The sequence below is a fragment of the Nicotiana sylvestris genome, chromosome 11, assembly GCF_000393655.2.
Source record: "Nicotiana sylvestris chromosome 11, ASM39365v2, whole genome shotgun sequence".
NCBI lineage: Eukaryota > Viridiplantae > Streptophyta > Magnoliopsida > Solanales > Solanaceae > Nicotiana > Nicotiana sylvestris.
The window spans coordinates 20,687,991-20,760,079 of NC_091067.1; the positions used below are offsets into that span (position 1 = coordinate 20,687,991).

Here is a 72,089-nt window from a genome sequence, read left to right on the forward strand (position 1 = left end):
TCCAATCTGGACCCAATTTTCTTTCAGCTTTTCCAAATCTTTGTCTTGCTTCCTTAATCTATTCTTCATTGCGACCCAATTCTTGATTCATTATTTCGAGGTCTGACAGAGTTTTAAGATCCGGGCATGAAGTCCGCAAGAATGTCATATTATTGAAATCTGCATTTAACATAACTAAAAGAGAATAAGAAAATTGACAAGATTTAAGAAAAGAGACATTCCGGGAAAATGAAATATCAATTTCATTTGATTTTTTTTTTTTTTTTTTTTTAAATTTTTTGAAGATAGAAGGGTTTACATCGGAAAGTAAGACAATAAAGTAAAACATCTGGATCACACCCTGAGATAATCCAGATGCAGAAAGGATAGCAAGACTGGCTACCGAGACTCCCGTCTGATGGGGAACTTTCAGGCTTGGCAATCGTTTTTTTTTTTCTGTCTCGGCAATGGCTGCAATAGCCTTCAGTGCCGGATCAAATTCCTCAGCTTCACAGATCATTCCATCTATTGGCCCGTTTGTGAGAGTAGACAGGGGAATGTTCATCATATTAGGAACCTTTTCGTCCCGGAGAACGATTCTTTCAACTTCAATCAAGCCTTCACTGCCATTTTGAGGGTCCAATGATCAACAGTCCTTTATACCGTGCCCCACTGCTCTAGAGTGGTATTCACATCTAGTATCAGCTCGATGCGGGGAGGGACTCGGTGTTTGGCCGATTTGGGGCCACTGGCTGCAGCAGACTTCGCCTGACTAGCTTATGGAACAAGCTTTAGTATGATTCACCAATAGAGGTGAACTGATTCCTTTTGAAAGACTCTCTTGGGTGAGGATTGTATTGAGGAACATTTGATTGGGGACTATATGGAGCTTGGTAAGGATGGTCATTTCTGGGAGGTGGAGCTCAGTTTCGTGTATAATGTTGTGGCCGCGTGCAGGGTTGCATGTTCATCACCGCATACCAACAAAACCAATCACCTGAACAGAACCTGGCTAATTTACTCACACACACAATTTTGTTAGTTTTGAGGCATTTAACATATAGGAAATCTCACGATGGGATGCAATGCACCTAAACAGTTAAACGCTTTTACCATGTGTTTGAACGGGTTGCATGTTTCATCTCGGCCTTAAACTAGCCCTCTTCACTATGTACCTCTTTTCTTTTATTCCTACCTATCTTTAACCACTCTTGATCTTGTTTTTTCCGCTCTTTTATTTTTTGCACCCTCTTTTTTTTGTTTTTTTTATTATTATTTTGTCACTCTTTTTCCTTTCCTTTTCACTATTTTTTCTTTTCTCTTTTTCACTCAATTTTCTTTCTTCTCTTTTTTTCAGTTTATTTTTTTCACTCAATTTATTTTATAGCTATGATCGAATCCGATAGAGATTGCCTACGTATCATGATCCCGCATGAATCAGATCTTGCGTAGTTCGGGACTAACAAGTGCAAAAATAAAGAAACAAGTATTTATTTTGCATTGTGCTCATCCTGCACATTTATTAAGGTGATTTAAGCAAAAATGATTTGACTATATTTTAGAAAGAAAGATCCGATTTTCGAACACGGCCTTTCAGCATTTCGGGGATGAAGATTTTAAGGCTGTGAGGGTCAACCGAAAAACTCTAGAAGATGATCGAAAGTGGCCGTTTATGCAAAGTCAGCCTTCCGTCGTCCCTTTCGGGAACATTTAGCTGTTTATGACAAAAACAACATCACTTGATTTATTTATGACTCTTTTTTAGAATGGTGACCCGACATTGGGAATATGGCCTCGAAGATCCTCGGGGACGAGGATCCTAAGGCCATTATGCAATTTGGTCAAAATTTTAAAAAATGACCAAAGATAGCTGTTTATGCAAAGTCAGCCTTCCGGCGTCCCTTTCGGGAACATTCGGCTATTCTTGACAAAACGGCATCACCTGACTCATAAATTAAAATTCTGACATTTGGCTATTTCTGAAAAAGGGGAGGTTGGACCCGATGAGGGTTGCCTACGTATCTCATACCCTGTGAGAATCAAACCGGCGTAGTTCGGTCGATCGTGAATAGAGTAAGTAAACTAACTTCTTCTTTTTTTGGAATAATTTTTTTTTTTTTTGAAAAATGCATTAAAAGAATAAAGGTTTTTTTTTTGATTTTTGTTTCTTTTGGATTTTACTAAAAACAATTGCTTTAAAAGAAGAAAAGGATATATTTTTTGGATTTTTGAACTTGACTCTATTTTTATTTGAAAGAAAGACTTCTAAAAAAATAATTCTTTTTCTTTTGATTGGAACTTTGAGAATTTTAAAAGTAAAAAAAAAGGAAAATATTTTTGTTTGAATTTTCATTTGTTCTCTCTTTTTCTAAATAAGAAAGAAAATATTTTCTTTGGATTTTGGCTGTCGTCTCTTAATTTTCGAAAGAGGCACTTTTAAGAAAATATTTTAGATTTTCGAGTTTTTTTTTTTTAAATTTACAAAAATACTTCTAAAGAAAAATGAAAATACTTTTTGACTTTAATTTTTTAATTCTATGACATTTACGAAAGAAAGACTTTTAAAAAAGGAAAGTCTTTAAAAGAACGAATATATATATATATATATATATATATATATATATATATATTGATTCTTTTTTCTTTTCTCATTTTTTTGATTTTTTTTTTGGAAAAATACTTCAAAATAAAGGAAACCCGTATTTGGATTTTGATTTTTTATTTCTTTTTATTATTATTTTTTTCTTTTATTTCTTTTTCCGTATGAAATACTTCAGAAAGAAGGAAACTACCCTTTTTTTTTTTTGAGTTTTAAAAACTTCTTCTCTTTTTTTTTTGAGTTTTCTAAGGAAAGATTTCTAAAGAAGGAACTAATGGAAAATATTTATTTTTTTGGATTTTTTTTAAAAAAATTGGGGTCGAAACCGATGAGGTTTGCCTACGTATCTCACATCCGGTGAGAATCAGACCCGCGTAGTTCGGTGCGATCAGGCGTAGAGTAAATAAACTAAACCCCTTCTGACTACAATATTTTAAAGAAAAGGAGAAAAATATTTTTCTGGATTTTTATATTTTTTTTGTATTTTTTGAAAAGAGACTAAGGAAATATTTATGAATTTTAAACTTCTTTTCACTTTTTTTTTTTTTGAAATTTCGAAAATCTTTTAAAGAGATACTACAAATGAAACAATATTTTTTGAATTTTGAATTTTCCCCTCTTTCTTAATCTTAAATAAATATATTTTTTTGGATTTTGAAAGTGATCAAAAGGAATTTTTTTTTTTATGTTTTTTTTTCTTTAATAGATCAAACTAAAGACAAATTTTTTTTCATTTTTTTTTTTTTAGAAAATTCCGGTGAGACTACTTGGACATTGGTTTTATTTTTTCCAAAAATAAGTAATTATCTCCCTACGCTGCTATTTTCTTCTTCTTTTTTAAGTTTTTTTTTTTTTAGGAATCGGTCAGCATGCAGATCTGAAGCAAATAAATGCGCAAAACAAACGGGATGCAGCAGGATGGTCTTTTCATTTCAGGTTGCCTGTCCTAGACGGACCCAACCCCTATGTTGAGTCCCCTATGTCAAGTGCAACATGATGCAAATAAGCGTTCCTACTAGGGATCCGGCATGAGGTTTCGTTATACTAGGGTTATAACCTGGGTATATGTTCTAGACTGTGTACCCGAGCGGACAACTCGAGTCGAGGAGGGGGCTACGTACCGGGGACCCGCGAGATCGTCCGACTTTGTAACTTGTCCGACCTCTTTCTTATTTCAGGTATTGGCACTAACAGAATAGGGAGTCTCGACCAGCGAGCTTCTCCCGGAGGTAAGAAGAGAAGGGTTTCGGCGTAGTTTATATACAGTTCAGATAATATCAAAGCGGTAAAAACAATATTTAGCACGTTATGCCAAAATATGTAATAAATATCAGATAATAAAGCCAAATATAACAATTATTCTAAGCTCGAATTCTTGAACCCTGAACCGGAGGTTCTGGGTTCTGTTTATCCCCAGCAGAGTCGCCATAGCTGTCACACCTCCTTTTTGCGCGCCTACCCCGAGGGATAAATGCGCGAGGGAGTTTTTTCAATTTAAGTGACAATATTCGAAATGGGATTATTTATTTAATTCAGAGTCGCCACTTGGGAAAGGTTTGGCTTTTGGTGTCCCAAGTCACCGGTTTATCTTGAATCCCAAATCGAGGAAATTTTTGACTTTTCCAAATGAAGTCTGCGAACCAGAAATTCTAAGTAAGGAATTCTGTTGACCCGAGGGAAGGTGTTAGGCACCCTCGAATCCCGTGGTTCTAGCACGGTCGCTTAAATTGTTATAATGGCTAAATATCTGATTTAAATACATGTTGTGACTTATGTGCTTTTATTAAGTTTTAACCGCTTTTATTATTATCATTTATTTTTATAGAATTGCAACGTCGTGAAAATGTATCTCGAACCACGTCACAATCAATGCACCCGTAGTTGTTAACACATTTCGACTCCGTTGAGATTTGAATTTGGGTCACATAAATGCGCACCCGAATTTAAGAATGTAATTTAATTAAGTCGCGCCTAAAGAGTCTAACGCGTTATTATCTTTGGGGAAGGCAGTGAAATTCACTAAACAGTCCATCCCAAATTCTAAGTATTTATTATGATCAATTATTGAGGGCCTCGCAATTTGCATTTTTATTTGGCGAGGCTCGTCTCATTATTTTTAAAAAGGATAATCTTAGCATGACTACATTTTCTATTTTTTTGTTTTCTAAAATAAATGAAGATAAGGTCCTACTTTATTTACATACTTTCGAGTTATTATGGTTAAGTTCCAAAAGTGAGTTGTTTAAGGAGTTTGCATGGCAACGCATAGAATATTCTACATACAGACAGAAAAGAAAGAAAAGGCTACATTAAATTACAACTTCAAATCTTTCCCATTTTTGCATTCATGCTTCGAGTGGCTTACAAGATGAACCAGTGTATCAGTTTGTGTACCTGGTATTTGGAAAGTAAGGAAAGAAGATGAAGATCAGTAGAAGCAGCAGTAGCGTAAATACACAGCAACAACAACAACCCAACAGCAGCAATTCGAATCAGATTCAAGGCCCAGAAAACTTTGAAGAAAAACCGAACAACTCAAATAGAACAAACCCAAAGTTTGTAAACCAACTAAACAGCAACAACCCACGCGTTTATTAAAACCCGAAACTAAACTCGTTTCTCACTTTGTTTTTGTTTTCTCTTTTTAAACTCTATCACACTCTCTTCAGATTTTCAGAATGTGTTCCTCTCTCAAAATAATCCTCAAAAATCTTTCAAGTTTTAGTCTAAGTTTTTTTCTCTCAAGTATTAGTTCTCTTTCATGTTCAAGTCCCTTTGAATGTCCAAGTGACTCTATTTATAACAAGACCCTAGTCTTGAATCCCCAACCCCAAATATTCCCTCAATTGCATGTTTTGTCCCCACTACTTAATGTTTTCTTTATTTTAAACTCTTGTCCCCCATGCTTAACATAAATAATCATATTATTCCCACCCCACTACATTAAATAAATACATCAACCCCAACCCATTACATCTTGTCCCCCATGCCTAACATAAACAATTACAATATTCCCCCACTATATTATGTTTTGTCCCCCATTTATATTAAACAAATATATCACTCACACCCCATTATATTTTGCCCCCCATGCCTAACATAAACAATTACAATATTCCCCCCCCCCCATTACATTTTGTCCCCCATGCTTAACATAAATAATTATTCAAAATGTTTAATTACCAAACTACCCCTCCGACCTTATTGCAATTACCATTTTACCCATGAATGTACTGCAATTTACCAAACTACCCGTCAGCTCTAAACAATCAATTAATCAAACTTAACCAAAATATAGCCAATATGACCAATTTCTCAACAATCTTCAACAAACAAATCATATGAACACAGATGAACAACAAATTCAAATTAATGGAAATAAATTAACCATATCGGGAACCAATCCTGGTTAACTTAGACCAAAAATGGATGAGCAATGAAACAACAATATTAACAACACAATACATGATTCATCAACGAATCAAAAACCAAAACATAAATTCACATTAAATCACTGGATTAAAATGAACTTCGAACCAAGATGAACATGAATTAAATCCATTTTAAACAACAAAATATGACGGATTCACATGATTAAACCAACATATTTCCCTATTACAACTAAATTCTTTTAGACAAAATAATAAAAACAAAACCGAAGAACAAACAATTATGAATTTAAACTTGAATCTAACAAACATTAACAATTTCTGAAAAAATACATAACACATGAAACAAACTGAAAATAATTAATTAAACTTCAATTTGAATCTAATGAACATTAAACTAACAATTTCACATGAACAAACTGAAAAATTAACAAAAGAATGAACACAAACAAAACAAAAATCAAATATTTACCGATTTTAGATTTGATAACATCAAAATAAAATACGGACAAAAGTGAAATTCAAAAACCACTAACCGGATCGAAACGACGAACAACGACTGACCAAGACGAACTCGGATGGACTGTTTTGACGACCCCAACCAAAACTCGAACAAACGACGACGAAGATGAACCTAAGAAGCAACTGAAGGAGGTGAAGCAGAAGAACACAGCCATGGGAGCGATGAAGCAGCTGCAGGCAGCATGTTGGTCGATGGGGTTTGGGTTTAGGTGTGAAATGGATGGTTGGCCATCGTGGAAGCAGCAGATGCAGCAACGTCGTGGTGGAAGGAGGAGACGCAACGGCGACGAGCCTCGATGAAGCTGGAAAATGCAGCAGCGACAGCAGTTGTCCATGGCTGGACGTAGCAAAGAAGAAATAGTAGCAGCTAGCCGTTTGGATGGAGAAGACGACGAAGCAGTGGCAGCGTCAAAAAATGGAGGAAAAGAAGCAAGCAACAGCGGCGAAGAGGAAGGTACGCAGCAGCAGCTAGCAGGTCGTTTGGTTGTTTAAATGGTGGACGCGGGCAGCAGCAGCGTCGAGGAAGGGGGGGCAGTCGTCGTTTGAAGCTAGAGCTTGAGGGGTCGTTCATGGCGAGGTGTCGCCTTCGACGAAGGAGATGAAGACATGGCGACCAACGACCATGCGAGCTCATGCTCGAGCTCGACGAGGCAGCGACGATGGTGTTGGAGCTTGTTCTGGGCGTGAGGAGGTGGAAAGGCTGCCATGGTTGTGTGTTTTTGAGTTTGGGGAAGAAGAAGATAAGGTGGGGGCGGATGGGTTTAGTTTAGGGTTTTTTGTTTTTGTTTTGTTTTTGTGTTTTGGAAAAAAAATAAAAAAATAAAAATGAAGATAGGGGTGTTGGGTAGTTGGGTTAATAGGGCATACCGGGTCGATCCGATTTGAAGTGGACCGGGTCGTGGGGAAGGTTGGACAATTGTTTGGGCCTGGGGTTGAAATTTGAAGAAGTTGGCCCAATCCGATTTTTCTTTGTATTTTTGTTCTCTTTTCTTCTTTTATTTTTCTAAAACTAAATTCTAAAAATCCTTAAATTATTATTAAGAACTAAATTAAGTTATAAAAGCGCAAATTAACTCCCAATAACAATTAACGCACAATTAAGTAATAATTAAGCATAAAATTGTACATTTGGACATTAAATGCTAAAAATGCAAAAGATGCCTATTTTTGTAATTTTTAATTTTTGTAAAACAAATTTAATTACTAACAATTGTAGAATTAAATCCTACATGCAAAATGCGACATATTTTTGTATTTTTTATTAATTTAACAAATAAACATGCACAGACAAATACAAATAATTATCCAAAAATATCACAAAATCTCACGAAATTGCACACCAAAGAAAATCATTTTTTTTTGAAATTTTTTGGGAGTAATTCTCATATAGGGCAAAAAACACGTGCTTACACACATACGCGTTGTTTGGTCGTCAGGACCGGGAGGCTTCACCAGATGTGGTTACAAGTATTTTATCGATGAAGTCTCATAATGTGTATATGTTGATAGATCCTGGTTCTACACTATCATATGTTACATACTTTGTGGCTACTAAGTTTGGGATAGAACTAGAAGCCATTAAACCTTTTGAGGTAGCCACTCCAGTGGTAATTTAGGAGTATCTAGGCAGGTTTTTAGAGGTTGTACTATTGTGATACCAAAATACTACTTGTGACTTGATTAAGTCAGGAATGGTTGACTTTGATGCTATATTTGGTATAGATTGGTTTTATTCTTGCTATGTTAATGTTGACTGTAGAGCGAAGATAGTGCAGTTCAATTTCCTAGAAAGGTTATCTATAGAATGGAAAGGTGTTTCTGCAGCCAAAAGGTAGATTTATTCATACCTTAAGGCTAGGAAGATGATTGTCAAGGGATGCTTATATTATATAGTTCATGTTCGAGATATAGAGAAGGGAACACCGATTCTTGAATTAGTTGCAGTAGTGAATGAGTTCCTTAACGTATTTCTGAATGAGCTTCCAAGTCTTCTTCCAAAGTGTGAAATTGACTTCTCATCGATATAGTGTTGGATACGCAACCAATATCTATTCCTCCTTACATAACCAGTAGAATTAAAGGAACATAAGGAGCAGTTGAAAGATTTGCTAATTAAGGGTTTCATTAGACCCGACACTTATCCTTAGGGAGCACCAGTCTTATTTATGAAGAAGAAAGATTCTCCTTATGTATGTGCATAGATTACAGACAGCTGAACAAGGTCATGATCAAGAACAAATATCCTTTCCTAGAATTGATGGATTGTTCGACCAGCTTCAAGGTGCCAAGTGCTTCTCGAAGATAGAGTTGAGATCAGGCTACCATCAGGTTAGAGTCAGAGAGTATGACATACCTGAGACAGCATTCAGAACTAGGTACAACTATTATGAGTTTTTAGTGATATCATTCGGGCTGACTAATGCCTAGTGATGTTTATGGATCTTATGAATAGCATGATTAGGCCTTATCTGGACCTATTTGTGAAAGTTTGTATTGATGATATTATGTTATATTCCAAGTCTAAATCAGAACATACAGAGCATCTATGCACAGTGTTGGGTATCCTTCGGGACCAGAAATTGTATGCCAACTTCTTGTAGTATGAATTCTAGTTGAGTTCGATAGCATTTCTTAGACATATAATATCATCAGAGGGCATCAAAGTAGATGGTTAAAAGATAAAGGCAATGAAGTATTGGCCCAGACCTATGACGCCAACTGAGGTACATAGTTTTCTAGGTTTGACAGGGTATTGCATGAGGTTCGTAAAAGGGTTTTCTTCCCTAGTAGTGCCATTGACTAGATTAACACAGAAAACAACCAAATTTCAGTGGTTAGATGAATATGAGCAGAGTTTCCAGGAGTTGAAGAACGGGTTGATTACAACTCTAGTTCTTACACTTCCAGAGGGATTCGAGGGCTATGTTATTTACTGTGACGCTTCTCGGATTGACCTAGGTTGTGTGTTGATGCAGTACGAAAAGGTAATTATTTATGCTTTCAAACAGTTGAAGAAGCACGAATAGAATTATCCTACATATAACTTGGAGCTAGCAGCGGTTATTCATGCACTAAATATTTGGAGTCACTATTTCTATGGCGTTCATATTGATATCTATGCAGATCATAAGAGCCTCCAGTATATATTTAAGTATAAGGAGTTGAACTTGCGGCAAAGATGGTGGTTAGAGTTTCTAAAGGACTACGACATTGGCATTCTTTATCATCTAGATAAAGCTAATAATGTTGTAGATGATGCTCTCAGTCATAAGTCCACAGAGAGTTTAGCTTACTTGCATCCACAAAAAAGTTAGCTTATGAACTCCATCAACTAGGCAGTTTGGGAGTTAGATTAATAGATTTAAAGGATGTATGAGTTGCATTTCAGAATATAGATACTGCTTCTTTAGTGACTGAAGTGAAACAGAGGCAATGTGAACATCTAGTTCTAATTGAGTATAGTTAGGTAGCCAGGAAAAAGAAAAAGTCACCTTATAAAGTTACTGGCGACGAAATCCTTAGATATAAAGATAGGCTTTGTATTTCAAACGTTGTAGGGTTACGCGTGCGAATTATGACAAAGGCACAACATTCCAGGTACACCATTCATCTAGGATCTACTAAGATGTACCATGATCTTAAACAGATTTACTGGTGGGATAGAATGAAGCATGACATAGCAGAGTTCGTGGCCTAGTGTCCTAACTGCCAGCAAGTAAAGTTTGAGCACCAGAAGCCTAGTAGTTTGTTACATGAGATAGATATCCCAACATGGAAATGGGAAGTAGTGAATATAGACTTTATCATAGGCGTGCCTCGTACGCAAAACATGTATGATTGTATTTGGGTTATAGTTGACACACTTACAAAATTAGCTTATTTCTTACCTATTAGAACTACCTATATAGTAGAAGATTACGCCAGATTGTATATCAGGGAGATTGTATGCCTCTGTGGTGTTCCAGTATCTATCATTTCAGATAGAGACACATAGTTTATAGCTAAGTTTTGGCAATTGTTCTAGAAAGGTTTGGGGATGTGGGTGAATTTGAGTACAACTTTTTATCCCCAGCTAGAAGGACAGGCTGAGCAAACCATATAGAAGCTCGAGGACATGTTAAGGGAGTGTGTGTTAGATTTCAAAGGCAGTTGGGATGAACACTTACCATTGATAGAGTTTGCACACAATAATAGTTATCATTCTAGCATACAGATGGCGACTTATAAAGCTTTGTACGAATGCAAGTATAGATCACCCATAGGATGGTTCAAAGATGGTGAATCTTAGTTGATAGGCTCATATTTGATCCAACTGGTAGTGGATAAGGTTAAGCTAATCAAAGAGAGATTTCTAGTAGCTCAGAGTCGACAGAAAACATATGTAGACAACCAACGCCAAGATCTAGAGTTCTATGTTGGCGATTCGGTGGTCTTAAAGGTGTCACCTATGAAAGACGTTATGATATTCATAAAGAAGGGCAAACTTAGCCTAGGTATATAGGTCCATAACAGATCATCAGACGAGTTGGTCGTGTATCATACGAGTTGGACCTTCCAGCAATCCTTCGGGAGGTACATCCAGTGTTTCATGTCTCCGTGCTTTGGAAGTATGTTAGATATCCTTCTACAGTTGTACCAGTTGATGATGTACAGATCACTGAGCATTTGACTTATGAGGAGGTACATGTTGTCATTTTAGATCGGTAGGTTCATTTGTTGAGGACGAAAGATATTCCTTCAGTGAAAGTGTTATGGTGGGAGCAATAATATGGAAGATGTGACTTGGGAAGATGCGAAGGATATGAGAGCCATATATCCAAATCTCTTCACTTACTCAGGCATGTAACAATTCTTTTCTTAATGCTTTTGTATACCTTAGTCAATATTCAAGGACGAATGTTCTTGGGGGGGGGAGATTTGTAATAACCCAAAATTATTTATATACTTATTAGTTATGGGATTGAAGAATTAATTTATTTATAATTATTTGTTCAAATATAAATCTAGTAAAAGAGAATTTATTATGATATTTGTGTACAAATAATTAGCCAATGGCTAAAAAAAATTATTTACTCTACTTATTTAGTGTACTTTGGTTAAGATTATAAATAAAAAGAGAAAAAAAAATAGATGGGCCAAGCCCATTCTTATATTCTTGGTGCTGCCTTATTTTAGAAGACCTAGGACAATAGAATATTGTTATTTTGTTTATTAAAGGAGAAGCAGCAAAAAGTATAAAGGGGCAGGGAAGTTGGCGGCAGTCGTAAGGAGTTTGCCTATCTCGTTGGTGGCTTGAAGTTAAGAAATAGGAAGAGTGAAATATTATTTGGCAAGTAATTTGTGACAAGATTGAGGCCGTTGAATGTCATTTGGTTGGTGTTTTAGACGTTGCAAGGTCCAGAAACTTCTTGTTAGTGAGGTAAGTAAGACTTTAAGCTTTGATGCTTGCTTTTCTAAAACCCGTTTTAAGAATATATTTTCTCTGCCCGGTCCATGTGTTGGGACAAGCGTGCACTTGGCAGAATCGGTGGTCTTAGAATGGCCACAAATATATTATTTTGTGAAAAAATAAATAAATATTATTTTATAAGTTGTTTGATAGTGTGATACGGCTGTGCGCCATAAGGTTGAGTTTTATAGTTTGATACGGTTGTGCGCCATGATATTGAGTTTAATACGACTGTGCGCCATGATGTTGAGTTTGATACGACTGTGCGCCATGATGTTGAGTTTGATATGGCTGTGCGCCACGATATTGAGTTTGATACGGCTGTGCGCCATGATATTGAGTTTGATACAGCTGTGCGCCATGATGTTGAGTTTGATACGGCTGTGCGCCATGATATTGAGTTTGATACGGCTGTGCGCCATAATGTTGAGTTTGATACGGTTGTGCGCCATGATGTTGGGGCATTGTGTATGCCTTTGTGCATCACCCGAGTATTGTGTATGCTCTGTTACATATTTGGGGCATTGTGGTGCCATTGTGGACACGTGGTGTATTGGTAAATTTCTTTCACTGCAATTATGATAAGTCCTTAGTGGGTATCCTTGTTGGTTAATTCTTAATAACTCCGTTGATACACAGATGTTGAGTTATTGTATAATTATCATATTTACTATATCATTCGTGTTGTAGTGTGTTTGTATTTTCCAACACTTGTTCCAGAAGTATTAAAATGGTGGGTCGAGGATTTTACTGGGTTATATTTACATATAACTCACTCCTTATCTGCATGTCTATGCAGATACCGTTGGTGAAGACGGAGCTAATAGCTGACGAGTTCGCTGGAGTTGATTCAGTTATTGAGGTGAACCGCCACATTGTTCGTGGAGGTTGACAAAAGAGTTTTTATCATTTATCCATGTGATGTCTTTTGTAATTCTCTTAGATGCTCCATGGTCTAGTGTAGAATTTTGGCTAAAGTTTTAATTTAATAATTTGAGATACCATTTGTTCATAATTAATTATCAAATTATTTGGATACTCATAATTAACCAAATATTGCAAATTAATGGTTAAGGTATGAAAGTATGGTTCGCCTGGCAGGTGTTGTTAGCTGGGTGCCAGTCACGTCTAGGGGGTAATTTGGGACGTGATAAGATTGTTACACTCCGTACTTCTATGATATCGTATATTATGTAACTAACTTTCTAAGCATGATTTAAATGAGTTTAAATGCATAATATCACTATATATAGTGTTTGGATATAGAATATAAGGTTTTGGAAAAATCGCATTTAAGTTGCGAAAAAACACACTAAGGATTTACCTTGTAATAAAGCTTTTTAAGTAATTAATTTCGTGTATTATATGAGGTCGTGGAAGGTCTTGGAATTTAGTTTCCAATGCGATAAAGTGATATGAGCGTTAGAAGCAGGGCCGATGAAGCAAACATGTGGTTGACTTTTCAACCTTACCATAAATAGAAGACTAAGTCTTCTTTTTCCTCATTTCCCAGCAAATTCACACACAAGCAGACCTTTCATATCTCTCTAAGAAGTTCCTAAGAGATTTGAAGCAAGTCCATCATCCGCAACTCAAAATCAAGAAGCGAACATATCAATGTCATCCTTACGACATATGTATGAATTTGCCGTCCTCTTTTGCCTTTATAACTCGAGTTTTGGAAAAAGCTTCGTGGCTAAGCAAGATTTTCACTTCTGTATTTTATCTATACAAGCATAAGAAAGGGTTGGATCAAAGGGAAAATGGTTTGGAATCAAGAACACAAGAGGTATGTAGGGTTTTCATTTTGTTTTCGGTATGATTCTCTTTAGCTATGTTTTAGCCTTTCTTCTTGAACTTCTAGAAGTTGTTCAAGGTAAATGTCACGATCCAATTCTCCCCCCCGTGAACTGTCGTGACGACACCTAGTCTCTACGACTAGGTAAGCCTAATATTGCAGAAATAAAATGAAAACACAAGGATAACAACTAAAATAAATAAGCAAAAACGGTGCCACTCGACATATTCAATAATCATCTTTCCCAAAAATCGGAATGTGGCAATGGCACAAGCTTCTAAGAAGTCCTGACTGTTCTATACATCATTTCTACGGAAAAGAAGAAAATGAACATAGGTGATGAAGGGGACTCCGAGGTCTGCGGACAGATGTACCTTGAAGTCTCCTGAAGCGGCAACCACACAGCTAGACTCGAGGATGATAGCTAGCACCTGGATCTGCACACGGAAAATATGTGTAGGAAAGGGCATGAGTACACCATAACGGTACCCAGTAAGTGCCAAGCCTAACCTCGATCGAGTAGTGACGAGATCAGGTCAGGGCCCTACTGGTATAAATATAATGAATTAAGACAAAGAATATTACAGTAAAAAAATACAAAAATCTAATAGGAATAGAATTCAATGAAAACCAACACCTCAAAACGCAGTAATAGCAACAGGGTATCTCCTGGGATACTGTCATGTAGTCCCAAACGTAAATGTATATGGGGATCTCCTAGAATACCGTTCTGTAGTCCCAAAGTAAATATGCAATGTTGGAAGATCTCCCGGAATACTGTTCCGTAGTCCCAAAGTAAATATGCAGTACATGGGGATCTCCTGGAATACCGTTTCGGAGTCCCAAAGTAAATATGCAGTTCAACCAACAGAGATAATAGTTACAGCAAGAAAACCATTATTTAGGCTAAGTCCGAGTCAAGGAAGAACAGGAAATTTCACTAAAACATGCTACACAAAGTTCAGATAGGAGTTAAGACAGTTAAGGCACGTATGCATGCTTTCCTAAACTAAATAGGATAGTTACATTTGCAAGTATTGCTCAATTACATGAAAACAGATATTTGGTTAATGAAAACAGGATTTTTCAACAAATAACGCGTGCACGCACTCGTTACCTCACGTACAACAACAAAAATTACCAACAAAAATTTCAAAATAAGCCTTAGGAATCAGAAAGATAACAAAGGACCCCAATTTAGGACTCAAAATAATCCCTGAACCCCAACGCTCTCTTCTCTCTAGAAGATGGCGATTTAGGAGTTCCCATGGCTTCCAACGCCTCTCCCCAGCCTTTGGTTGTGGGAGAGACGAATTTAAATCCTAATCCATCCACTAGATACGCTACAAGAGTGCTCACAAACAAAACTGCTCAAATCTATCAAAAACAATTCTTAAACCTATTGAAATAGTTCATAGAGAACCTACTGTTATGTTTACTATGGAGGAACTTCTAAAATTCACTGTTGAAGAAGGTCTACATCAAGCCCTAGTATTAAAATTTTCGTTTGAAAGATTGGAGATGCATGAACTTCGAAAGTTCTTGCCAAAATTGCTTGGAACTCAAGGTCGTAACTTGATCGGGTGGTTAGCGAGAAGGCACATCCTCATCAGGTTTGATTTATATGAAGATTATGTTGTTGCTGCTTCAAAATCTATTAATCGTCTGCTCGTTAATGGTGAGAACCACCAGTTTAGAATTTTACCTTGGACTCTTACTTTTAATCCAAAGGAAGAAACCTCTAGGGCTTTTGTATGGATATCTTTGCCTAACCTGCCGCCAGTGCTATTTGCGAAACAATCCTTACTGTCAATTGCTTCAGTTGTTGGTAAACCTATAGCTATTGACAAAGCTACACAAGAAAAACCGAGGCCTAGCAAAGCACGAGTAAAAGTCGAGTTGGACCTACTTGATAAGAGGCCACATAGAGTAAGGATTCATTATGTTGATGAAAAACTGGGCAGATTGTTGAACGATATCAGGAGATTGTGTATGATAATTTGCCTCAGTATTGTTCTTATTGTAAGCATCAAGGGCATGGGAAAGTAGCTGCATTTTTTGCAGGAAAAGAATGACAATTGCGATCATGAAAAGGCTACACATGAAGGCAAAACTGTTGAGAAATATCAAGGTGATTTGAGGAATTTGTTGGATGAAAAGAAGAAGGTTGTTGTCTACTGCTAATACTAGTGATCATGTGACTGAAAAGATCTGCAGGAGAAACAGGCTTGGAAATTGTTCCAGCTGCTGAATTTCCTGCTAAGGTTGATCAGGAACTGATGGTTGCCAAAGTTTCTGTGGGTGGTCGAGTCTCAGATGGAGGTCCTAAAGTTTCAGATGCTAGTCAATGGCAGAAAATAGCAGTTGTTTCTGGTGTTGAAATAGCAGTAGCAGTAGAAGGGGATGTTCAAATCGCTGGACAAAAACCAGCTGCTATTGTTACACGTGATGTTCCTGCTTCTATAGCCTTGGCGAGAATTTACAATGCTGTGAAACCAGTCTTACAAGCTGGGAAGGTGCGTGACATTCAAGACAAAGATGGACAAACTTCTACGGCAGCTCGACATATTACTGATGGGATAAAGGATGATTAGATTGTGAGGAAGGCAGCAACTTTTGTAGCTACTGCTGGAGTTGCTAAACATCCTGCTGCACTGGTTGATATAGTTGAAAAAACAGCTATTGCAGTGAGTGCAACTGTGGATCGAGCTAGGCAGGTGCTTGACTTCTCAGGCAACTCTGAAGCTGGGCAAATTACCAATGGTAAAAGGCAGTCTAATGTTCAGAATGTAACAGCTGGAATATCTAATATGCAGGGTATGCTATCCAATATACAACTCGTGAAGGAGCACGTTACTGGATTGGAACAACAAGCAAAAGAAACATAAGTGGGAGGTAAGCAGGCTGTTCAAACTATGCACAAAATAATTCTCCTAGTAATCTTGATCCAAATACACGAACAGCACATTTGGGAGCTACTGATATGAATGAAAAGGTTCATGCACACATTGAAAAATTGTCTAAGGTTGATGGAGTTACAAAAATAACAACTGGGGTAATTGGATAGAGGTGATGAGATCTCCTAGCAGGCAAGGTACATCTCCAATTGTGAAGGCTAAGAAACAACAGTTGAGTGTACTAGGAGTTCGACAGAATATTATCACTCCAAATTCTTTTGATGCACTTGTAGATGAGGAGGAGGTTGGAATCAATTCATCAACAGTAAATGGTACTATGATTCAGCAGCAAATTATTCCATGTACTAGCAGTGAAAAAAATGTCCGAGGCAACGAGCTAATGGATAAGCAAGCACACAGTTCCAATACTCCAAAGCTACATTTTTCCAGTCCACATGTGGAAAAAATTATTAAAGATGCGCAAACCGCAATGCTAATGAACACCAATATGGTTAAACAATCAATAGTGACGTTGAACACATCCGTCTTTAAAGTACCATCACAATCTTTGGAGTCGTTTGGAGAGTATGGAGGTGATACTGGGCAGTTAGTGCTGTCCACGGGAAACAACAACGAAATTATACAAGCCAACATGAGGAACATGGTAATTAAATCCAAACTTTGGGCTGACCAAAGTGAGGATGATGATGAAGAAGACTGGGGTGCTGAAATTGGGGATTCGACTGATGAAGGTGAGCGATGTAGTGTAGATGAGGAGATGCTTTCAGTTGGCTCACCTTTGCCAAAAATTAGTAGCTCTTCAAAGTTGAATTCAGGCAGCAAATTAAATGCAAAAGCCCCAGATTTTATTCCTAAAACTAGGCAGCAACAGATTGAAACGATCACAACAGCTGCTAGTTCGATAGCAAAGGCAGTAGACAAGATTTCTGGACAGCAGCAGCTCATCTCTAACATCCCAGCTGCTAATTGTGTGAGCGATCAACATGAGGCAGCAACATTAAGTCCTTGAAAGCAGCAGCAAATTATAACCATGCCAAAATCAGTTAAGTCAGCAACAACTCCTGGACAGCAGCAGCAATGTGTAGGCAGTTCAGAGGCAGTAATCTCAACTACAAATAATGAACAGCAGCAACAGAATTTAAAATCACAAGTTATTAGTGTCGAAGATAGAAAGCTACTGGACGCGATGGTAAGTTCAAAACCTGTTAATTCATTAAATCTTAGTGCTTGTAGTACTGGACGTGTGGGTAAAAGCAGGAACAAAATGCAACACATTGAGTTACAACAAAAAAAAGGTAGCTTTGGTAAATATACAGGATGGAGATGCCTTGATTGCACAAGGTATTGAGCAGGACATGCCAAATCCAGTGAAACTGGGCAGAGATATATTTGAAGAGGGAGAGGAAGATGAACTTTTGAATAAATGCCGGGCAGAGACAGCAAGAAAAGGTGACTTATCACCTATGTATAGCGGAAAAAGGAAGAAGACACATACAAGAGAAAAAAGTTGGGACGGCAAGGTGAGTGAAGATGTGAATATAAGACGACTTCCAATGAGAGTTGCCAAACAAAAATAGGTTTTCCCAACTACGTCAACAAAGTTCAATCGTTCAAAAAAGAAAGCATAAAATTTGAAGACATTTTGAAGAGGGATGATGAAGAAGACAAGATTCTACAAATTGAAAATTTCACAAGGTTAGGGAAGAAAGAGCAACACTATTACTTCTACATATTTATATTTTATCATCACATTTGTATAGTCTTATGTAATATCATCACAGTGTATGTTATAAACTCTGTGATGATCGTAATATACTTAGTACTATCTAGTTCTTTCTCTTTACATGTATGTTAGTAGGTGAGGCTATTTATGCCTCATTAGGATTAGTGAGGTAAGGTTTAGCCCAAATAGTTGTTTGCTCATGTCCTATGCCTTTGGGAAAATACCCAAACGGCTATGAGATTATATACCCTCGTGAGACTTTGCCAGCAGCTACACCATGATCCTCTATGTAAGGCTGCCATATAGGGCAATGTGAGGCGCAGATGAGTGATTATATAGCCAAGGCATAAAGGCAACACTATTGGTGCTATTGTCCCCCTTATTTGTACTATTCCTATGTGGTTCTTTTTTGTTTTTTTATTATTAAGAAAACTAGCCCTAGACTCCTGCCTAGTGGATTTGCTTTAAAACAAAAAACAAACAAAAAAACAAAAGTCAACACCCGGGCTCGCTTAGTCTAAACCCGAAATTCGGACCAAAACTCGATTACTCATTCACCCCCGAGTTCGGATATACAATTAGTTTTGGAATCCGACCTCAATTTGAGGTCTAAATCCCTAATTTCTACCCAAAAATTCCCTATTCCACCATGAAAACCTTAGATTCTAGGTTGAAATTTTGTAGAATGAAGTGAAAGATTGAAAGAAACTAGTTAAGAATCACTTACCTATGATTTGTGGAAGAAGATGTCTTTGGAAAATCGCCTCTTGTGTTTTAGGTTTTGAAAATTTGAAGAATGAATGAAAAATCCCGTCTAAAAGTCATTTTGATAAATTGCAGGTGTCGCATTTGCGACCTGGTGTTCGTAAATGCGAGCCCCGCAAATGCGAAGAACCTATCGCAAATGCGAGCCAGACCTTCCACAATTGCGACCAATTGATCGTAATCGCGATCCCTGCCATTCCTAGACTCCCTTCTCTAATGCGAAGGAAAGTTCGCAATTGCGAACACTGCTGGCCCAACTTCTCCTCGCAAATGCGAGAACCAGCTCGCAAATGCGGACCCCTCAGAAGTCGCAATTGTGATGCCTCATCTTGCAGAGGCCTGCAACCTGCTCAGTTATACCATCAATTTTTTTCCAAGTTCAAATCACTCTGTAGTCTATCTAAAACTCACTCGAGCCCTTGGGGCTCCAAACTAAACATGCACACAAGTCTTAACATCATACAAACTTGCTCGCGCGATCAAATCGCCAAAATAACACCTAGAATCACTAATTTAGCACCAAATCAATTGAAATTTTCAAGAACACTTTGAAATTTCTTTTTTCTAACCGGACGTTCGAATCACATTAAACCAATTTCGTTTTTCATCAAGTTTTACAAACAAGTCTTAAATATTATATTAAACCTGTATCGGGCTCCGGAACCAAAATACGGACCCGATACCAACAAGATCAAACATTAAGAATTCTCTTAAAACCATTAAATTTTCAGGCTCTAAACTTTCAACAAAAATTCATAACTTGAGCTAGGGACCTCCGATTTTGATTTCGGGCATATGTACAGGTCCCGTATTTTGATACGGACCCACAGGGACTGTCAAAATATGAATCTGGGTCTGTTTACCAAAAATGTTGACTGAAGCCAACTCAAATGAAGTTTGTAATAAAAAATTCTTATTTTTATCAACTTTCAACACAAAAACTTTTCGGAAACACGTTCTTACTGCGCACACAAATCGAGGAGGAATAAAATGAGGTTTTAAGGCCTCAAAACATAGAATTTGATTTTAATTCATAAGATGACATATCGGGTCATCACATTCTCCACCTCTAAAATAATCGTTCGTCCTCGAACGGATATAGAAAAGTACATGGGCTATTAAAAAGGTGGGGATATCTACTCTGCATGTCCGACTCGAACTCCCAAGTCACCTCCTCGACCGGCTGACCCCGCCACTGAACCTTTACTGATGCAATGTTCTTTGACCCCAGCTTTCGAACTTGCCTGTCCAAAATAGCTACTGGCTCCTCAACATAAGATAGATCCTTGTCCAACTAGACTGAACTGAAATCCAACACGTGAGATGGATCACTGTGATACTTCCGGAGCATAAAAACATGGAATACAGGATGAACTCCTGCTAGACTAGGAGGCAAGGCAAGCTCATAAACAACCTCCCCAAAGCGCTGCAACACCTCAAAAGGACCAATAAACCTTGGGCTCAGCTTGCCCTTCTTTCTGAATCTCATAACGCCCTGCATAGGCAAAACCCGAAGCAAGATCCGCTCTCCAACCATAAATAAAACATCGCGAACCTTCTGGTCCACATAACTCTTCTGTCTGGACTGGGCTGTGCGAAGTCTATCCTTAATCACCTTAACCTTCTCTAAAGCATCCTGAACCAAACCTGTGCCCAATAATTTAGCCTCGCCCGGCTCGAACCAACCTAGTGGGGACCGACACCGCCTACATACAGAGCCTCATACGGTGCCATCTAAATGATGGACTGATAATTGTTGTTGTAGGCAAACTCCGCAAGTGGCAAGAACTGATCCCAAGAACCTCTAAACTCCATCACACACGCACATAGCATATCCTCAAGAATCTGAATAGTGCGCTTGGACTGTCCATCCGTCTGAGGGTGAAATGTCGTGCTCAACTCCACCCGAGTACCCAACTCATGTTGTACGACTCTCTAGAACCTTGATGTGAACTGCATGCCCCAGTTAGAGATGATAGATACCGGTACACCATAAAGTCTGACAATCTCACGGATATAAACTCGAGCCAACTGCTCGGAAGAATAGGTGGTCATCACAAGAAGGAAATGAGCTGACTTGGTCAGTCTATCCACAATCACCCAAACTGCATCAAACTTTCGCTGAGTCCATGGGAGTGCAACAACGAAATCCATAGTGATCCGCTCCCATTTCCACTCCGGAATCTCTAACTTCTAAAGCAACCCACTCGGTCACTGATGTTCATACTTCACTTACTGGAAATTTAGGCACCGAGCAACATACTCCACTATGTCCTTCTTCATCTTACGCCGCCAATAATACCGCCTCAAGTCCTGATACATCTTCGCAGCACCCAGATGAAATATAGTACCACGAGCTATGAGCCTCCTGAAGAATCAGCTCTCGTAAACCATCAACATTAGGCACACATAGCTTGCCCTGCATCCTCAATGCACCATAATTCCCAATAATGACTTTCTTAGCATCGCCGTACTGGATCGTATCCCTAAGGACAAGCAGATGGTGGTCATCATATTGACGCTCTCTGATACGATCATAAAGAGAAGACCGAAAGACCACACAAGCTAATACTCGAATAGGCTCAGAAATATCTAATCTCACAAACTGGTTGGCTAAGGCCTGAACATTCAATGCCATAGGCCTCTCCGCTGCTGGTAGATAAGCTAAACTCCCCAAACTCTCTGCCCGTGACTCAAAGCATCAGCCACCACATTGGCCTTCCCCGAGTGGTATAGAATAGTGATATCATAATCCTTAAGCACCTCTAACCACCTCCTCTGACGCAAATTGAGATCATTCTGCTTGAACAGATGCTGCAAACTCCGGTGATCCGTATAGATCTTACAAGGGACACCGTACAAATAGTGCCTCAAAGTCTTCAAGGCATGAACAATAGCAGCTAACTCAAGGTCGTGGACATGATAATTCTTTTCATGCACCTTCACTGTCTGGATGTGTAGGCAATCACCCTACGATCCTGCATTAACGCCGAGCCGAGGCCAACTCGCGATGCATCACAATAAACTGTATAACACCCGGAACCTGACGGCAATACCAGTACTCAATTGTAGTCAAAGCTGTCTTGAGCTTTTGAAAGCTCTCCTCACACTCTTCTATCCACCTGAACGGAGCACTCTTCTGGGTCAGCCTGGTCATGGGTGCTGCAATAAATGAAAATCCCTAACAAACCGACGGTAATAGCCCGCCAAACCAAGAAAACTCCGGATCTCTGTAGCTGTAGACGGTCTGGGCCAACTCTACACTACTTCTACCTTCTTCGAATCCACTTTGATCCCTTCACTTGACACTATGTGACCCAAGAATATCACAAAATCTAACCAGAACTCACATTTTGAGAACTTTGCATATAACTTTTTCTCTCTCAAGGTCCGAAGCATAGTCCTCATGTGCTGCTCATGATTTTCCCAACTCCGGGAGTATACTAGAATGTCGTCAATAAAGACAATGATGAATGTATCAAGATAAGGTCGAAACACATTGTGCATCAAATGCATAAATACTACTAGGATGTTGGTCAACCCAAATGACATGACAAGGAACTCGTAATGACCATACCGAGTCTTGAAAGCATTCTTCGGGATATCTAGCTCTCGAATCTTCAACTGATGATAACCTGAACGTAAATCAATCTTGGAAAACACTCTAGCACCCTGTAATTGATCAAATAGGTCATCAATACAAGGCAAAGGATACCGGTTCATTGTAACTTTGTTCAACTGGCGATAATCAATGCACATATGCATAGAACCATCCTTTTTCTTCACAAACAAGATAGGAGCACCCCAAGGCGACACACTGGGCCGAATGAAACCCTTATCAAGCAATTCCTGTAATTGTTCCTTCAACTCCTTCAACTCAGGAGGGGTCATACGATAAGGAGGAATAGAGATGGGCTGAGTACCCGGCAACAAATAAATGCCAAAATTAATATCTCTATCGGGCGGCATGTTTGAAAGATCAGCTGGAAACATATCAGGATAATACCTTACTATCGGGACTAAATCCATTGTAGGGGTATCAATACTGACATCTCTCACATAAGCTAGATACGCCTCACACCCCTTCTCAACCATTCATTGAGCTTTAAGAAATGAATTAACTCAGCTGGGGGTGTAATCTAAGGTACCCCTCCACTCTAATCACGGTAAACCTGGCATAGCCAGCGTCACAGTCTTGGCGTGACAATCAAGAATAGCATAATGTGGTGACAACCAGTCCATGCCCAAGATAACATTAAAATCTACCATATTGAGCAATAACAAATCGGCTTGGGTATCATAACCACTAAGAGTAATCAAACACGACTGATAAACGCGGTCCACAATAGGAGAATCTCTCACAGGAATAGACATATAAACAGGGGAACTCAAAGAATCCCGAGATATGCCCAAATACGGGGCAAAATAAGAGGACACATAGGGATAAGTGGAGCCTAGATCGAATAGAACCGATGCATCTCTATGACAGACTGGAACAATACCTGTAATGACAGAATCAGAAGCAATAACCTCTGTACGAGCAGGAAGGGCATAGTATCTGGCATGGCCTCCCCCTCTAGGGTGACCTCTATCTCCCCAACCTCCACCTCTAGCTGGCTGAGCAGATAGAGTGGCAGCTGGTGCTGTAATCATAGCCTGGGAACCCTATAGAGCACGCTGTGGCTGAGAAGTCTGTGGAGGTGCACCCCTCCTAAGTCTGGAGCAATCCCTCACCATATGGCGAGTGTCTATACACTCAAAACAAGCTCTGGCAGGACGTGCGGATGTGGCTGACTCGGACCAGGTCTACTAGACTAGCCACTGAAAGCACCCCGTGTAGGAGGCACACTAGATACTGGAGGTGCATAATAAGGCTCATGAGGTCTAGGAGGAGCTGTAATACCACTAGCTGTTGGAAGAGCTGAATGAACGAGGCGGATCACATAACCCCTGCCATGACAAACTGCAGGTGGGGCACGAGCACCAGAATAATGGCCTGACTCTCGAGACCTCTTGGCCTCTCTCTCCTTCCTATCCCGAGCAAGTATGCCCTCCATTCTCCTAGCAATACTCACCACCTGCTGATACACAATATTCATCTCTATCTCTCAGGCCATGCTAGTCCTGATGCTGGGAATGAGTCCCTCAATAAATCGACGGTCCCTCTCTCGAACTGTAGAAACCAAGGCCGGTGGATGTCTAGCAAAGTCAGTGAAACGGGCGGCATACTCTAAGACAACCATAGTACCCCGGCACAACTGCTCAAACTCCGCGCGCCATGCATCCCTGAGGCTCTGAGGGACATACTCTCTTAAAAACATGTTTGAGAACTAAGTCTATGTAAGGGAAGCTGCCTCAGCTGGACTGTCCAACTCATAGGTACACCACCATTAATAGGCTACCCCTCGAAGCTGGAAGGTAGTAAAAAACCCCACTCGACTCTACTATGCCCATAATGAGGGGGATACAGTGGCACTCCTCCAAAAATACCTGAGCATCCTTTGAGGCTAGACCACTGAATGTAGGAGGGTCGTACTTCTTGTATTTCTCAAGCCTCCGCTGCTCCTCCTGTGGAGTTGCTGCCTACCCTCAGGCTGAACTAGGGCTATAGGAGATACCGATATAACCTCTAGGATCTGTTCAACCTGAACCCGCTGCTCTAGAGTGCGGGCGGCGGGAGTTTGTGCTCATCCCCCAACCTGAGATGTGGCTACAGCAAGGGGAATCAACCCTGCCTGAGCTAGAGTGTTGTACATGCTCATGAACTGTGCAAGGGTCTCATGAAGAGCTGGAGTAGTAGTGGTAAGCGTATAAGGTGCTTGTGCTCTGGCTGGATCTACTGGTGGCTCCTCCATAGCTGCTCGCTTGGGTGCTCTGGCTGCACCACGTACGTATCATCGGCCTCTACCTCGGCCCCGCCTCGGACGGCTCTAGCAGGGGGCGCAGGTACCTGGTCATCTCCGATAGCACGTGTACTCACCATTTGTGAGAGAATAGAAGAGAGAAGTTTAGAATTTCAAAGTCAATAATCTCACACGATAAGGAATCAAATGAAGTGGAATTTTCCTAATAGTTCCATAGCCTCCCGAAGATAAGTACAGACATCTCCGTACTGATCTGCAAGACTCTATTAAACCAACTTGTGACTCATGACTCCTACGAATCTAGAGCTTTGATACCAACTTGTCACGATCCAATTTCTTCCTCCGTAAACTGTCGTGATGGAACCTAGTCTCTACGACTAGGTAAGCCTAATATTGCGGAAATGAAATAAAAACACAAGGATAGCAGCTAACAGATAAAATAAATAAGCAGAAATGGTGCCACTCGTCATATACAATAATCATCTTTCCCGAAACCCTGAATGTCGTAATGTCACAAGCTTTTAAGAAGTCCTAACTATTCTATACATCATTTCTACGGAAAAGAAGAAAATGAACATAGGAAATAGAAGGGGACTCCGAATTCTGCAGACGCAGGCAGATGTACCTTGAAGTTTCCTAAAGCGGCAACCACACAGCTAGACTCGAGGCTGATAGCTAGCACCTGGATCTGCACACGGAAAACATGTGCAGGAAAGGGCATGAATACATCACAACGATACTTAGTAAGTGCCAAACCTAACCTCAGTCAAGTAGTAACGAGATCAGGTTAGGGCCCTACTGGTATAAATATAATGAATTAAGACAGAAAGAATATTATAGTGAAAAACTAAATTCGGAAATCTAACAAGAATAGAATTCAATGAAAACCAATAGCTTAGAACGCAGTAATAGCAACAGGGATTCTCCCCGAATACCGTCCCGTAGTCCCAAACGTAAATGTACAGGGGGGATCTCCCAGAATACTGTTTCATAGTCCCAAAGTAAATTTGAAGTACAGGAGATCTTCCAGAATACTGTCCGTAGTCCCAAAGTAAATATGTAGCTCAACCAACAGAGATAACAGTTACAGCAAGAAAACCACAATTTAGACTAAGTCCGAGTCAAGAAAGAACATGAAATTTACTAAAACATGCTATCCAGAGCTCAGATAGGCAGTTAAGGCACGTAGGCATACTTTCCTAAACTAAACAGGATAATTATATATGCTAGTGTTGCTCAATTAAAGGAAAACAGATATTTGCTTAACGAAAATAAGGTTTTTCAACAAATAGTCCGTGTACGCACTCGTCACCTCACGTATACGACGCTCATATATCAAACAGTACCAAATTCTAAGGGGAGTTCCTCCACCCAAGGTTAGGCAAACCACTTACCTCGAACCAAAGGCCACTCAAAACTCAATCACAACTTTGCCTTTCAAACACGCCTCCGAAACAATAATATCTAGCAAATTACCAACCAAACGTTTCAAAATAAGCCTTAGGAATCACCCACGATAACATAGGACTCAATTTAGGTCATTATTAAAAAGTCAACACCGGGCTCGCTTGGTCCAAACCCAAAATTCGGACCAAAACCCGATTACACATTCACTCCTAAGTCCGGATACACAACTGGTTTTGAAATCCGAGCTCAATTTGAGGTCTAAATCCCCAAATTTCGAAATCCCTAATTTCTACCCAAAAATCTCCAATACCACCATGAAAACCTTAGATTCTAGGTTGAAATCTTGTAAAATGAAGTGAAAGATTGAAAGAAAATAGTTAAGAATCACTTACCTATGATTTGGGGAAGAAGAAGTCTTTAGAAAACCGCCTCTTGTGTTTTAGGTTTTGAAAATTTGAAGAATGAATGAAAAATTCCGTCCAAAAGTCATTTTGATCAGTTGCAGGTGTCGCATTTGCGACCTGGGGTTCAAATACGAGCCCCGCAAATGCGAAGGTCTCCTCATTCATGTTTCCTCGCAAATGCGAAGAAAGTCTCGCAAACACGAGCCTGACCTTCCGCAATTGCGACCAATTGATCGCAATTGTGATCCCTACCATCCCCAGACTCCCTTCGTAAATGCGAAGGAAAGTTTGCAATTGTGAACATTGCTGGCCCAGCTTCTCCTCGCAAATGCGAGAATCAGCTCGCAAATACGGACCCCTCAGAAGTCGCAATTGCGATGCCTGATCTTGCAAATGCCTGCAACCTGCTCAGTTATACCAACAATTTTTTTCCAAGTTCAAATCACTCCGTAGCCTATCTGAAACTCACCCGAGCCCTCGAGACTCCAAACCAAACATGCACACAAGTCTTAAAACATTATACGAACTTGCTCGCGCGATCAAATCGCCAAAATAACACCTAGAATCACGAATTTAGCACCAAATCAAATGAAATTCTCAAGAACACTTTGAAATTTCTTTTTTCTCACCGGACGGCCGAATCACATCACACCAATTTCGTTTTTTATCAAGTTTCACAAGCAAGTCTTAAATATTATATTGAACCTGTACCGGGCTCCGGAACCAAAATACGTACCTGATACCAACAAGATCAAACATTAAGAATTCTTTTAAAACCATTAAATTTTCAGGCTCTCAATTTTCAACAAAAATTTATAACTTGAGCTAGGGAGCTCCGATTCCGATTTCGTGCATACGCTCAGGTCCCATATTTTGATACGGATCCACCGGGACTGTCAAAATACGAATCCATATATGTTTACTAAAAATATTGACCGAAGTCAACTCAAATGAATTTTTAATCAAAAATTCTTATTTTTGTCAACTTTCAACACAAAATCTTTCTAGAAACACGCTCGGACTACGCACGTAAACCGAGGGAGAATAAAATGAGGTTTTTAATATCGGGCCATCACAATAAATTTCAGCATATATTGTGTCCTTATATAGTATTCAATTCCATATGTGAAGTATGGAAGAAACTAATTTAGTTTGGAACTTCAAAACACAACAAAAACAAAAAGGGCAAATCTCCCATTAGGCCTATGCCATTCAGACTTCCATTCCTTTAATATTTTTATATATGCCTTACCTATGAAATAATAGCTTCATTTGATATTATATAAGCTTAATTATCATGTGTTGATGCTTATATTGTTTCCAAATCATATTTAGACTTTCATATCATAAGTTAGCCACTATGAGCCAACATTATATTTATAATTTCTTTTAGCCAATCATTTGACACTATTATAGATAATTGGATCTCCTTTAGTTTTATGTTATAATATCTGTTAGGTATCCATCGCTGGGTATATTATGGTGCTTGCTGTTTTTTGGGGGGATCATCCAGTTTTAAGGGAAACTCTACCGAAATTTTTGAAAATTCGAAGAGTTGGACAAATTTTGAGTTCCTTGGTTCTAAATTGATTCTAGAGAGATCCTAATAAGTTAACTAGAATTAGTATCTCGTGTACATAGACAGTTTTACCCTAAAATGGGGATAGGCTCCTTCGTCCAACTTATGAACGATGAGCGTCATATTACGTTTGCGATTACGTTTGTGGTTTCCTTCATGATCTCTTGATTCCATATGATGTTTCCACATGTGTTATGACTCCTACATGCTTACATTGATTATGCTGGGGGATATAACCCATAACGCTGACGAGGCCTATTGATTATATGCTGGCGGAGATAACCCATAACACCAACCGGGACTATTGATTATATATTACCTGCTATGGGGATATAGCCCATAACACCAGTCAAACATCTTATATATCCATATATAGCTGCAATTTACATTGCATGACTATATATGAGGCTAGTTCAGATGTATAGTTACCTGATTGGGGTGGGGTGGGGGATATAGCCCATAACGCCAGACAAGTACCAGTTCAGATAGTAGTTCAGTTTCAGCTTAAACTTTGATTCAGTTCCAGATCAGTTGCTAATTCAGACTCTTATTTAGCTTTCAGTTTATATTTATATTTTTAGCTTACAATCATACTTTAGTATAATTTATATATGCTTTTCACCCTACATACTTTGTATATATCGTACTCACGTCCCTTCCGTGGCATTGCATCTTATACCACGCAGGTACATATAGATCAACGCTTGAGCCACATCACTAGGCCATCCACTAACTGTTAGGGTCACTCTGCTTACTCTCGGAGTTGCTTATCTTTTGGTATGTGTACAGACAACTAGTTTGGATATAGCGAGATCCTGTTCCGTCCAATACATGTTCAGTTTAGCACTCCTATAGGCCTATAGATACGCACATGCGCAGTTAGTATGTTTTATATGCCAACTTCTGTTAGCCTGACGGCCTTCCAAATTATATAGTTCTCATCAGCTATGCTTATGCTTGTCCAATTTATCATTTTATATTCATAATTAGTAGATTATTAGCAGATTTAGTGATGATATACTTAGTGTCGGTTATCCGTCGTGGCCTAGGCTGGGTCATGACACTCACCTTTTGCAAATTCCATATGCAAATAATGAGAGAAAAATGTTTAGGTCATGTAAGGCCGAGTCAACAATCCAATGACCATGGTGCCTTTCGGGTTAAAACTTAAAAAGGAAAAATCCTGAGGCTCCAAAGATTGGGCCAACATGTACAATATCTTAGCAGTTGGACTAGGACCATTATAAATGACATTAATGCCGATATCTCCCTTAGTATCGGGATGAGGCAAATATGTGCAAGAAGGCTTAGCCTCTACAAGTGAATGTAACGGCTCACTGATGATTGGCGGTTGAATTCAAAAAAGGGATTTTGTTTGATACTTGTATTAAGCAAATCTCACATCCTAGTGAGAGGTAAAAGTTGGGCAGCACATAAGAATGTACGTGAATTCAAGTGTCATGACGTTCTCTAAATTACAACCCAAAGGAATAAAACCATGTGATCTTAAAGGTTGGGCTATAGCAAACAATAACTTAGGCCATTACAAGAAAATCTTAAATGGATCCACATTTATCCTTATTCTTTTTCTTCCATCTACTAAAATATGCTACCATTCATCTCTGCCATATTTTTAATATTGTAATGACTTCAACAGATAATATGAGAATCAAAATACGAATAAATTGAGGCCTTTAGATGTACTAATTCCAAATAGAAAATGGTAATATGGAGTCGTAAGAATATCGATAACTTTTATATTAACAGAGAATTCCAAGAGTTGTGCTCGCGAAATTCGGAATGATGTAGAGTATCCGAAGGCTATCATATAAGCTTCCTATTCATATTCAATTATAAAATGTATATTTATCATCAAATATAAAAGTTAGCATTTTATCACAATGATGACTGATTCATCAATGGAATTGAGGATATCAAAATTATGAAAGTATAAGAGACAGAGAGAAATTGACAAGAAGAAGGGAAAAGGAAATAGAAAGAATAAGAGAAAAGGGAGAGAGGAAAATAAATTAAGTAAAAAGAAGTCAAAGGGGGAGATGATAGGAGATAAAGAAACGATGACTTATTATTATTATTATTATTATTATTATTATTATTATTATTATTATTAGTAGTAGTAGTAGTAGTTTCAATCATTTCTTAATTAAATTCACGCTTCTTATATGCGTGTATTTATGTATTATATCTAACTCAACTAGAATTATCAAACTTTTTAGTGGAAAAAATGACGTGACAGTTTACATTGACTTTTTATATTTTGGATCAAATAAAATAATACACCCAAGCAAAATATAAAAAATTCACCCATGTACTCCACCTAAAAATAAAATCCACCATTAAATAAAACCAACTAAAATGCATCCCTCTTGTAAATGCATCTCTCTTTTTCTTATAAAAAGTTGATTTTTTTCTATGGTTTTACTCTAGTTTCATAAAATAATAATGGGTACAAGATTAAAGACTAAGGATTAGAGTGACCTGTGTTCTTCTTTTCTCAATGACCTATATTCTTCTTTTCACGATTTTGTTTTTATTTTTTATAAAATAATAATGGATACGAGATTAAGGATTAAAGTGAAACCATGAAAAAAGTTATTTTTTATAAGAAGATGAGAGATGCATTTGCAACAGGGATATATTTTAGCGTTTGATTTTATTTAGCGGGTGAATTTTTATTTTTAGCAAATTAGGTTGGGTGCATGGGTGGATTTTCTATGTTTTGTTTGGGTGAGTTATTTTATTTGATCCAAAAATATAAAAAAAAATTATATGAACTGCTATGTCATATTTTTTCACTATTGATAATTTTAGTTGAGTGACCATTTTAGTTTGATAATTTTAGTTGCGCGTAATAGGAATAATTGAATGAAAGAAAAATGACTTTAATCCATAATTTTGAATTGTCCAGGATCATATAATTAGCTCGCAATTAAATCGGATTGGGAAGATCAAGTCCGACAGGATCCGACCCATTACTTGCCCTACCAGTTAGCGTCATCTTTCTCTTTCCCTATTGCCAGAGCTGTTGCACTGTTTTTAGTTTCAAGAATCCATCTTTCAGAGCCCCATTACAAAATCAAGCAAATACCCAGATAAGATTTTTTCAGTTTGGAAAAAAAAAATGGCTGAAATTTCTGAAGCCGAAGGAAATAGAGAAGTACCAATTTGCCCTTCAATCCCTTCTGGTGAACAAACTGTTTGGGCTGATGCTTCCTCCCTTCTACACCTCGCCTGCAATGGTATTTTTTCTACTTTAATCACTATATTCACTTTTTTTTTTTTTTAAAATCTTGGGTTTGTTTTTCTTCAGAAAATATGCTGCCCCATTAGAGATTCTTGGTGTATCCATATCAAAGTTTTGAATCTTATGAAAAAAAGTTGGTATATGATACTATAGAGATGTTGGGATAAAGTAGAGCTGGAAAATATTGATGTTTTTATCTAATACTCCCTCCTTCTCATTTTATGAGTGTAAGAAAATAGAAACCATATATATTTGTGCGGGTAAAACAACAACAACAACAACAACAAGTCAACAACAGTAACAAACCCAGTATAATCCCACTAATGGGGTTTGGGGAAGATAGAATGTACTTAGACCTTACCCCACCTGAAAAAGGTAGAGATGTTGTTTCCGAAAGACCCTCGGCTCAGGAAAGATAGAGAGGAAGGAGTAACAACAAGCAACAACACCAGCAAACTAAACAGAAAACCGAAGCGAAAGAAACAATAAGCAATAACAGAAATCTAATAATGAAAATACAAGACTAACGCCGAGGGATGCATTAAAACTACTGGAACGAGCAAGGACAACACTCAGCTACCTAGCCTACTACCTTAATTCTCGACCTCCACACCTTCCTATCCAGAGTCATGTCCTCGGTAAGCCGGAGAATCGTCATGTCTTGCCTAATCACCTCTCTCCAATACTTCTACGACATACCTCTACCTCTCCTTAGGCCCTCCAAAACCAACCTCTCGCACCTGCTTACTGGGGCAACAGTGCCTCTCCTTACAAACCATATTTTTTCTAAATATAGATATTTATTATTCTTTTTGGACAGGCTAAAAAGGAAAGTGCGCCAAGGAAAGTGTGCCACATAAAATGTGAAAGAGGGAGTATCATGTTATTGAAGTACCATATATGGTGTTAGTATACTGACCACAATTTGTTTAAATTACTTTGGTAAAAGATGTTTGTGTTGTCAAAGAAATCGGAATGGTTAAACTGGGTTTATTGCGATACGTTTATTTGATTAGATTGTGAGATGGAATGATAGGAGAAGCAACTTTGTTGAATACAAAGGTTGTATTTGAAGAACAGGACATTTTCTGTTTATAAAATTCTATTTGTATTTTTAAGGCGAGGAACTTATGCATTATTATATTGGATATGACATTTGAGTTGGAAAGAAAAGAAGGGATTTTTCAGAAGCTATAAATTCAAATAGTGACCTTGATGAGGTCTTGGGGTCTCATTATTCTTTACGTGGTCAAATATCATCTATATCTGTGTAATTCAAGCAAGAACAATGGCATATGTGACGCTTACACTAAGGTTTCAAATTATTTGGTCCTAGATCTTCGAGATGGAGAGCTCATGCACGGGGAGAATTTTAATCTTTTTGCTGCCATGTCTGCGTTAGAGGTAATTTTGCATTTATAGTTTTGTGTCTTTCTTGAATTCTCTGAATATCTTGAGGATGACACCAATCGTCCCTTTTGCCTTTTCTTGATACTTAATTGAAACGTTGTAGACTCCATAGGCGGATCTAGGATTTTAATTCTATGGGTTCAATATTTATAATTTTTAGCTTTGAACCCATTATATTTTAAAGTTATGGGTTCATATCTACTATTTATTGTAAATTTAGTGATTTTTACATATAAATTTATGCTCCGCGTTGAAAGTACTAGGTTCAGTTGAACCCAGTAGCTATATGCTGCATCCGCCCCTGGTAGACTCTTCTCTGCTTGACTCTGCTCGTATGTTGTTACTTCTGTCGTATGTTGATGATTATTTTTATGCTTCCGAATGATACACTCTATCTTTGTGATACACTTACATGTTTCATAAAATTGAACTAGATAATGGACCCAAAGATGGATTCAGGCATGGTTCGTACATACTATTCAGTAGATGAAGCTATTGAGTATGGTGCTGCTCCTATTCCTTTGAGTTTTGACAAAACAGTTGATGTTCAACGTACCATTGATGTTATGGATCATCTTCTTGCTTGTGAGGTACTCCTAGCTTCTTACACTAAGCGTTAGTTAGTCGAACAAGAAGTTTGTTTTGGCTGATATATTGGAATGCAGGCAACATGGCATAAGGGTTGTTCACTGGCTCAAACTGTTTTTTCTTGCTTATACCTTTTGAGGCCTGATATAACGTCATCCCATGCGCTACTACATTCATATTGCAACGTCATTCGTGCAACCTGCAATGCGGTTGTTTCCACAGTCTCAGATACACGTACAAATGAAGTAAGCACCATGCAACTCTTTAATGTTTAGTACCATTTAGTGTCCTCATGGAACATATTTAAGAAGGTGATGAATGTGATCTATTTCTTTTAGATAAGTGATGAATATGATGTTTCTGGAAATAGTTTAATTACAAGTCTTGGCCCTTTTGTAATTGCAAATTTATGATAGTGCAATTTCTCCGAGTCTACGTGCACCTAGGAGGGATGACTGCAATTTCCATCTCCAAACCATAGAATTGAAACATCTATTCTTCACTTTCATCCTAAAATAGTGATGACAGTAAAGAAAGTTGAGTAGCTTTGATATGAACCATTTCTGAGGCTCCTTCTGCTTCTGCTTTGCAGCGTGCTTCTGCACCATTGATCATTTCAATACCGTTATCAAATAACAATCCATGTTTGTTTTCTGTTGTATTCCAGTATGATATACTTGCAATTGGTTTTGAGGTCAATACCTTTTTGTTGTTCACTGGTATATCATTTAAAATGCTTATTGGCCATTATAGAACTATGAAACACTCAATGTGGTAGAATGTACTAAAGGTATCCTTGTCATTTTATAGTGTGAGTTTGTAAGTTATTAACTAGTATCAAACATTTTGGTGACTGCTTCATAGAAAGGACAGACAGATTCAGTGGAGATACACCTAATTTTTATGTGTTGTACTTGGTGGGTGTGCAATGATGGAACGCCCAAGATCGGCTTTATCCTTTTCCTTTTATATTTGGGGGATTTGGAAAGGCGGTGGTGGTGGATAGGTTGCCATCTGGTTAAGATAATAGGGCTACACCACCCATTTGAAGAATTCACTACACAATATGGATTATGGAAGCCTTACTTGTAAAAGAATATGGATTATGAAAGGCTTTTTTTTATATCATTATCCAAGTGAGTTTGAGGACATTTTTTCCCTTCAATAAAATTCTTGGTTCTCCTCCTCCCTATTCCTATGCTGGTGGGAGGTAGCCGGTACCCGGGGAATAGCGAGGTGCGTGCAAGCTGGCCGCGCACCACCATCATACCCCCCAAAAAAAGAATATAAAAAGTGTTCCATTACTCCAAGGGATAGGAAGGCTTTGTCTCCCTCTCTTTTATGTAGTGCAATGAAATATGTCTATTTCTTTCCTGATAAAAAAAAAGTGTAATGAAATATGTCTATTTCTTAATACCATTTACTAATCTGCAATTATGTGGTAGTTGCTCATCTAGTTAACTCGTCTTAGGTTTAAGGACATCTGGACCTCATTCTAATACCCCTTTTCTTTGAGTAGATTCTTATTTTCTACTAAAAAGCTCAGTCATTTACATTCTTCAAGTAATTTGTGCTCGGATTCTTTTTGTTGTTGTTGACTATCATTGTTTCTTGTTGTCTTTTTGTCAGGAAGAAGATCTCTTCACTATGACACACGGCCTTCCTCTAAAGGCGGATGGAGATGACAAATGTTTGACGATGCTTCATGCAGTTGAAGAAACAATTGCTCGTCAACTACGGGCTTGTAAATCTACATTGTCTAGGAAGAGAGTTACAGAAGGTAGTCATTGAGCATGGTGAGATTGAACATTTTCTTATGCAACCTTAAGCATAAAATACTTTAAATGTCAAACCTATGTTTCCCGTTGCTGATAAATTCTGTACTAGATAGCGCATAACGGTCTGTGCTATGTACTTTTCCGCTGGTGTGATGCTAAAGGAGGGATGATTTTACTTTTTACCTTATCAAAGAAAATGGAAGAATTATTTACATTATGCTTGGAAAACACAAACTTTAATTCTAATTTTACAGTTGACTTCAGGAATATAGAAATTCGTCCAAAGTATTTCACCATTCCATTTTTACTTTGAGAAAAAGGAACTATTTTGGTTGTTGTTTGTTGATACTTTTATTCTTTTACAAAAAAATAAGTTTGGTCCTCCAAAATCCGGTGCTCTTTTATTTCTGTTTTATGAAACCATAGTTACAAAAGCATGACGTGATTAGAAAGTATCCTTCTCATGGAGAAAACTGCAGGAACCTCAATCAACTTTAACAATGCTAATCTCATTGACAACCCTATGTTCTTATGGGTTGCTTATTTTTGTGCAGATATAGAACCATTACAAAATAACCCTGATTTGGAGGAAGGATTCTGCAAAGCTTTGTTATGCCGATTACGTTTTCGTAAGGTCTTACTCTGTGTTGTCATTTCAATAAATTCTGTCATAGGTCAAACTGTCTTTTTTTCTTCATCATATGGAGAAAGTGTTATCGAGTAAAATTGTATATATCCCACCACTGATTAAAGAAAAAAAGAGTGAGGCATAGTGATTCTACATCATTGCGTTTTTATTCATTTTGTAAAAAAATAATGTATGTCATCAGGCCGTAATATTTTTTTTTTAAATTGATAACTTTTGTATATATTAATAACATCAGTACATAGGTTGTACTGAAACCAAATTTACAAGTAGGCGGTAAGTAGATGTGCTGGTGTGCAACCTAGCAAGATCCTAGTATGTCTACGATTGTCAATGTATCTTCTGTGTAAATCTGTTTACACCAGAAACAAAAAAGAAGAATACAATTGAGTTTGATCTTCTGTACTGGGTTGCTTCTATCTTCAAAACATCTAGCATTCATTTCCTTTCAAACTGTCCACCAGATACAAGTCGGGACAGTCCTCCAACTATCTCTATTAGTTGCTTCAGCACCAGCTTCTTCCCAGCTATAAAGAACTTCATTAATCCTGTGTGGCATTGTCCATGAAATACCCCTAAGACTAATAAAGATTTTCCATAGTTGGTCTATTATCTTGCAATGTAGAAATAAATAGCTAACAGTCTCAGCATTTTCCCCACATAGGAAACATCTTGAACACAGAGAAATCCCTCTTTTTATGAGATTATCCTGGGTTAATACAACCTCCTTTGCTAGTAGCCAAGAGAAACATGCTACCTTATATGGAATCTTTGTTCTCCATATATGCTTCCATGGCCAAACATCTATCTGAAGATCAGTTTGATTCAAAATCTTATATGCATCCTTCACCTGATAGACCCCTCTGTTGTGCCTCTACCACCAAAGTGAATCCACCCCTTCCTGTAATCCTTTAAATGCTTCCAGCTCTTTGTAGAGGTCAGCTAATCTTGTTATCTCCCAGTCATTCAACTGTCTTCTAAGAGTGAGTTCCCATCCTTGATAACTCCACATATCAGCTACTGTCCTATGCTGGTTTTGTGCCAAACCAAACATATCGGGGTATCTTTCCTTTAGGCTTCCATGTCCCAACCAATTATCCTTCCAGAATGATGTGTTCCTTCCGTTGTTCACTCTTATCTTCCGTTGTTCACTCTTATGGAAGAGTGAATCTTCATTATAGGCCAAAGTTCTCTGATGGGTTTCCACACACTAACTCCATATGATGTGCTGACTTTGTTTGACACTCAGTTATTTTCCTCACTGTACTTAGCTTTAATCACTTTGCTCCATAAAGTTTGAGGTTCTTGAGAATATTTCCAAAGCCATTTCAATCTAAGAGCCTTGCTTTGATTCTTCAAATTTCTTATTCCTAAACCATCTTGTTTTTTGGCCATTGTGAGGGCCTTTTTCTCCTTATTCCCTTGCCACAGGAAGGATCTTCGGAGTTTGTCCAGTCTCTGTATGATTCCGGCAGGAATTGGGAACAAAGACATCATGTAAGTAGGAAGTGAGTCTAATACTGAGTTGATTAAAACTAGCCTGCCCCCATTGATAGGTATTGCGATTTCCATCTTGACAACTTCTTCTCACACTTTTCAATGACTGAATTCCAGATATCTTTGGATTTGGATCTTGCACCAAGAGGCATCCCAAGGTATACAGTAGGTAGGGACCCTACTTCTCTTCCCATTATCTGTGTCAGTTGCTCCATGTTATTAACTTCATTAATGAGATAAATATGGCTCTTTCTCCAGTTGATGTGTAGTCCCGAAATTCCCTCAAATAAGACCAAGATGATCCTTAGAAACCTAAGATTCTCTTCTTCAGCGTCACAGAAGACTAGAGTATCATCAGCATATTGAAGATGTGTGATCTCTAGACTGTTTGCCCCATTCCTGTGAACCTCGAAACCTTTAACCCATCCATTGACTTTGGCCGTTTTAATCATGTTGTTCAGTCCTTCCATGGCTATAATGAATAGAAAGGGAGATAAAGGATCGCCTTGTCTTAGACCTCTGTGTGCATGGAAGAAACCTTCAGGAGATCCATTTATGAGAATGGAGAATGTAACAGTAGATATGCAAAATTTCATCCAACTGAGCCATTTCTGCCCAAAACCCATTTGTTCTATCAATTTCAGTATAAAGCTCCAGTTGACATGATCATAAGCCTTCTCAATATCTAGCTTGCATAGGATTCCAGGTTCTTTCTTTTTAATTCTTGAATCCACAGCTTCATTAGCAATCATCACTACATCTATTATTTGTCTTTCTTTGATGAAAGCCATTTGTTGAGCATCTACTAGTTTTTCTACCGCCCTCTTAAGTCTTTCAGTCAAGACTTCTGAGAGCAGTTTGTAGAAACTCCCTATCTGACTGATTGGCTTGAAATCTCTCAATTCTTTCGCACCTGTCTTCTTTGGAATCAAGGCTATGTATGTTGCATTGAAGCTTTTCTCAAACATCTCCTGGGAATGGAAGTTGAGGGCCTCTATGATTTCGTGCTTCAAAATATCTCGGCACTTAATGACAAAACCCATTGTGTATCCATCTGGACCTGGGGCCTTGTCAGTTGCACACATCTTCAGACAGCTCAGGACTTCTTGTTCCTCAAATTTACTCTGTAAAGACTCCTCTGATTCAGAGATTTTGGGACTATTTTCGAAATTGACTGTCGGTCTTCACTCTTCAGGTTCTGTGTATAACCCCTTGTAGAATTCAATGATCACATTCTTTATTCTGTCTGGCTCCTCTACTGCCTCATCTTGAATCATTAGTTGATCAATATTGTTGTTTCTCTTGTGTGCATTGGCAGTACGATGGAAAAACTTTGTATTCCTATCCCCTTCTTTGAGCCACAGAGCTCTTGATTTCTGTCTCCATGCACTTTCTTCGTTCTTGAGGTGATCCTCAAACTCCATGAGGGTAGCTGCCTTCCTCACTGATCCTCCTCTGTCAGAGCTCTTAATTGTTGTGTTGCCTCAAAACCTGCCAATTGACTCATCAATTTTGATTTTTGCAAAGGCCGTAATATTTTTTGACTTTGGGTTTCCAGCACTTGTACCATGTTGTGACAAATATGAAGAGACCACAAGGCAGAGGCTTGGAATTGGCAAAGAAACATATTGCTTGTTGCTTTCAAGAGTTGGATTCTATGAGTGAATCAGTAGAATTCTTGAGGTCTACGGTTGCACAAGGAACACTGGAAGATGGAACAGAAAATGAAACAACTGCTTCAGGTTGTCAACCTATCGGGTTTGATTCTACTTTGAACAGTAGATTGTCAGCTCCAACTCCACCTCGTGCTATCGAGACAATTAGCTGGAAGAAGGTAAGGCTTGAAAAAGCATAGAAGCACTTTGCTCTGATCTAAGTAGTACAATAAATAATTAAAGTTGCAATTCATCTACCAGGCAGTTGAATATTTCCAAAAGCTTCTTCATGAGCTAGAGATCATATGTTCCTACAATCTGGATCCAGTCTTTGAAGGTGTTTTACGATTTGTGGTTGAATTTCAAAAGTTTCAACCGGAATTGGTTGCTAGAGCTCATCTCCAGGTAAGTTTCTAGCACATGTAAATTCTAATGGATTCTTAGAGTTAATTGAGGAGTATTCTTAAATTTAAGCCTAGCTGTTAAGCCATGAAATTGAACTGTAAATGACTGAAGGTTTATATTTTTCTGCTCCTAATGTCATTGTGCACCGCAATGATTTTGCAAACATATGCACATAATAACTTCCGTTTTCATGTCAAGGCATCTTGCCATGTGTGGCAACGGCATGAGTGGAAATTTGCACATCAACAAGGACTTTTATTAAGCTACTATATGTTTATCTTTTCTCTAAAAGTTTTTGGGGAGCTCTGATGTTCAATTTTAATCTATGTTGCGCGGACTCTCCAAAATGTAGCCGCACCCGTGTCGGATCCTTCAAAAATGCACTACTTTTGGAGGATCCGACAATCCTACCACATTTTCGGAGAGTTCGAGCAACATAGATTTTAATAGAAGTTTTTGCATAGTATTTACTGATTACCAGAACTTTATTTGTTTCTAACAAGGTAAAACAATTTTATCTATGATGGGAAGAAAAACTCCCGTATACAAGTGATTCACCAAAAAGTAGAGAATTTACGAAGAAATATGATTCTCTCTGCAAAAGACGCCCAATTTTCTTGTACAAATTGGAATGTCATGGATGCACCAAAAAGAAATGAGGGACAAGAAGCAATTCCTTAAATATTGTACAAGATAATCTTTTACCCTTTAAAACTCTTATATTTCTTTCTTTCTTTTCATACAACCAAAATGATGCTAGTCGAGCTACATCCTACGCACTTTGTCTTCTAAGCCCAGCTGAATAGGGCCTCCTTCATTGGCGTGGCATCAACTATTGTAGCCTGAACCATCTAAATCTCTCACCACAAACGAGATACTATCTGACAATGTAAAAGAAGATGGCCCACATCTTCATCCGAGCTCTAGCGCATAAAACACCAGCCGTTATATGTAATCATCGTCTTCCTCAAGTTTTCAGCTGTTAAAATTGCTCCCGTTGCTGCCAACAAAGTGAAGAAATGCCAACAAGGTGAATAAACACACCTTTCTTGGAGTCTTCGGAATCTTAATCCATTGATGTGGAAATGTTGATTCCTCTCTGGTCAATACTTTACTATAATAGGACTCTATTGAAAACAATCCACTACTCCCCACCTCCTACCTCTCAGAATCCTGGTTGTCATGCAATATAAGAAATTTCACCACCTCCCAATCTTGAAGGTTCTTCCTAAACCTTATCTCCTAATGAAACTCCCATTCCTGTAACCTCTGAACCTGTTGGATTGCCATCCTCCTTTTTGCTTGAAATACTATAGATATTAGGAAATGTGAATCTCAAAGCATTATCCCCCCACCACCTATACCTCCAAACACTAATTCTGCGCCCTTTTTCCACCCCTTTAAGTGATGTTGCCACTAAATTCTTCCCATGCCTTCAAAGCATTCCTCCACAGTGTGCACACAGAAAGGGAGTATGATATTTTTGTCCTCCAATCCCCTTCTACAATCCCATATTTTTTGCTATCACCTCCCACCATAGAGCATGATCCTCTATCTCGAATTCTACATAGTCATTTCCTTAATAGGGCGTTGTTAAAAACCCAGGGATCTTTCACCCAAGGCCGCCACAACTCTTTGGGGTTGTAACAGTCTCCCAACCAACCAAGTGAAACTTTCTAGTGCCATTTGCCAAGTGACATAGGAAGTTTTTTTTTTAAAGTTTTTCCAGTTCACCTGTAACATAGGCAGGTGCTTATAAAAAGTGCACAAAGTATGTAGGAGTGCTCGATAATGTGCTCCTGATTCCCCCCCCCCCCTCATTATAACAAATATCTCTTTTGCCATCGTGCGAGCCTCTTCTCTGCCCTTTCTATCACTGAATTCGATGTTGCTTGCTCCTTATTGGATGCGCCTAGGGGTAAGCTCGGGAAGGTAATGGGAAGAGCTCCAACCCTGCAATTAAGTCATTGTGATAAATTGTCAATGTTCTCCACTGTGTCCGCTAGGATGATTTCACACTTACTAAGGTTCATTTTGAGACTTGACACCGCCTCGAACCATATTAGTACTTGTCGCAAACAATAGGTATGAGACTCTCACGTGGTGTTGCCCCCTACGCTTCCATAACCAAAGATAACCATCATAATTGATGTGGGCCCCCCTGCCCCAAGCCTCTCGAACCACCAAAAAATCCACATTGGACTATCATTCACTAGAACCGAGTTACCTGATAGTAGAAATGCAAAATTTGATCCATTTCCTCAATCTATCTCCAAATCCCATCTGTATTATGTCTAGGCCTACTTATGGCCAGTGGCGGACGCACGTGAACCCGCTTCATAAAAAAAGAATACTGTGTATATGCATAAATTACGATAAATGCTGCATAAATTACGATAAATGCTGCATAAATTACGATAAATGCTGCGTAAATTTTGTATAAATATTTTATTTGAACCCACTTGACAACTACTATTTTTCGTGTACTTCTAAGATTGAACCCGCTTGCATAAAATCCTGGGTCCGCCAGTGCTTATAGCTGAATAAGCCTTGTAGCTGTGCAACAAAACGTTGGCATTAACTCTTAGAGTTTATCACTAATTAATACAATTTATTTGCTTGCTGAATTCACACGAAGAAAGATGCACTGAAAGATTATTCATATATCATTTGGGCGTGTTTTTTTTTGGGGGGGGGGGATTCATTTCTTTACTTGTTTAACTTACAATTCAGATATATTTTATCTTTTCCACAATGATATTCTCATGTTGAAATACTAATCAACAGCATTTGCTGATTCAAGATGCAAAGCTCTATGGGCGTGATCCTGTCTTTGCTGTGATTTGTAAAGCTTCTTTGTTACCTGAGGTGGCGAAGAACCATGATATTCAGAAGAATGAAACTCTTGTACAACTTGGGCAGGTAAAAGCATGAATTTATTAGAGGTAGATTTTGAACTTTCTATGTCCAGAGCTTCTTATAAGAATATATCTAAAAACTTTCTGAGCCTTTTCCTGGTATTGGTACTGCTAAAATGTTAAGCTAATCTGTTTTGGGTTTTATTTGCTGTTGAATAGGTTAATATTCTGCTTTTATCAAATTTAACGAGATCTGTCACCTTCAATAACACGTTGTTGTACAGTTATTGATCACTTTGCTTCGAGTTCTGTGTACAAATATTTCCTGGCAAAGGCGTAAACTTGGAAAGATTTTGCAAGATTGGCGCATCATACACGTACAGGTTTGAACAGTATACACTTGTCAAAATGCTGGTTCTCATCCCATTTGCATTTCTCCTTGTGTATTGATCTCTTTCTCTCTATCATGATCATTACTCTTCGTAAATTTTGTGGCTGCCCACATCTTAGATTCTTGCATGGATATCTGCTCCCTGTTTGGATGGAAAAGGAAGATAAGGAGAATTTGAACTCTTTTGCATGTTCAGTTGGCAGATTAAAATAACATAAAATTAGTAAATGCAAGCCCTTAAAATGTTTCTTTACTTAAATTTAAGCATGACGATTGGTGCAGAACACAAGTCGAAAATGAAGGGAAATATTTATCTTTATGTTGGTTTACATAAGGCTATGTTTTGCCTAAGGTTGCATTGAATTCCTGTGCCTTGTGCATTGATGCGGGATTCATTAGTTGAGGTGCTAGTGGGAATCAATTTAATTAATATTATTCTTTGGGTGAAGAGTAGATATAGAACTTGGATATTGCTCAAATGTTTTATGTTTTGCTTAGATGTTAGAGTAGTACTCATTTTAGTAACCTGGTATTTGTGACAAATTTTAGTAGCTTTGCTTAATGATTTTTAGTAGTTTGTTTAAAGATTTGTAAATCAGTAGAAAATGTAGATAACCTCTAGTTTTAGAGAACCCTAATTTGGCTTAAAACACAAAGTAATTGAGTATTGTATTGAAATGGCCCAAAGGGGCAGATTGGATATTGATGATTCATAGAGCCGACCTCATCTAGTTTTGTGTTGACATACAAGTTGTCTAGCACATGTATACACATGTACTACATCATAGCTAGCACATGTATATGAGTTGTATAGTAGGTGTAATACAAGTTGTGTAGCACATGTATACACATGTACTACATCATAGCTAGCACATGTATATGAGTTGTATAGTAGGTGTAATTAGGTGTATGACAACTAATAGATTAGGTGAATTAGTATTATAAATAGGCCTTGTAATCTTCTCTTCTAGATATGAAATATAGAACTTCTTTGGTTTCTAACATGGTATCAGAGCATTGAAGTTTTTTCATCAGTTTGTTGTTGGGAATTTTTTTTCCCCGTTCGAATTATATTTGTTCAGAACAGTCTTTCGCTGCTTTGATTCTATTTCACTATTTCCGGCCATTTTTTGCCCCGGCCGCTTCTTTACAGATTTTTCTACTCACTATTCCGACCAAAGTGGTACTGTCAGAATTTTTTTTCCCTGACAACTTTCATTTTCCAAGATCACTGTTCCGGCACTGTTCACTGTACTGTTCAAATATCACTGTTCACTGTTCATTGCACTGTTCAAATTTCACTGCATTGTTCTTGACTATTTGATTCTGCTATTATTCGGGTGCAAGATGACTGAAACGAAACCTACCGTTGATGTCATTCCGGTTATGTCCAAAATTACGGAGAATAAGTTCATGGGTTCCAATTACATGGATTGGAGTAAGACGATCCGTCTCTATTTGCGGAGCATCGACAAAAAGAACCACTTGGTTGATGATCCACCCAAGGATGAGACTAAATCAGTCTGGTTAAAGGAGGATGCAAAATTGTTTCTCTAAATCAAGAATTCGATGCACAGTGAGGTAAATGATCTAGTTTCTCATTGTGATTATGTGAAGGATCTAATGGATTATTTAGATTTTTTGTACTCTGGCAAAGGAAACTTGTCTCGCATGTATGATGTGTGCCAGGCATTTTACCATCCATCCATGCAAGATCGCTCTCTCACCACTTACTTCTCAGAGTTTAAGAAGGTGTATGATGAGCTTAATGTTATATTGCCGTTTAGTCCAGATGTGAAGGTACAACAGGCTCAGCGTGAACAACTGGCGGTCATGAGTTTCCTTTCTGGTCTTTCTCCCGAATTTGAAGGGGCCAAATCGCAGATTTTATCTGGGACTGCTATCTCTTCCTTGAAAGAGGCCTTTACAAGAGTGTTGCGTACTGAAAAGTCTCATCCAGGTCCGACAGCCACGATCGATAGTGGTGCTCTGCTTAGCCGCGTCCAAAAGAATAGGAGTCATAGTAATCGCAATCGGAGTAGCGATAGTCGAGACCTAAAGCAAGGGGAAGTTGAATGTTTTTATTGTCATGAGCTCGGTCATACCATACGTTATTGTGTGAAGCTTCAGAATAAGAACAAAAGATCTCAGTATGCCAACATCGCCACTTCCGAGACTATTTCACCATCTCAGTCATCATCTCCTCCTATCAATACTATCCCCGAGTCAGGTAAAACCACTAAGTGTCTCCTCTCTTCGTCATCCAAATGGGTCATTGATTCTGGTGCCACAGATCATATGACAGGTAACTCTAAACTCTTCCACTTTTCAGTCACATACCCAATGTTCCACAGTTACTTTAGCCGATGGGTTTACCTCATATGTTTTAGGGTCTGGCACTGTTAACCCAACATCTTCTCTTTCCCTTAGTTCCGTCTTAAATTTGCCTGATTTTTCTTTCAATCTAATATCTGTCAGTAAACTTACTCGTACTCTAAATTGTTGTGTCTCATTTTTTCCCAATTATTGTCTTTTTCAGGATCTTACGACGAAGCAGATTATTGGTAAAGGTTCTGAGTCTGGGTGTCTCTATGTTCTTGAATCACAGGTGCCGAAATCCATTTCTTGTTCAACTGTGTTGTCTCCCTTTGATGTACACTGTCGATTGGGTCATCCATCCTTGTCTAGTTTGAAGAAGTTATATCCTCAGTTTCAGAGTATTTCCTCTTTAGATTGTGAGTCATGTCAGTTTGCTAAACACCATCGCCTTCCTAAAGTTTCTAGAGTCAATAAACGGGTCGACTTACCTTTTGAGTTAGTTCACACCGATGTTTGGGGTCCATGTCCTATTATCTCTAAAACTGGTTTTAGATATTTTGTTACCTTTGTGGATGATCATTCTCGTGTTACTTGGTTATATTTAATGAAAAATCGTTCGGAGTTGTTTTCAATTTTTTGTGCTGAAATAAAAACTCATTTTAATGTTTCCGTTCGTAATTTAAGGAGTGACAATGCAAAAGAATATTTTTCGGATTTGTTTAAAGATTATATGGCTACAAATGGTATTCTACATCAATCTTCTTGTGTTGACACCCCTTCTCAAAATGGGGTTGCGGAACGAAAAAATAGACATCTTCTTGAAGTAGGCCGAGCACTCCTCTTTCAAATGAAAGTGCCAAAATGTTTTTGGGCTGATGCCGTCTCTACAGCTTGTTTTTTAATAAATCGTATGCCATCTTCTGTACTTCATGGTAATATTCCTTACAACATTCTTTTTTCTTCTAAGCCATTGTTTCCTATTGAACCCAAAATATTTGGTTGTACTTGTTTTGTTCGTGATGTTCGTCCACAGGTAACTAAATTAGATCCAAAGGCCCTTAAGTGTGTGTTCTTAGGGTACTCACGTCTTCAGAAAGGTTATCGGTGTTATTCTCCAGATCTCAAAAGGTACTTAGTGTCTGCCGATGTCACATTCCATGAAAATTATCCGTTCTTTTCTTCATATGTTTATAACAGTCCTGAGGAAGAAGATGATACTTTGGTCTACACTGTCACACATCCAGTTAGTTCTCCAACACCTCTTCCTCAGTCACCCATTTCCCTCGATCGACCATCCGAGCAGCCACCTGTTCTTCGTGTGTATACCAGGCGACAACAAACCTCAGAACCCGATCCTTTACCTACTTCTGCTTCGTCGGTAGATCCAACCTCCTGTGTTTCAGATCCTAGTTTGGATCTTCCTATTGCCATTCGCAAAGGTACACGACAATGTACTTATCCTATTTCTTCTTTTGTGTCTTATGACCATTTGTCTACTTCTTCTAGCTCGTTTATTGCATCATTAGATTCTGCTAGGATACCTAAAACTGTTCGTGAAGCATTGTCCCACCCAGGTTGGCATGATGCAATGATAGAAGAGATGATGGCTTTAGATGAGAATGGTACTTGGGAGTTGGCCGATCTGCCCACTAACAAAAAGGCTATTGGGTGCAAGTGGGTATTTGCTGTTAAGTTTAACTCCGATGGGACAGTAGCTCGCCTTAAGGCACGCCTTGTTGCAAAAGGGTATGCACAGACCTATGGAGTCGACTATTTGGATACTTTTTCCCCGGTCGCCAAGTTAGCTTCTGTTCGATTATTCATTTCCATGGCAGCTACTTATGATTGGCCTCTGCATCAGCTTGATATAAAGAATGCTTTTCTACATGGAGATCTTCAGGAAGAAGTATATATGGAGCAACCACCTGGGTTTGTTGCTCAGGGGGAGTGTGGAAAGGTATGTCGTCTTCGAAAATCTCTTTATGGGCTGAAACAGAGTCCCCGTGCTTGGTTTGGCAGATTTAGTGAGGCTGTTCTAGAATATGGGATGAAGAAAAGCAATTGCGATCATACGGTGTTTTATAAAAAGTCTGATGATGGTATTCTTTTATTGGTAGTATATGTTGATGACATCGTTATTACTGGAAGTGATATTACAGGAATTTCAACTCTAAAGTCTTTCCTTCACACTCAATTTCAGACGAAAGATTTAGGGCAACTAAAGTATTTTTTGGGAGTTGAAGTTACACGGAGCAAGAAAGGCATCTTCTTGTCCCAAAGGAAATATACTCTTGACTTGTTAGCTGAAACTGGAAAGTTGGGATCTAAACCATGCAGCATGCCAATGGTTCCTAACACACAACTCGTGAAAGAAGACGGTGAGTTATTCGAAGATCCAGAGAAATATAGGAGATTGGTTGGGAAACTGAACTATCTTACAGTAACTCGTCCCGATATCGCATACTCTGTCAGCATTGTGAGTCAGTTTATGTCTTCCCCAACAGTTTGGGCGGCTCTGGAGCAGATTCTTTGTTATCTAAAGGGATCTCCAGGACGGGGTCTAGTATATAAGAATAATGAACACACTAACATTGAGTGTTTCACAGATGCAGATTGGGCAGGGTCAAAAGCCGATAGGAGATCCACGACAGGATATTGCGTTTTTGTTGGTGGAAACTTGATTTCGTGGAAGAGTAAGAAACAAAATGTCGTATCTCGATCTAGTGCGGAAGCAGAATACAGAGCTATGGCACAATCTGTGTGTGAGGTTGTATGGGTACATCAACTATTAAGTGAAGTTGGCTTCCAAACTACATTGCCAGCAAAGTTGTGGTGTGATAATCAAGCTGCTCTTCATATCTCCTCTAATCCTGTATTTCACGAAAGGACTAAGCACATTGAAATAGATTGTCACTTTGTTCGTGAAAAGATTCAACAAAAGCTCATCTCTACAGGTCATGTTAGAACTGGAGATCAATTGGGAGACATTTTCACAAAAGCTTTGAATGGAGCTCGAGTTGAATATATCTGTAACAAGTTGGGCATGATCAATATATATGCTCCAACTTGAGGGGGAGTGTTGACATACAAGTTGTCTAGCACATGTATACACATGTACTACATCATAGCTAGCACATGTATATGAGTTGTATAGTAGGTGTAATACAAGTTGTGTAGCACATGTATACACATGTACTACATCATAGCTAGCACATGTATATGAGTTGTATAGTAGGTGTAATTAGGTGTATGACAACTAATAGATTAGGTGAATTAGTATTATAAATAGGCCTTGTAATCTTCTCTTCTAGATATGAAATATAGAACTTCTTTGGTTTCTAACATGGTATCAGAGCATTGAAGTTTTTTCATCAGTTTGTTGTTGGGAATTTTTTTTCCCCGTTCGAATTATATTTGTTCAGAACAGTCTTTCGCTGCTTTGATTCTATTTCACTATTTCCGGCCATTTTTTGCCCCGGCCGCTTCTTTACAGATTTTTCTACTCACTATTCCGACCAAAGTGGTACTGTCAGAATTTTTTTTCCCTGACAACTTTCATTTTCCAAGATCACTGTTCCGGCACTGTTCACTGTACTGTTCAAATATCACTGTTCACTGTTCACTGCACTGTTCAAATTTCACTGCATTGTTCTTGACTATTTGATTCTGCTATTATTCGGGTGCAAGATGACTGAAACGAAACCTACCGTTGATGTCATTCCGGTTATGTCCAAAATTACGGAGAATAAGTTCATGGGTTCCAATTACATGGATTGGAGTAAGACGATCCGTCTCTATTTGCGGAGCATCGACAAAAAGAACCACTTGGTTGATGATCCACCCAAGGATGAGACTAAATCAGTCTGGTTAAAGGAGGATGCAAAATTGTTTCTCTAAATCAAGAATTCGATGCACAGTGAGGTAAATGATCTAGTTTCTCATTGTGATTATGTGAAGGATCTAATGGATTATTTAGATTTTTTGTACTCTGGCAAAGGAAACTTGTCTCGCATGTATGATGTGTGCCAGACATTTTACCATCCATCCATGCAAGATCGCTCTCTCACCACTTACTTCTCAGAGTTTAAGAAGGTGTATGATGAGCTTAATGTTATATTGCCGTTTAGTCCAGATGTGAAGGTACAACAGGCTCAGCGTGAACAACTGGCGGTCATGAGTTTCCTTTCTGGTCTTTCTCCCGAATTTGAAGGGGCCAAATCGCAGATTTTATCTGGGACTGCTATCTCTTCCTTGAAAGAGGCCTTTACAAGAGTGTTGCGTACTGAAAAGTCTCATCCAGGTCCGACAGCCACGATCGATAGTGGTGCTCTGCTTAGCCGCGTCCAAAAGAATAGGAGTCATAGTAATCGCAATCGGAGTAGCGATAGTCGAGACCTAAAGCAAGGGGAAGTTGAATGTTTTTATTGTCATGAGCTCGGTCATACCATACGTTATTGTGTGAAGCTTCAGAATAAGAACAAAAGATCTCAGTATGCCAACATCGCCACTTCCGAGACTATTTCACCATCTCAGTCATCATCTCCTCCTATCAATACTATCCCCGAGTCAGGTAAAACCACTAAGTGTCTCCTCTCTTCGTCATCCAAATGGGTCATTGATTCTGGTGCCACAGATCATATGACAGGTAACTCTAAACTCTTCCACTTTTCAGTCACATACCCAATGTTCCACAGTTACTTTAGCCGATGGGTTTACCTCATATGTTTTAGGGTCTGGCACTGTTAACCCAACATCTTCTCTTTCCCTTAGTTCCGTCTTAAATTTGCCTGATTTTTCTTTCAATCTAATATCTGTCAGTAAACTTACTCGTACTCTAAATTGTTGTGTCTCATTTTTTCCCAATTATTGTCTTTTTCAGGATCTTACGACGAAGCAGATTATTGGTAAAGGTTCTGAGTCTGGGTGTCTCTATGTTCTTGAATCACAGGTGCCGAAATCCATTTCTTGTTCAACTGTGTTGTCTCCCTTTGATGTACACTGTCGATTGGGTCATCCATCCTTGTCTAGTTTGAAGAAGTTATATCCTCAGTTTCAGAGTATTTCCTCTTTAGATTGTGAGTCATGTCAGTTTGCTAAACACCATCGCCTTCCTAAAGTTTCTAGAGTCAATAAACGGGTCGACTTACCTTTTGAGTTAGTTCACACCGATGTTTGGGGTCCATGTCCTATTATCTCTAAAACTGGTTTTAGATATTTTGTTACCTTTGTGGATGATCATTCTCGTGTTACTTGGTTATATTTAATGAAAAATCGTTCGGAGTTGTTTTCAATTTTTTGTGCTGAAATAAAAACTCATTTTAATGTTTCCGTTCGTAATTTAAGGAGTGACAATGCAAAAGAATATTTTTCGGATTTGTTTAAAGATTATATGGCTACAAATGGTATTCTACATCAATCTTCTTGTGTTGACACCCCTTCTCAAAATGGGGTTGCGGAACGAAAAAATAGACATCTTCTTGAAGTAGGCCGAGCACTCCTCTTTCAAATGAAAGTGCCAAAATGTTTTTGGGCTGATGCCGTCTCTACAGCTTGTTTTTTAATAAATCGTATGCCATCTTCTGTACTTCATGGTAATATTCCTTACAACATTCTTTTTTCTTCTAAGCCATTGTTTCCTATTGAACCCAAAATATTTGGTTGTACTTGTTTTGTTCGTGATGTTCGTCCACAGGTAACTAAATTAGATCCAAAGGCCCTTAAGTGTGTGTTCTTAGGGTACTCACGTCTTCAGAAAGGTTATCGGTGTTATTCTCCAGATCTCAAAAGGTACTTAGTGTCTGCCGATGTCACATTCCATGAAAATTATCCGTTCTTTTCTTCATATGTTTATAACAGTCCTGAGGAAGAAGATGATACTTTGGTCTACACTGTCACACATCCAGTTAGTTCTCCAACACCTCTTCCTCAGTCACCCATTTCCCTCGATCGACCATCCGAGCAGCCACCTGTTCTTCGTGTGTATACCAGGCGACAACAAACCTCAGAACCCGATCCTTTACCTACTTCTGCTTCGTCGGTAGATCCAACCTCCTGTGTTTCAGATCCTAGTTTGGATCTTCCTATTGCCATTCGCAAAGGTACACGACAATGTACTTATCCTATTTCTTCTTTTGTGTCTTATGACCATTTGTCTACTTCTTCTAGCTCGTTTATTGCATCATTAGATTCTGCTAGGATACCTAAAACTGTTCGTGAAGCATTGTCCCACCCAGGTTGGCATGATGCAATGATAGAAGAGATGATGGCTTTAGATGAGAATGGTACTTGGGAGTTGGCCGATCTGCCCACTAACAAAAAGGCTATTGGGTGCAAGTGGGTATTTGCTGTTAAGTTTAACTCCGATGGGACAGTAGCTCGCCTTAAGGCACGCCTTGTTGCAAAAGGGTATGCACAGACCTATGGAGTCGACTATTTGGATACTTTTTCCCCGGTCGCCAAGTTAGCTTCTGTTCGATTATTCATTTCCATGGCAGCTACTTATGATTGGCCTCTGCATCAGCTTGATATAAAGAATGCTTTTCTACATGGAGATCTTCAGGAAGAAGTATATATGGAGCAACCACCTGGGTTTGTTGCTCAGGGGGAGTGTGGAAAGGTATGTCGTCTTCGAAAATCTCTTTATGGGCTGAAACAGAGTCCCCGTGCTTGGTTTGGCAGATTTAGTGAGGCTGTTCTAGAATATGGGATGAAGAAAAGCAATTGCGATCATACGGTGTTTTATAAAAAGTCTGATGATGGTATTCTTTTATTGGTAGTATATGTTGATGACATCGTTATTACTGGAAGTGATATTACAGGAATTTCAACTCTAAAGTCTTTCCTTCACACTCAATTTCAGACGAAAGATTTAGGGCAACTAAAGTATTTTTTGGGAGTTGAAGTTACACGGAGCAAGAAAGGCATCTTCTTGTCCCAAAGGAAATATACTCTTGACTTGTTAGCTGAAACTGGAAAGTTGGGATCTAAACCATGCAGCATGCCAATGGTTCCTAACACACAACTCGTGAAAGAAGACGGTGAGTTATTCGAAGATCCAGAGAAATATAGGAGATTGGTTGGGAAACTGAACTATCTTACAGTAACTCGTCCCGATATCGCATACTCTGTCAGCATTGTGAGTCAGTTTATGTCTTCCCCAACAGTTTGGGCGGCTCTGGAGCAGATTCTTTGTTATCTAAAGGGATCTCCAGGACGGGGTCTAGTATATAAGAATAATGAACACACTAACATTGAGTGTTTCACAGATGCAGATTGGGCAGGGTCAAAAGCCGATAGGAGATCCACGACAGGATATTGCGTTTTTGTTGGTGGAAACTTGATTTCGTGGAAGAGTAAGAAACAAAATGTCGTATCTCGATCTAGTGCGGAAGCAGAATACAGAGCTATGGCACAATCTGTGTGTGAGGTTGTATGGGTACATCAACTATTAAGTGAAGTTGGCTTCCAAACTACATTGCCAGCAAAGTTGTGGTGTGATAATCAAGCTGCTCTTCATATCTCCTCTAATCCTGTATTTCACGAAAGGACTAAGCACATTGAAATAGATTGTCACTTTGTTCGTGAAAAGATTCAACAAAAGCTCATCTCTACAGGTCATGTTAGAACTGGAGATCAATTGGGAGACATTTTCACAAAAGCTTTGAATGGAGCTCGAGTTGAATATATCTGTAACAAGTTGGGCATGATCAATATATATGCTCCAACTTGAGGGGGAGTGTTGACATACAAGTTGTCTAGCACATGTATACACATGTACTACATCATAGCTAGCACATGTATATGAGTTGTATAGTAGGTGTAATACAAGTTGTGTAGCACATGTATACACATGTACTACATCATAGCTAGCACATGTATATGAGTTGTATAGTAGGTGTAATTAGGTGTATGACAACTAATAGATTAGGTGAATTAGTATTATAAATAGGCCTTGTAATCTTCTCTTCTAGATATGAAATATAGAACTTCTTTGGTTTCTAACATTTTGATTGAGGTATACTTGTTGCTAAATGATCTTTAGTAATTCGACATGTCATACACATCGTCTCAAACGAAGTTATATAGCCTTTTGGCTTATCCCCAAAAAAAAACCCCAAAGAAAAAAAAATACATAAATAACAAAAGGAAGAAATGTAGCTATTCACATAATTGTTAGGCTGCAAACCCTTTCCTCCCCCCCCCCCCCCTCTCTCTCTCTATATATATATGTGTGTGTGTTCGTGATCCTTTTTTTTAAAATATACGTAGCCTTTTCGTTTGTTGTTTAGCGTTTGATAAAATCTTTGCATGCTGACTATTGTCAAACTTGTTTAAAGTATACAATAATGTTTCTTTTGCTGCAGCTGTCATCTGGAGTATGTTATTTTTTCTTTTTTGGTTATTTGCCTTCCTGGGAACTGAATTGTACATTTGTTTCTTTTTTGTTTCCCCTTAGCTGGAACTGGCTTTTAGGAAAGAGTTTGGAGATATCTTGACCACTTCAAGTAACGAGGTGAATATTCTATCTGCAACTACACTGCACTATTGTTTATAGTTATAGTGCTGCTATAGTGTGTTCACTTGTCGCTATTTTTTCAAGGTGGAGATTTCTGTTGCTTTCTTGCTCTGTCATCTTGTCAGTGAACTTTTTTTCTTATTGAGACTATTCCCTCATTTTCCGACTGTCACAGAATATTTGCATGAAGATATGCAGACATATTCTCATATGGGTGGAGGAGCAAACATACTGGATAGCTTCCCGTTTCCTGATGTTGGGCTTTGAATTAGACTTGTATTCCGCTGGTGAATATTGTATGGTCTACTGGTACATGTATATAATCCTGATCAAGCTTGCGGAGAAAACGCATATGCGGACGATGACAAACAATGAAATCAGTAAGAATCCTACCTGTACCGCATTATTTGTCCCCTAGCTGAAAGTTGCTTGTACAAGGGAACAAACCTTTGGTTAATAGGTTGTTCTTTTTATGTACCAAGTTCATAAAAGTAAAAATTATTAACTGAAGCTTTAAGATTCTTGTCATTGGTGGACTTGACCTTTTGGTTTTTATAAGCAAGTAATTTTTTAAAAAGTAACCTGGCACCAAGAAAGGGAAATCATATACAACCATGCCATTGGACTTATCTCCTCTAAAAGTGGATAGATTCTCCAACAAGCAGTGATCGTCATTTACCATTTGCATCCTACACCAAAAACTACAATAAATTAACACTTGTATATTTACCCAAGCAAAGCATTTATGATTTGGAGGGCTCATACCGCCGACCCCAACTAGCTTGGCATTAAGGCATAGTTATTGTATCATGGTTTTCATGTTTAGGTTTCTTGGTGGAAGATTGTTTCTTTTGCTGGCTGGTTGAATAGAGTTATAATGGTATGTTCATTAGATCACCTACCATTAACTATAATGCCAAGAAAATAAAATAAATCAAAGGAAAAAAGGATGGTTGTTGGCATCTCATTTTTTACTACGCATGTCACGGTTTGACTTAAAAATTGTGGTCAACCCAAAGTTGTGAAGGCATGAGTTGAATAGTTAAACTTTTTTGTATTGCACCTGCTTGCCACTCCTTGAATAGCCTTGTTACTCGTCCAACAGATTAAAAAGAAATATAGAATTGAAGTTCATTATTATGCTTCTTTTCTTTTTCCAGTGAAACCATAGAATGCACACATTATCTTAGTATTTGACTTGTATCAGGTAAAAGGAAAGGGAAGAAGAAAAGAGATTTTGTAAAAGATGGAGGAAAAGATTATCAACTCCCACCTTCAATTATGTTTCTTCAGTGCCATGTATATCTTGCTGAAGGTCTTACCATGGTAATTCAGTATTTTTATTTTTATTTTAATGATGCTCTTTCATCTATGTTCACAGCGTTTAAATTTGTTTTCCCACTTTAGTTTTAGCGTCTCTTTCATATCTGCGCGCTGCGTGCGGTGAGCTTTTTAATTAAACTTAACAAAATGATTCTGAATTGCTTGAGAAATTGTTGGTTCCTCTAGATGCTCGCAGCTTTAAGGAACGAACGGCAAGTCTATCTGAGTACAGGACCTTTCAACAGTGAGCATGAGGTGCGTCACGTCACAACTTGTAATATTTTTTATTGGAACTTTGGTTTGTACTCGCAAGTAGCTAACTAAAACACCTGAATCCTGTCTTTTTCTGTAACCTTTAAATCTCGATCTTGTTACCATTCGTCTGCCTTAGCATGACACCCCCCCCCTCCCCCCCCCAAAAAAAAATATATATATATATATATATACAATTTGTCATCCATTTTTGCTGCTGCTTGCATCTGATTTCATTAATATACTTGTTCTAGTAGTAACAGGATATATGTTTCTGTTCTTGACCAATCTTGCAATTTTCCTCAGAGGTTTGTCCAGCACTTTGAGTTGCTTCTAAAAGCTTGCATGCCCGATCATGTCTCCTATTATTCATTCCAGGAGACGACTGCTCATGCTCGGCTATCAGTAAGTCCCCCTTGGCATCATTAACCATGCGTTTCCAAGTTTTATCATTTTTTTATGATATATTACTTGCTCTTTCTTTTTGCTTTCTACTTTTGAGAGGGGTTGAAGGGGGATTGCAAGACATCGTTTTCACTCGGCGTGTGACTTGATCTCTATAATTATGCAGAACTTATCTATGTACAACTGCTTCAAAGAAGCACAGAGAAGTGCAAAGGATCTAAGGAGCAGTTTTTCTAATGATCCAGATAAAATGTCAGAGCTTCGTCGTATAGAACAAGTTGCAGAACATAACAGTGTTGCCCTAGGTCTTATCTCCCGGCTAGGAACTCTTGACCCGTCGCTTAAGGTTCAATTTGAGTTCAGCCACCATCCCTTCTTTGCTACCGCGGTTGTGAAGAGATCTTGAAGATGAAGTTTTTCTTTGATCTCCAAATTTTGCCATCCACTCTTGTGAAGAAGAGATCTTGAAGATGATTTTTTCTTGATCTCCAGTTTTGAATTATTGTTAGGTCTCATTGGATAATGTAACATATTGTCAATTTTTTTATTATTACCATATTTTGCCTTTTCATTTATTTATTTTTCATTACCAATGATGTAATTTGTAATTTGGGGGAATAGTCAATATTTATTGTATAATAAAGCATCAAGTACGAGGCTTTTGCAAGATTAGATACTGTGGTTTTCATGGTTTTAACTCACTGCACTGACTGCTAGGATCCGATATCCTATAATTTCGGTGATGACTTTTCAATTTTTTGAAATAAAGTAATGTATATAAAATTATATAAATGTACCATAAATGTAATGGCCTGACCGGTTATTTTGAGCTTTAGCGTTTCATTCGGCGTTTTGAGACTTTGAGTAGCTTCATATAATGTGTTATGACTTGCGTGTATGGGTGTTAATTGTGAGTATCGTGGCTCGACGTATTCCAGATGGACGGGTATCGGATTGGGTCATGCATCGCAACGACGTTATATTAGGATATGATCCTTTGTGCTTATTTCGTGTGTTGTGTTTTCCCTTGTGTGGTAGATTAATAGCATAGCGCTTCATGGTGGTATTTGTTGAGCTGGCGGGACAGTTCCTTCATTTCCATTCTCTTTCCATCATTGGTATATCTGAGTTATTGTTCGTTAGTGCACAGATTGCATGGTATGTGGCTCTAAGTAGGATTTGTATGACAGGTCGGTCGAGTAGCTTGTACTGGATGAGGTGAGGTTACTGAGCCTGAAATTCTTGTACACATTGTGGTTGAACTATGGGCTATTTGTTGTGGAAATATTGAATTATTCGTCCCTTCCATGACTCCGTGCTTATTTGCTACTTGCCCTAACTGTTTTACTTGCACACCTTAATTGCCACGTGCTTTATTTGTCCTGTTATTTTTTTTTTTTTGTAGTATTTGTTGTATTTCTTTGATTATGACGTGGTTCCTTTATTGCGTTGTACTCATACCCTTTGATCGTAGAAATTCTTGTAAATTGAGCAATTGGATTGCTTATGTTTATTGAAATTATTTGTGGATCGGGTTCCACGCCGCAACAGTTGTGATATGGTGAAATAATGGGAGGATTATGATATTGATTAATGATGATATGGTGGGATTGGGTTGCACGCAGCAACAACTTGTATATGTAATATTCGATATTGATAAATGATAATATGGTGGAATAAGGAAGGGATATGATAATGATTATGATGATATGGTGGGATCAGGTGCGCGATGCAACAGATTGTATATGTGATACTTGATATTGATAAATGATGCTATTGTAAAATAAGGGAGGATTGTGTGTGTACGGTGAGATCGGGTTGTGCGCTGCAATAGATTGTGTGTGTCGTACTTGTTGTTGTTGTTGTTGTTGTGTTAGTTTTCAGCATTTTTCATACGAAATTACGAGGTTGGTTATTCTGGGCTTTCTGATAGTGAGGTTTGAGTTCGTTTTCATAAATCTACTATTTTACTTTCATTTCCTGTTTTCTTTCCCTGTTATTATTTAATTCTGTGGAGTTACTATATCATATTCTATTGAGTTGTTGGTAATATAATGGTTTAAATAAACGAATTATTATCATACTTTATTCTATGTGCCTCTTAAGATAAAATTCATTATCTCACTCGGTGCGTTATTATTCTAAATGGTTATCACACTTTTACTATAATTGGGTTCTCAAATTATACTCATCATCCTGTTAATGTTTACCTTACTTAAATTTGTTATCATGTTTTTCCTTAGCAAATTTTATATTTAATTCGTTACTTTAACTTATGTTTTGTTTTGTTTAAAAATGATAATTTTACTCAATTTTATTGATTTCTAAACTAAACTCATCTTATACTCTATTTCGTACAAATTGTATATTATTTTACTTTACTTGATTTCTAAAATAAACTCATTATTTCATTCAACACATTACTTTATTCAAGATTGTTATTATGTTTTATGATGTTTAAATATATCTTTTGTTCATCTAAATTAATATTTATCACAGTTACAAGTACATGGTAGCACGTGGGTTTTGCCATGCTAAGGTGATTGTTATTGTAGGCACGAGGTGCCATATGTGTAAGATTTAGAAATTAGGGTCCATGACTTGTGGTTTATGATGTGTGGTGCCTCAGGGTATTTCTTGTTGTAAGCCCATGCGTTGGGAGTGATTTGATTATTTGAGTTGTCATCCGTTTTTCCTTATTTGAGTTCATTTACATCTCATCGGTGTTCTGACTATGCTGTTTCTTTATTACTTGTTTACTACTTGCTGCCATTTATGTTTCTCTTACTTCATTGTTGGTTGTAATTCAATAATTTTTCCGTCGTTGGTCATTGATGTTATGTCCATTGTTAGCTTATGTATATCTTGAACAAGTTTCTATGTCTAGTAGGTGTCTTGACCTGCCTCGTCACTACTCTATCGAGGTTAAGCTTGATACTTACTGGGTACCGTTGTGGTGTACTCATGCTATGCTTTTGCATATTTTTGTGCAAATTCAGGTATTCTGATTGTGTTGCTGAGAGTTGTGTCGCGTGGTAGGAGACTTCAAGGTATACCTGTTTGACGTTCGCAGGCCTCAGAGTCATCATCTTACTTCATTATGCTACTGTTAATTTGTAATTCAAAACAGTGCTGTGTTTAGAAATTCTAGTGTATTTTAGTAGTGTTTATGACTTCGTACTACTGGTTTTGGGAAATGTACAACTATTGGCCGCTTGCGGCTATGTATGTTATTTAATGGTTTATGATAAATGATTAAATAGTTCAATTCTGCTATTAAATCAACATGTGTTAGGATTAACTAGTCTTAGAGAAATTGGGACCGTGACAATAAATCATTGTTTTTATAGCTAAAAATATGGAGAAAAAATTGAAAAATCTTCGGAAAGAAATTATTTGATTCCTCACCCAATAATAGAGTCACATAAATTAAAAATGTGAAGTAAGCAATGTATTTCATGTTGCACAAGTTGAGTACGCTTGCATCAAACTTAACAAGTTCACGTTATAAGTATTATTTTAAAAAAATAAATATCAACAACTTCGAAGAATTATACGGTATCACTAAATTCCAATTCATATTTTTTCTAACAAAAGTATTATGGTTGAGCTTTTAAAAGATTTTTACGCTTATTAAAGTAAATCCTAGTACTATCGTAAGGAGGTTAACATTTGTATTTTATTTGATCCTCTATATTTTACTACTACCTTCAATTTTTTTTATCTTTTAAAGTTTTGGAGGAAAAAAAAAACGATGTAGAAAACAAAGAAAAAGCTGGTGCACATGATGAAACTGTATTAATTAATCTTCTTAACTGGCAAAACCACCAGTATAATTGTTGGATACAGAAGTATCTAGTTGGAAGCTGTGGAATTCATTATGTCATAATTAAAGATTATTAGAGTAATGGATTGTCTTTATCTAAAAACTAAATAACCAAGTATTTACAAGATAAGTATTCATTTGAACCGTGTGTTTATACTAAACTAAATAATTTAATCTTAATAATTAAAAACTAAAGTCAAAATACATATTATTTAATTATGAATATTGATATATTTATACAAAAAATATATATTTTACATTCATTAATTTTGTGTAAAAATGGAATGCACATTATTTTTATCACATTCACAATGAGTTGCCACTTGCCAGCTCCTCTTTCCAACCCACCAACACTACTCCCAACCCAAGGACCAAAATAAAAGAAAAATAAAACATATATTGTTTAACTAATATTCTAAATTTCACACTATCAGATCATTTGAAAAAATATCTGCAAATATTTTTTTAAAATGAGATTTATAATCTTAAAATAAATCATATTATTACCTGCTACAATAAATAAATGTAACCAAAGCTGATAATGTAAACAAATAAATATATATTTAATTAATATCTTATTAGTTGTTTTATATGTTCTATATTTCATATCTGATTATAATGAGCTATAGATTTGAGCAGTATTGGACTATTGGGTAATTTTGGTTGACTTCAAGATAAAATTTGAATGCGTAGTTAGTCAAAACTTGAGAAAATGATGGTAACTTCTAGTCTAGATAGAATCACATTCAAAGTTGAAAACTAAAAAATAAATAAAAGGTATTCTAGTCCTTTAAGTTTAAAATCTCGAAGTTAATTTTGTTCTAAGGAATTATAGATAAACTTTCTTTTATTGTTTTGAAAAGAAGTATTGGAGTAAAAGTAATAAAGTTGAAACAAAAGACAGAAGCTTTAAGTTTGTCCACTAGAAACCATTCAAAAATGAATTAAGAAAAATTAAAATCATAAGTCAGAATTAGTTAATAAGCGATTCTTTTTTGGTTTCCTATAGGGTATTTAGCAGCAGTGTACACAAAAATTTTAGTAAGCAATGTCTATAAAAAAGTGACAAATGAATAAATCACTGTAAGAACAAGTGATATCATTTCTTATATTTATACCCGCTATTTTCATGTTGCTTATAATCCGAACACATATATTTACAAAAATGTTTAACAAAACAGTATCACCTGACATCGCTTGATATTAGGTGCCTACGCCCCTTTGTTTGATAGTACTTATATTGGAACTCGGGCTAATTAGGATATGTGGTAAAAAATTACATGGAGTACCCTATTTGATCTCCCAATATTTTTTGAGAAACTTTCAGAAACCACTGTATTTTAGTGGTTATTAACTAGTTGTAGCTACCATTTACTATATTACTTTCTATAGCTATGTTTTAAGATTTTTTTAGAGTGTCTTCGATGTATTTAAGCTACTGTATTCATGAATCAGTAGCATTTCTAGGCGTGAAACAGGGGATTACAGCTACACAAATTTTTGTATTCGAGTGTATTCGACTGTATTCATGGCGTGAAACATGGGATTACAGCTGGATAAATTATTGTATTCGACTGTATTCACTGCGTGAAACAGGGGATTACACAGTTTTTAAACGGAAAGTGAATCAGTTAACATAATAGACTCCTAATATAACTCAACAAACTCAATTATAACACACAAATTTTGTATTTCCAGTTATAAAAAAGATTCTCAACCGAAAAACACCCCAAAAACATAGCAATCTTCAGAGAAATTATATAATTACATTGAATATAGTTAAATATATAATAATACATCTAAATACATGAAGTATAGCAGGTCATCTATATTGCAAAAACATATGAATACATATTGCTGATACATTTGAATACATATATATATATATATATATATATATATATATATATATATATATATATATATAAATACATAAATTATATCAATTAAAAATATATATATATATATATGAATACATTCATGGAATATAGCGAGACAACGAATACAATGAAATACAACGAGATACACTGAAATACATGAAAATACAGCGAGATACATTAAAATACACTTAAAAAAAGGTAACAGAATCTTCAAGTTACTCAGCCCCAAACTCCGCCGTCTTTGTTCAAGAACAACCCTAATGTCGTCTCGTCGAGAGGGCTGCGATTCTGACTCAAAACGTCATTGATCCCGTTACTATGATACTATTCCGGCCTCTCCAACATCTAACCTTTATTCAAAACGACCACACAACAACCAAATTGCAGCTTTGCAGCATTTTCCCGAAATAGAGAGAATGAAGAAATTTACCATTGAAACTCTCCTCGAAGAAGACCTCAGCAGAGACGACAACGACATGCAAAGAGAATACAGTAATTAGATGGAGAGAGCTAGGGTTTGCCCTTCGTTGAGTAGCCATAGCCACTGTTGTGAGATCGAAATACTGACTCTGAAAGATCTCTGATGAAAGCTCTTTTATACTGTCACGACCCGGATTTTCCACCCTCGGGAGTCGTGATGGCGCCTACTGGTAAAGCCAGGCAAGTCAAATTATTCTAATTACTTAACCTTTTCAAGTTTTAAACTATTATCAGTTATGAGTAGATATCATACAAATAGCGATAATAATTAAGCGGAAGACAAAATCTGATAATTTAACTTAATACAAACTGCGGAAGTCTAAATACAATTCTACCCAGAATTTGGTGTCACAATTTTACAGAATGTCTAAGAATACTACAAATAAGGTCTGAATAGAAATACACGAACCTATCTCTGAATAAGTAAAAACATAAAAGAAATGATAGAAGGAGACGTCAAGGCCCGCGGATGCCCGCAGGACTACCTCGGGTCTCCTGTTGGACTGAAGGCAGCAACCTCATTGTGGTCTAAATGCTCCGGTACCAGTATCAGCACACAGTGCAGAGTGTAGTATCAACACAACCGATCCCATGTGCTGGTAAGTGCCTAGCCTAACCTCGGCGAAGTAGTGACGAGGCTAGGACCAAATTACCAAATAAACCTGAGCAGTTAAATCATACACAGCAAAAAAATAAAAGCAGATAATTACAATTAAAGAAGGGAGGGGGAAAACATGCTTCGGGGAGTAACAGATAACAACAAAATATCAAGAGGAATATAAAGAAACCAAATTCCAATTACTAACAAGGATAAGGAAAACAAATGCAGAATTCACTTTCATTTCATATCTTGTTGCAGGTGTGCAACCCGATCCCATTTCATATATCTCGTTGCAGGCGTGCAACCCGCTCCCATTTCATATATTTCTGTGGCGGCATGGCACCCGATCCCATTTACAAATCAACAACAATCACAAAAGAATCCCGGCAAGGGAACAAGAGTATAACAATAACATCCCGTCAAGGGAAACAATATCTTAAACAATAATATCCCGGCAAAGGAGACAATGTCATAACAATAACATCCCAGCAAGGGAACCAACAATGATAATTAACATTTTAAGTATGAATAAATCCCAACGGAGTCACTACAATTACAACACTAAACCCGCGAGCATGCTTGACACCGACATATAGATACTCGTCACCACGCCTATACGTCGTACTCCACAATTAACACATAGCAATTAAGACACAACTCCTAATCACTCAAGCTAAGGTTAGACCAAACACTTACCTCGATGCCATGAACACAATTCAAGCCTCAACTACCGCTTTACCTTTCGTTTTCACCACCAATTCGCTTGTATCTAGCCACAAGTTACTTAATTATATCAATGAATGTTAAATGAATCAATTCTATTGCATAAAAATAAGTTTTTCAATATTTTTTCCAAAAATTCAAAAATCGACCTCGGGCCCACATGGTCAAAACCCAAGGTTCGAACCAAAACCCGACTACCCATTCACCCACGAACCCAAATGTATAATTTGTTTTGAAATCGGGCACCAAATCGAGGTCCAAATCCCCAAAATTTGAAAAACCTAAGTTCTACCCAAAACACCCAATTTTCCCCATGAAAACCCTTGATTTTGAGTTGAAATCATGTGAAAAGATGTTAAAGATTGAAGAAAACGAGTTATAAATGACTTACAATCGATTTGGAGAAAAACCTTTCTTTGGAAAATCGCCCAAGAGAGTTTATGTTTTGAAAAAGTTTAAAAAATGAAATATTTTTGGCTAAGTTATGAATTTGCAGGTCGCAGATGTCGCAATTGCGACCAGGGTTCGCAATTGCGAACCCTTCAGAAGACTGTCATCTTCGCATTTGCGACCACCCTATATCTTTGAGGGGTTCGCATTTGTGAGGCAGACGTCGCATTTGAGACTTGGGTCTTCCGCATTTTCGACCAAATGATCGTATTTGCCATCAGGCCGGCCCAGGCCTTCTTTCGCATTTGTGATGCTTTATTCGCATTTGCGAGTTAGGCTTCGCAAATGCGAAGCCTGCAGACCTGCAACATACTAGAAATTCCTAAGTACAAATTTCACTCTGTGGCCTATCCAAAACTCACCCGAGCCCTCGGGGCTCCAAACCCAAAATGCATACCAACTTAAAAGCATCATACAGACTTACTTGTGCAATCAAATTCTCAAAATAACATCAATAACTATGAATTTACCATCAAAATCAAAGGAAATCTCATGAACTTTTCAAACTTTCAAATTTTACAACTAAGGTTCCGAATCACGTTATTTCAAGTCCGTTTCTTACCAAATTTAACATACTCAACTTAAATCATATACAAGACCAGTACCGGGCTCCAGAACCAAAATACGGGCCCGATACCATCAATTTCAAACATATTTTGTTTCCAAAAACTCATGTATATTTCAGAAAATATTTTTCTTTAAAAATTCATTTCTCGGGCTTGGGACCTCGGAATTCGATTCCGGGCATACGTCCAAGTTCCATATTTTCCTACGGACCCTTCGGGACCGTCAAATCATGGGTTCGGGTCTGTTTATCCAAAATGTTGACCAAAGTCAACCTAAATTTATTTTAAATGCAAAATTCATCATTTTTTTTTACAGATTTTCACATAATGGCTTTTCAGATACACGCCCGGACTGTGCATGCAAATCGAGGTGAGAAAAAAAGGAGGTTTTAAGGCCTCAGAACACAGAATTCATTTCTAAAACAAATGATGACCTTTTGGGTCATCTCATTCTCCACCTCTAAAACAACCGTTCGCCCTCGAACAGACATAAGAAGGAAGTACCTAAGTCGGAGAAAAGATGGGGATAACGGCTCCGCATATCAGGCTCAGACTCCCAGGTTGCTGCCTCAACAGGCTGACCTCTCCGCTGAACACGAACAGAAGGGAAACTCTTTGATCTCAACTAACGAGCCGGTCTAGAATAGCTACCGGCTCCTCCTCATAGGACAAGTCCTTGTCCAACTGGACAGTGCTGAAATCTAACATGTGGGATGGATCGACGTGATACTTCCGAAGCATGGACACATGAAACACTAGATGCACGGCTGATAAACTTGGCGGCAATGCAAGTCTGTAAGCCACCTCTCCCACTCGATCAAGAATCTCAAACGGGCCAATGAACTTAGGGCTAAGCTTTCCCCTCTTCCCAAATCTCATCACGTCCTTCATAGGCGACACCCGAAGCAACACCCGTTCACTGACCATGAATGCCAAATCATGAGCCTTACGATCGGCATAACTCTTTTGCCGGGACTGAGCTATACGAAGACTATCCTGAATAATCCTAACCTTGTCCAAGGCATCCTGTACTAGATCCGTACACAACAACTGAGCCTCTCCCGGCTCAAACCATCTAACCGGCGACTGACACTGCCTACCATATAAAGCCTCATAAGGAGCCATCTGGATACTCGACTGATAGCTGTTATTGTAGGAAAACTCCGCTAAAGGAAAGAACTGATCCCACGAGCCTCCAAAGTCAATGACACAAGCTCAGAGCATATCCTCCAAAATCTGAATAGTACGCTCGGACTGCCCGTCTGTCTGAGGATGAAATGTTGTGTTCAACTCAACCTGTGTGCCCAACTCCCGCTGAACTGCTCTCCAGAAATGTGAGGTAAACTGTGTACCTCGGTTAGAAATGATAGATGCGGGCATACCATGAAGACGAACAATCTCCCAGATATAGATCTTAGCTAACTTCTCGTAAGAATAGGAGACTGCCACATGAATGAAATGTGTCAGCCTATCAACAATAACCCAAACTGCATCGAACTTCCTCTGAGTCCATGGGAGTCCAACAACGAAGTCCATAGTGATACGCTCCCACTTCCACTCATGAATCTCAATCTTCTAGAAAAAACCACCACTCTGATGCTCGTACTTGACCTGCTGACAATTCAAACACCGAGCCACATATGCAACAATGTCCTTCTTCATCCTCCTCCACTAATAATGCTGCTGCAAATCCTGATACATCTTAATGGCACCCGGAGAGTACCGGGAACTATGGGCCTCCTCTAGAATAAACTCTCGGAGCCCATCCACATTAGGCACGCAAACGCTACCATGCAGTCTCAAAACTCCGTCATCTCCTAATGTAACCTGCTTGGCACCACCGTGCTGCACCGTGTCCCTAAGGACACACAAATGAGGATCATCATACTGCCGAGCTTTGATACGCTCCAATAAAGAAGAACGAGTGACTGCGCAAGCTAACACATGGCTGGGCTTAGAAACATCCAACCTCACAAAATGATTGGCCAAAGCCTAAACATCCAAAGCAAACGGTCCCTCACAGACCGGAATATACGCTAAACTGCCCATACTTGCTGACTTTCTACTCAAAGCATCGGACACCATATTGGCCTTTCCCAGATGATATAAGATGGTGATATCATAGTCTTTCAATAGCTCCAACCACCTTCCCTGTCTCAAATTTAGATCCTTTTGCTTGAACAAATACTGAAGACTCTTGTGATCTATGAACACCTCACATGACACGCCATACAAGTAGTGCCTCCAAATCTTCAACGTATGAACAATGACTGCTAACTCCAAATTATGAACTGGATAATTCTTCTCATGAATCTTCAACTGACGCGAAGCATAAGCAATGACCTTGCCATCCTGCATCAACACCGCACCAAGTCCAATACGAGATGCATCACAATAAACTGTATAAGGCCTACCTATGGGCAAAACCAACACTGGCACCGTAGTCAAAGCTGTCTTGAGCTTCTGAAAGCTCGCCTCACACTCGTCCGACCACCTGAACTGGGAACCCTTCTGGGTCAACCTGGTCATTGGGGCTGTAATACACAAAAACCCCTCTACAAACCGACGATAATAGCCTGCCAAACCCAAGAAACCCCGGATCCCTGTAGCTGATGTTTGTCTAGGCCAGCTCTTGACTACCTCTATCTTCTTCGGATCTACCTGAATACCCTCTGCTGATACCATATGACCCAAGAATGCAAATGAACTTAACCAGAACTTACACTTCAAAAACTTAGCATACAATTGACTATCTCTCAAAGTTTGAAGAACCACTCTCGGATGCTGCTCATGCTCCTCCCGGCTGTGGGAATATATCAAAATATCATCAATGACGACTATCACAAACGAATCCAAGTAAGGCCTGAACACTCGGTTCATCAAATCCATAAAAGTTGTTGGGGCATTTGTCAACCCAAATAACATCACCAAAAACTCATAATGCCCGTACCGAGTGCGGAAAGTTGTCTTAGGGACATCGGATGCCCTAATACTCAACTGATGGTAGCCATATCTCAAGTTAATCTTCAAAAATAACTTGGCACCCTGAAGCTGATCAAACAAATCATCAATCCTTAGCAATGGATACTTATTCTTGATTGTAACCTTGTTTAACTGCCGGTAATCTATATACATTCTCATCGATCTGTCCTTCTTCTTAACAAACAACACCGGCGCACCCCAAGGCGAGACACTAAGTCTAATGAAGCCTTTATCAAGCAAGTTTTGCAACTGTTCCTTCAATTCTTTCAACTCAGGCGGGGCGGCAGGATAGAAATAGGTTGAGTGCCTGGAGCCAAATCAATGCAGAAGTCAATATCCCTGTCGGGTGGCATCCCTAGCAGGTCTGAAGGAAATTCCTTAGAAAACTCACGAACAACATGCACAGAATCAATAGAAGGAACCTCAGCACTAGAATCACGAACATATGCCAAATAGGACAAACACCCCTTCTCAATCATACGCCGAGCCTTCATATATGAGATAACACTATGGGTAGAATGACTAGGAGTCCCTCTCCACTCTAAATGAGGCAACCCCAGCAAGTCTAAGGTCACAGTCTTGGCATGACAATCCAAGATAGTGTGGTAAGGTGATAACCAGTCCATCCCCAATATGACATCAAAATCAACTATGCCCAAAAGTAATAAGTCTACTCGGGTCTCAAGGGCCCCAATCACCACTATACAAGAACTATGGACACGATCTACCACAATAGAATCACCCACCGGTGTAGACACATATACAGAAGCACTCAAGATATCACTAGGCATGACCAGATATAGTGCAAAATAAGATGACACATAGGAGTATGTAAACCCTGGATCAAATAGAACTAAAGCATCTCTACTACAAACCAGAACAGTACCTGCGATAACTACATCGGAAACCTCAACATCAGGCTTGGCTGGAAGAGCATAACATCGGGGCTGGGCCTCACCACTCTGATTTACCTCTCTGGGATGACCTCCTGTTGGCTGGCCTCCACCTCTAGTGGTCTGAGCTCTACCTCTAATACCTCTACCTCCACCTCTAGTACCTCTACCTTCACCTATAGCTGGTTGGGCGGGCGGTGGAACACTCGGTGCTTGAACCGTAGCATGAGAACCCTGGTGCTGAGAATTGCTCAGTGCTCGAGGGTAAAATCTAGCAATATGCCTCATGTCGCCATAAGTAAAACAAGCCCTTGGCTGCTGGGGCTGACGACCATGAAAACTTTGAAACATAGGTGCACTGATAGGAGCTGGCGATGCACTATAGGAATGATAATCAGAATACTGTATGTGAGAACCATGGCCACCTGGGGCATCATGAGAAGCCTGAAGTGCTGACTGAAATGGCCTGGGAGGATGGCCCCTACCAAAAGAATCCTTGCCTCCAGATGAGGCACCATTGAACCTGACCGAATGACAAGGCCTCTTGTCAGACCCCTGACCACTCCCCTGCGATAGAACCATCTCAACTCTCCTGGCCATATTAGCCGCCTCCTGAAAAGAAATCTCACTTCCTGTCTCTTTAGCCATCTACAATCGAATAGGATGAATGAGTCCCTCAATGAACCTCCTCCTCCTCTCTCTCTCTCTCTCAGTGGGAAGTATAAGAAGAGCATGACAGGCCAAGTCAATAAATCTAGTCTTGTACTGAGTAACAGTCATAGAACCCTACTGGAGACACTCAAACTACCTCCTATAATTTTCCATCTAAGTGATAGGAAGAAACTTCTCCAGAAATAACTGAGAGAACTGATCCCAAGTCAAAGCTGGTGACCCAACTGGTCTAGCCAAGCAATAATCTCTCCATCAAGTCTTAGCGGATCCAAACAAGCAAAAAGTAGCAAAGTCAACCTCATTGGTCTCCACTATCCCCATGTTCCTGAGAACCTCATGACAACTGTCTAAATAATCTTGGGGATCCTCAAAAGATGCACCGTTGAAAGTGGTAGTGAAGAGCTTGGTGAACCTGTCCAATCTCCACAAGGCATCAGCAGACATAGCTGCACCATCACCGGTCTAAGCTACCACATGCGGTTGAACTGCTCCAACTGGCTGAGCTGCTGGAGTCTGAAACTGGGAAGCCATCTGCCCCGGAGTGCGGGTAACAGGAGTCTGAGCTCCTCCTCCAGCCTGAGAGATGGCTGGTGCTACAGGAAGCAAGCCTGCCCGGGTGACACTATCCATAAGGCCCACTAGACAGACCAGAGCATCCTGGAGTACTGGGGTAGCAATAAACCCCTCTGGGACCTGAGCTAGGCCCACCGGAACTGCCTGGGCCGGAACCTCATCATCAAACTCAAACTGAGGCTCCGCCGCTGGTGCTGCTGCTCTGGGCTGAGCTCTGCCCCTACCTCAGCCTCTAGCACGGCCTCAGTCTTGCCCTCTGCCCCTCGTGGGAGCTGCTGCTGGGGGATCGGGCTACTGATCAGTGGATGAGAAAGTGCATGTTCTCGCCATCTGCGAAGAACAGAGTAAAAATTCAATTAGCATTGAGAAACCAAACCGCACGCCAGAAAATAATAGATGTGAAGTTTTTCCTAACTTTGTATCCACTGGGGATATATACAGACATCTCCTTACCGATCCCTCAGACTCTACTAAGCTTATCCATGAATTGTGAGAACTAAGTAACGTAGAGCTCTAATACCAACTTTTCACGACCCGGATTTCCAACCCTAGGGAGTCGTGATGGCGCTTACTGGTGAAAGCTAGGCAAGCCAAATTATTCTAATTACTTAAACTTTTCCAGTTTTAAACCATTATTATTGATGAGTAGATATCATACAAATAGCGGTAATAATTAAGCGGAAGACAAAATCTGATAATTTAACTTAATACAAACTGCGAAAATCTAAATACAACTCTACCCAAAATTTGGTGTCACAATTTCACAGATTGTCTAAGAATACTACAAATAAGATCTGAATAAAAATACATGAATTTGTCTCTGAATAAGTAAAAATAGAAAAGGAATGATAGAAGGATACGCCAAGGCCCGCGGACGCCTGCAGGACTACCTCGGGTCGCCTGTTGGACTGAAGGCAGCAACCTCACTACGGTCCAAACGCTCTGGTACTAGTATCTGCACACAGTGCAGAGTGTAGTATCAGCACAACCGACCCCATGTGCTATAAGTGCCTAGACTAACCTCGACGAAGTAATGATGAGGCTAGGACCAGACTACCAAATAAATATGTGCAGTTAAATCATATACAACAAAAAAATAAAAGCATATAATTATAGTTAAAGATGGGAGGGGAAAAACATGTTTCGGGGAGTAACAAATAACAACAAAATATCAAGAGGAATATAAAGAAACCAAAATCCAATTACTAACAAGGATAAGGAAAACAAATGCAGAATTCACTTTCATTTCACATCTTGTTGCAAGCGTGCAACCCGATCCCATTCCATATATCTCGTTGCAGCCATGCAACCCGATCCCATTTCATATATCTCGTTGCAGGCGTTCAACCTGATCCCATTTTATATATCTCGTTGCAGGAGTGCAACCCGCTCTCATTTCATATATTTCCGTGGCGGCGTGCCACTCGATCCTATTTACAAATCAACAATAATCACAAAAGAATCTCGGCAAGGGAACAAGAGTATAACAACAACATCCCGGCAAGGAAAACAATATCGTAAACAATAACATCCCGGCAAGGGAGACAATGTCATAACAATAACATCCTGGCAAGGGAACCAACAATGATAATCAACATTTTAAGTATGAATAAATCTCAACGGAGTCACTACAATTACAACACTAGACCCGCGGGCATGCTTGACACCGACGTATAGATACTCGTCACCATGCCTATACGTCGTACTCCACAATTAATATATAGTATCAATTAAGACACAACTCCTAATCCCTATAGCTAAGGTTAGACCAAACACTTACCTCGATGCCACGAACACAATTCAAGCCTCAACTACCACTTTACCTTTCGTTTTCACCACCAATTCGCTTGTATCTAGCCACAAGTTACTTAATTATATCAATAAATGCTAAATTAAATCAATTCTAATGCATGAAAATAATTTTTCAATGTTTTCCCCAAAAAGTCAAAAATCGACCCCGGGCCCACATGGTCAAAACTCAAGGTTCGAACCAAAACCCGATTACCCATTCACCCACGAATCAAATGTATAATTTGTTTTGAAATCGGAACCCAAATCGAGGTCCAAATCCTCAAAATTTTAAAAACCTAGGTTCTACCCAAAACACCCAATTTCCCCCATGAAAACCCTTGATTTTGAGTTGAAATCATGTGAAAAGATGTTAAATATTGAAGAAAACGAGTTAAAAATGACTTACATCGATTTAGAGAAGAACCTTTCTTTGGAAAATCGCGCAAGAGAGTTTATGTTTAGAAAGAGTTTGAAAAATAAAAGATTTTAGGCTAACTTATGAATTTGCAGGTCGCACATGTCGCAATTGCGACCAGGGTTCGCAATTGTGAACCCTTCAGAAGACTGTCATCTTCGCATTTGCGACCACCCCATATCTCTGAGGGGTTCGCATTTGCGAGGCAGTCGTCGTATTTGCGACTTGGGTCTTTCGCATTTGCTACCAAATGATCGCATTTGTGATCATGCCTGCCCAGGCCTTCTTTCGCATTTGTAATGCTTTATTCGCATTTGCGATCTCGCATTTGCGAGCCAGGCTTCGCATAGACCTGCAACATATAAAAAATTCCTAAGTACAAATTTCACTCCGTGGCCTATCCAAAACTCACCCGAGCCCTCGGGGCTCCAAACCAAACATGCACACCAACATAAAAACATCATATGGACTTGCTCGTGCAATCAAATCCTCAAAATAACATCAATAACTATGAATTTACCATCAAAATCAAAG

At 38.6% G+C, this 72,089-nt stretch overlaps 3 protein-coding genes and 1 long non-coding RNA gene across 4 annotated transcripts; 3 read left to right on the plus strand and 1 right to left on the minus strand.

The window, feature by feature from the left end:
* Positions 1-23,303: 23,303 nt before the first annotated feature.
* Positions 23,304-23,795, minus strand: LOC138880797 (uncharacterized). Its single transcript, XM_070160975.1, has one exon. The coding sequence runs from the start codon at positions 23,793-23,795 to the stop codon at positions 23,304-23,306; it is 492 nt and encodes a 163-aa protein (XP_070017076.1).
* A 7,554-nt stretch (positions 23,796-31,349) lies between these two features.
* LOC104217514 (uncharacterized) lies at positions 31,350-56,375 on the plus strand. Its single transcript, XM_070162586.1, has 16 exons — positions 31,350-31,656; positions 32,998-33,065; positions 33,506-33,661; positions 33,737-33,904; positions 35,289-35,439; positions 35,992-36,071; positions 39,139-39,414; positions 39,497-39,640; positions 42,428-42,562; positions 42,783-42,881; positions 53,664-53,720; positions 53,899-54,103; positions 54,931-55,049; positions 55,233-55,301; positions 55,605-55,703; positions 55,870-56,375. Exons 1-16 carry the CDS (start codon positions 31,539-31,541, stop codon positions 56,107-56,109), a joined length of 2,184 nt encoding a protein of 727 aa, XP_070018687.1. The 5' UTR covers positions 31,350-31,538; the 3' UTR covers positions 56,110-56,375.
* On the plus strand, positions 42,907-44,285 carry LOC138882182 (uncharacterized). The gene is made up of 2 exons (XR_011403641.1): positions 42,907-44,072; positions 44,237-44,285. It is a non-coding gene; the product is annotated as an uncharacterized lncRNA (long non-coding RNA).
* LOC138882197 (uncharacterized) lies at positions 44,459-45,840 on the plus strand. The gene is made up of 2 exons (XM_070162636.1): positions 44,459-45,194; positions 45,429-45,840. The coding sequence occupies exons 1-2, from the start codon at positions 44,459-44,461 to the stop codon at positions 45,455-45,457; spliced, it is 765 nt and encodes a 254-aa protein (XP_070018737.1). The 3' UTR covers positions 45,458-45,840.
* Positions 56,376-72,089: the final 15,714 nt, after the last annotated feature.

Bases quoted from the DNA above. Each gene is read 5' to 3' on its own strand.
- LOC138880797 (XM_070160975.1), bottom strand. From the start codon at position 23,795: ATGATTACAGCACCAGCTGCCACTCTATCTGCTCAGCCAGCTAGAGGT.
- LOC104217514 (XM_070162586.1), top strand. From the start codon at position 31,539: ATGGCTGAAATTTCTGAAGCCGAAGGAAATAGAGAAGTACCAATTTGC. The intron at 31,657-32,997 runs GTATTTTTTCTA...ATTTGGTCCTAG, and splicing joins TCTACACCTCGCCTGCAATG to ATCTTCGAGATGGAGAGCTC. The intron at 53,721-53,898 runs GTGAATATTCTA...CGACTGTCACAG, and splicing joins TGACCACTTCAAGTAACGAG to AATATTTGCATGAAGATATG.
- LOC138882197 (XM_070162636.1), top strand. From the start codon at position 44,459: ATGCACAGTGAGGTAAATGATCTAGTTTCTCATTGTGATTATGTGAAG. The intron at 45,195-45,428 runs GTAACTCTAAAC...TGTCTTTTTCAG, and splicing joins TGCCACAGATCATATGACAG to GATCTTACGACGAAGCAGAT.